At 39.0% G+C, this 72,089-nt stretch overlaps 1 long non-coding RNA gene across 1 annotated transcript; it reads right to left on the reverse strand.

The window, feature by feature from the left end:
• Positions 1 to 11,353: 11,353 nt before the first annotated feature.
• LOC310895743 lies at positions 11,354 to 16,073 on the reverse strand. Its single transcript, XR_014580923.1, has 2 exons — positions 12,916 to 16,073; positions 11,354 to 12,822 (listed from the first exon to the last, which is right to left on the reverse strand). It is a non-coding gene; the product is annotated as an uncharacterized lncRNA (long non-coding RNA).
• Positions 16,074 to 72,089: the final 56,016 nt, after the last annotated feature.

The following is a 72,089-nucleotide window of genomic DNA, read 5'->3' on the forward strand; positions in this document are numbered from 1 at the left end:
GGTCATGAGTGGTGTTCCCCAGGGGTCAGTGTTCGGGCCCATCCTCTTTAATATCTTTATTGATGATTAGGATGAGAGCATCAAATGTACCCTCATTAAGTTTGCCAACAACACCAAATTGGGGGAAAGTGTTGATCTGCCAGAGGGTAGGAAAGCCCTGCAGAGGGACCTGTACAGTTTGGATTGATGGGCAGAGGCCAATGGGATGAGATTCAACATGTCTAAGTGCCAGGTTCTGCACTTTGGTCACAACAATCCCATGCAACGCTACAGGCTAGGGGCAGAGTGGCTGGAAAGCTGTGCAGAGGAAAAGGATCTGGGGGTGCTGGTTGATGCTCGCCTGAACATGAGCTGGCAGTGTGCCCAGGTGGCCAAGAAGGCTAACAGCATCCTGGCTTGTATCAGGAGTAGTGTAGCCAGCAGGACCAGGGAAGTGAATGTTCCCCTGTACTCTGCTCTGGTGAGGCCACACCTCAAGTACTGTGTTCAGTTTTGGGTCTCTCACTACAAGAAAGACATTGAGGCCCTTGTGTGTGTCCAGAGAAGGGCTGTGAAGCTGCCGAAGGGCCTGGAACACAAGTTCTATGAGGAGCAGCTGATGGAACTGGGATTGTTTAGTCTGGAGAAGAAGAGGCTCAGGGGAGACCTTACAGCTCTCTACAACTACCTGAAGAGAAGATGTGTGAAGCTGACGGTCAGCCTCTTCTCACATAAAAGTAATAGTAGGACAAGAGGGAATGGCCTCAAGATGAGCCAAAGGAGATTCAGGTTGGAAATTAGGAGAAATTTCTTCTCAGAGAGACTGGTTAGGCATTGGAACGGGTTGCCCAGGGAGGTAGCATAGTTGCCATCCCTTGGGGGTGTTTAAGTAAAGGTTAGACATGGTACTTAGGGACACAGTTTAGTGGGTAATATTGGTGGTAGGGGGACGGTTGGACTAGATGATCTTGGAGGTCTTTTCCAACCTTAATGATTTTATGTCTGTACTATACTGTACTATAGATGAATGTATACGTTTCACATGCACACACAGCTAATGATATGCAATATCATAGAAGAAAGTGAAGTTGTCATTTCAGTGATATGTTTATTTATTTTAGCTCAAAGAGTTAAAATGCTGAAGAAAAACAAAAAAAAAAAAAAAAAGGAATAGCTGTATGTGCTGAGTAGCCCTCTCTTCTGGAAGCCCACAATAATTTTCATAATATTATTCAAACATAATATTAGTCAGAGAAGAAGTTTCTTTGAAGGATGGGATGGTTAATATGCCAGCATCTATAGGATGATGGATCATGGTTAGGATCATGATTCTTTGACAGGATATGGAAATTACTGACTGTTGAATAAATGTTATCATTAAGATATATTGCATTTAATCACTTATTTGAATCTTGTTAACATTTCTTGAGTTTACTGAGGAATATAAATTATCTAACAGTGATTTGAGATATTTTAACAGGTCTCAGTCTGCCTATGAATCTCCTAATTGTGCAGCAGTCTATTCATTGGTGAATGTATTTTTTAATACCTTATTTAGGAAAAAAATTGTGCAGATACTTGTTTTTAACATTTAATCTACTTTTATGTAAGTATACTTGATTTTTTTTTTGACAGAATGTTGTGACTAAAAAAAAGGTCTGACCATTTAGAGCTTAAAGAATCATATTTCCCCTTCCAGTCATGGGCTAGGTTTTTCTCAATTTTTCCCATTACTGTGACAAATGTAAAACATATTCAGTCATGTTGTGGTGGAAAATATTTCCATTTCCTTACTTAAAAACCTTTGTAGGACAGTCAAGACTTTCAACTGTTCAAATAAAAATTTGAAGTATCCTTCTTTCTGTCGTACACCCTGAAATCTGTCCCCCACCAAAATAAACTGATAACACTTGAAAAAATAATAGTATGACCCTAATAGATATACAGATGTATTGTTTCCATCAGATTTTTCTTTTTGAGAATAAGGCTTTTTTCAAAATATTTACATCAACTGAAGAGACTTTGGGACAGTAGAATAGAACAATTCTGAAGCAGATTGAGGTTACTCTTTATAAAGAATACAACAGGCTGTAAATATTTGGAAAAAACAAACAAACAAACAAAAACACATTTGAAACAGAGTTCCCTTTGCTAACTATACTTTTGGTGTTAACTTATAAGGTTGTACGTTTTCTTTCCTCTTCCTCTTGCTTACTTCTATTTTCTCTCATCTATTTAGTAAAAATACTCACTTTTAACTAGTATTTAGTCTCTGCAGGCAGATCTGGATCTTCCACTCTGTTCAGGTCAGAAGTAGAAGTTTCTGGTATTTGGAAAAGAACAGTCAACAGAGAGACTATTGACAGTCAGATGAGATTTGTTTCAGTTCCAGAACTGTCATTTGTTTTCATCTTCAGAATAGGCATCTCTTTATTTTCTGTTTCCTTTCTAAAGGACAGCAAAAACAATTATATAGTTTTTTTTGCAAGGATTGTATACTTATTTAAGGTCACAGTATAAATTATATATTTCTCCCCCGTTTTCCTTTAGGAAGGAATTTTTGTTCCTGTGGAGTGAGCTAACATCACAGGTTTGAATTCCAAATTTCTCAGTTTGGACTTGTGAAAGCTTTGAAAGACACTGCAATGTTCTCTTCCGTCCTCTGTCCTGTGTTAAAGAGTTCATGACAAGTATGGGGGTTACTCAATCTCTGTGTCCAATGACTCCTTGCCTTTGGGATGAGGTTACCAAAGAGACAGAGGATTGATAGCTACTGTAGCTGTGGTCACAGATCAAGACCAGACCTATTGCATGGCTGCCACAGGTGTTGGCCTTTGCACAGGAAGTAGAAGTTCCTGAACTGAATTCATATGCAAGCTGTGGTAACAGTTATGAAATGAGGTAGTTTCTGTAGAGGAAACTGTGAAAGCCTGTACTAATGCCATTTGAATATAAATTTACAAACAAACAAACAAACAAAAAGTATTATATCAATTGTGTAACAACAAAACAGACATGCTCCAGAAAGGGATCACCAGGTTGCCATTAGGACAGACCAAGTTGCAGTGAGAACAGAGCTGAAAGTACCAACATGCTATAAGATTTAAAATAAGTGCTGTTCTGGATTACACTGAGTCAACACTACTGATTTAAAATCATTTATAGAATAATCTATCTGCCACAAAAAAATACAACATTCCTATCATGATATAATTGAAATATAATTTTTAACTCTAGTTTAAAAATACAGTATTTGAATAACTGTTTCAAACAATACAACTGATACAGATATCAGAAACATTCTGTCACAGGAAATAGGTAACAGAAACAGCTGCTGACAAGGGATATGCTGTAATATGAATAAATAGTTCTCACCATTCTCTTAAGTCTCTGAATGACCTTCCTGAGCAGAGAGCCAAAATTCTGTAAAAAAAAATAAAAATCTTATCAGATCGTTGGTAGAATGAATGCATTTAAACGGACTCATAAGGCTGATTTACCTCTCTTATCTATGCTGATTTGCCGCCATGAAAATTCAAAATAAAAGAACATAAATGCAGACAAAAGTAGACATGCATGAAATAATCAAAAGAAGAGAAAGAACGAATAAATAAATGAAGATGTAAAATAAGAGAACCAGTCATTTCATCAAGCAAGTAATAAATCACAATGGAATACAGTTCATCATACCTTTTACAGGTATTTTGTCATGATGATGGTGGCTTAGGATTTACTGTGAAAGCATATTTGTAGGGCCAACTTCTGCTCCTTGCTGGGAGTTTTTTCTTTTTGTTCAACAGAACTACCAGGTGGCCCTTAATAAAAAGCCTCTAGGCTTATTTAATAGCTTGCAGTACTCAGTAAGACTTAAAGATAGTGAAAAGAAAAATATATATATATATATTTTTTTTTCAGATATGGTTATGAATTAAAGTCATGTTGAAATATATTTCCCATTCCTTTTATTTTAAGAGTGATTTATGTCACAATCCTTTGTTTCTTCTCGGGGGATTAGTTTATTTATTTATTCTTGTGACTAGCTTACCAAGAAATGATGATGGCAGAGTACTTGAAAATTGTACTAGAAGTGTTACTAATAATGGATTTCTTTAAAGCTGTGTTACCCCTCCCCAGTCCCCAACTCTTTAATGTTTGAGAGTGAAGAGCACACTTGGATTGCCAGGAATAGGAACCCAACAATTAAGGAATGAATTATCTGTATCTCTTTGGCAAGCAAAGCTGGACAGAAACAACTTGGTTGTCTCAGCTTTGATTGTATTACTGTCTAATTTTGGTGAGCGTAGTAGCACCCAAAGAAAACACATGCTTCTTCCCAACTCTCGCCGTTTGTGCCTGCAGCACTGCTTCTAAGAAATCTTAATGGTTGGGTAAGGTTATTTTCTGGAAGACCAACAAGCTGAAGCTGTACTTGAGCAAGATAATTTTGGAAAGGGAAAGCAGGCTAGGAAGCTGCAATATTACTCAGTGCAGTCCCTTCTGGCTGAAAGGACACCTTGCAATCATTACTTCAGTAGTTTGGGATTACTCCAGATTTCCTTCCTTCTTGCACATCCATTTATCCAAAGAATAACTTCTGTCATCTGTGGCATATAGAGAGATCCTGTCACTGCCAGGTGAATGATGCTCTTGGTTCCACACCAATATTTTACTGTAGAGCTTTTGAAAGGATCCTCTAGCAGAGAACATGGCAGTCTCCTTTATGTGATAAGTGACTGCAGTCTCTCCTCTGTAATTGCTTTGCAGATACACAAAATGGATCTGAAGGTCTTGGAAAGGACTTAAATAGTAACCAGCTTAGAGATTTATTTTCATTATTTTTTTTTTCCCCAGAAGTAGCAGGTTTGTAATTTCTGTGGCATTTTAAGAAGTCTTAGTCTCTCCCCTCATTGTCTGATATTTAGTTTCTGTTCCCTGCTGGAGGCTTTCCGCTTTCCTCGCTTACAACACAGACATGCAAACAGTGTACCCTGCGGGGACGGATGAGATAAAGGGGTGGAAAGTTTTGACACAAAGTGAGAGCAAGTGACTTACAGAAGAGGCAGAATCTGATCTGCTGCTGATAGAAAAAATAAAAATAAAATAAAATAAAATAAAATAAAATAAAATAAAATAAAATAAAATAAAATAAAATAAAATAAAATAAAATAAAATAAAATAAAATAAAATAAAATAAAATAATAAAATAAAATAAACTCTTCATACCATACCACATCTGTTTTAGGAAGACTGAACATCTCTGCTGGAGTATGTGCCAAACCACTGCCTGCATGATCACAGTGACCACAGTAATGGTCCCCTGGGGCTGAGTAAGGAGTGGAGGTCTGAAACGTAGGATCAACAATTTGGTTTACATCCTACTTTCCTTGAAATTATAAACATATCTGGCAACCAAATCAACACTATCAGCCATATCCAATATTATTACCTTTAGGGATAACACTTCTGCTCCCAGTCCCCAAGTGGTGTAGTTTTAAGCTGAAGAAAACAAAGAAATCTTGAAGAAAACAGGGAGACTGGTAGCCAAGAGCTAGCAGAAGCAAGGGAGATAAGGGAGGAAAGCTAAAAAACAAGGAGGAAAACAACTGATCGAAGATTCCAGACTGACTTATGGTAACCTTTTGCTCACTAAGTGTGGTTAACATATTAAAAAACACACAATCAAAATGCAAATGTACAGAAATGTGGGATTTGGTGTGTCACACCATGATGCACAATAAGTTGTGAGATCCTATGGCTGGTCAAGGGAAGAGAGCAGTGAACATAGACAGACAGTCAGTGTGGGAAGCTGCCACAGTTCACATGCCCCATGGGGATTTGGGAGTAGATGGGTCTTTGGGTGTCAGCAAGACACCACATTTTTCTTCCTGACAAATGTGACATTAGAGCAGGAAACTGTAGAGTCTATTGCAATTCAGGAAGGCAGGGCTGGTGGCAGCCTTGGCAGGCAAGACTCCCCTCCCAGGAACAGTATTTAGGGTGGTATTAGTTTTTAATATTTTATTCTATTCTGTTTCACCCAGAAGATCAGAATACCCTTCCTTTGAAAAGATTCTTATGTTCTAGTTTTGTCTTTCTAGACCAAGAAACTGGAATTCCCTTGGGCTCTTGGGAAGCTTCAGGAAAGATAGTTCCAAATCAAATCTTTGGCTGACCTGCAGCTCTTTAACACTTGGCTAAAATGTTCTTAAATTTGTAGTTATTTTTTATCCTTCTAGAAGAAATCAAGAGCAATGCATAGGGTAGTATAAATTACACTCTTTTCCTTATTGTATCATCTTCATGTAAGCTCTTATATTGTTTGAATTGTGATATGATTGGGAAGAATGTGAATGCATGAGGTAAGAAGGGCTCAAAAACAGATGAGTGCCAGCAAAGGCAAAAGCAGAAGGTCAGATGTCCCATGTGATCAGTGGAAAGTGGAGGAATTTTTTGGATCATTAACCAGGTGAGCAACAGGGAAATACAAAAAATGATGTTTGTGATATGTCTTGGGCCTATCTCTTCTGAAACAACCAGTGAAGCCTTAATTTGAAGGCTGAGTTAAAGATTCAAAATGATCTTTTTTGTAACTGCATGAGCCTGCAATACATCTGGCCTGTATAAGGGTGAACTGAAGTGAGCATGGTAACTCTTCCTGATAAATGTGGCATTGGAGCTCTGCAAAGAAAATATGATTTCTTTTCTTTTTTTTTTTTTTCTTTTTTTTTTTTCTTTTCTTTTTTTTTTCTTTTTTCTTTTGTGGTTCCTATTCTAGATTTGTGATAAAACACATAAAACACATCATGGTGGATTAACCTTGTCTGGTTTTCAGGTGCCAACCAAAGCACTCTCTCATTTCTCTTCATCAGGACAGGGAAAGAAAATCAGATGAAGAAAAATCTTGTGAGTAGAGATAAAAACATTTTAATGAAAGAAAAGCAAAGTCCATGTGAAGAAGCAAAATAAAATAGAAAAAAATAATAATAAAAATTGTTTTCTAGTTTGCATTAGCAGGTTATGTCCAGCAAGGACAGTGCAAGGCCTGAGTATGTGTAGCAGTTGCTTTGGAAGACAAATGTCTTCATAACGAATGACCCCTCCTCCTTGCTGTTAGCTTTTATTGCTGAGTGTGATATATGGAACAACTGACCCAACAACAGGACACAGCAACTGACCCCAGGACAACTGATTCAAATTTTTGCTCAGTTTGGGTCAGTTGTCCTGGCTGTTTCCCCTAACAAACGTTTGCCCACACCCAGCCTACTGGCCTTTGAAGGGATGAAGAGGCAGTCTTGATGCTGTGCAAGCACTGCTCACCATTAGCTGAAACACTGTAATTAACAACACTGTTCTAGCCACAAATGTACAGCACTACATGTGCTGCTATGAGGACAGTTAACTCCATCCCAGTGACACCCAGTATACTCATATTGGCTTGGAAAAATAATATTTTGCTTCAGTTGCTAAGATCTATTTATCACAGGCAAGCATTCTTTGATGCTTACAGAGATGTTTATATAGACTGCAAAAACAGAGTATAGATAGGTCTTTCTACGGCATGACATCAAGCTAAATTAAATAGTCTTTCTCTGTAGGTCTGCTGGTGGGGTTTGAGTAAAAGCTGTTCCTATGCAAAGGATTAAAAGAAAAAAAAAGGAAAAAAAGGAAAAAAGAAAAAAAATGAAAAAAAAAAGAAAAAAGAAAAAAAAAGGAAAAAGAAAATGGGAAAGAGAAAAAAAAAGAAAAAAAAAAGAAAAAGAAATTGATGTGAAGTTCATGAGTTTTAAGATCACTTTGACTAAGTAGGAGGCCAGGTGACCTCTACTGCCAAGATCTCACACAAGTTTCAAACTAGTTAAATTGCACCAAGAAGTGTTATTTCAAACCAGTTTATGTGGGGGCTGCATTTCAATATACATGTAGTGACAGACTGGGAGAGACTCACTTAGAGGGAATGACTGACAGATTGACTCATTTTAATGAGAATGTAGGACTGTATTTTCCAAATTCCTTTCTGGCAGCTGAACTTGAAAATCATTAACAGTCAAAATCTATCATAGTTTCATGTTGTAAAAGAGGATTTCCAGTCATTTCACTGATGACACAAGTATTAGTGGGAATAGCAAAAAAAAATGGATGTATTGTAGGAAGTGAAAACTGGAGGAAAAGTATTATACTATCTATAACATCTACAGAGAATTCAGAAAGGGTTTTAGAAGGACTAGCATTGGAAGCTGGTATTCAGCTTGTTTAATAATTAATTGTGTGATTTGGGGCTAAAATGGAATGAAGGTCTAGGATGCTTTTGGAGAATAAGTATTCTTACCCAAGATGGGACATGATAAAATGTAATGTCACCTATGAAACATACTGTTTTCTCATGTTTTCCACCATGTACACATGCTCTATTTTATAGCTTTTTTTTTTTTCTTTTTCCCTTGGTTTTGTTTTGCAGTTTCTGTGAAGTGTAGTTATTCTATTATTATTTCAGATTGATTTTCATAACATGTCCAAAAGTCCAAGGAAGGAGATTGTTTTTCGAAGTACTTTGTCAAATGCATGCAATACACTTTCCCTGAAGTGCAGACAGTAGTGAAGACATCTCAGTTTAAAATAAATGTGATAATTTATTCTTAGCACTTTTGTGCTCTTTCACATTTTGTCTCTGTTGTGCTGCAAACGACAACTAGAGCTATAACTAGTGAAGCAACAGTTGCAGAAATATTCTAGGAATATTTATTCCCATGTATAAATTAATTTACATTCTCCATTTGTATGACTTTTATGCCCTATAGTTATTTAAGAGCTTAGGTTTCTTCAATATGTCTGTTCCAAACACAAGCCTACAAATCTTAACCGTCTTAACCGTGCACCTTGAATGATTTTGTGACAGATATGCTTAATCTTTCTTTCATTATAACAACAGATAATTACCAAGTTTAAAATGAGACTTTAACATAAAATTGGGATTAAAGGCAAGTTCACCAATTCCAACAAATCAGCGAATGGACAGCATTGGCAGTTGTAGACTTTACCAACTAATTTATATGTAGTTATGCCTAGTGGGTGTGGAGGGCCATGGGCAAGATGCTGTGCAGTAAAACAGTTTATTTTTCTAGTATATTTTCACAGCATTTGATAATGGATAGTAATGCAGTGGAATACAAAATACCATAAAGATAAGGTCATCGAAAAACTTAATATTCTTCTTCAGTTCTGTTTTGTTCTTCATTTGGTAATTACTAAATGAATGGTAATTACTAAATAAATTGGTAACGAATGCAATACACATTTGAAATGGTAGTTCAGAGATTCCCTGAAAGAGGAAAGTAGAAAGATGGAAAAAGGAACTCAATGAAGTTTTATATTTATTCTTTGGGTATCTTTATCTTGGGAAGGGGAGAAGAATAAAAAATGCAGTTTACTGTTAAGGCTAAAATAAGAAAATCATATTTGCATGATTCACAGCCAGACTTCACAGCCAGACTTTTTAAAATACATTGCTTAACATCCATGGGTGGAGTGGCAGCCTTTCTGATTTTGAGACGCCCATAAGCAGAGTTTCTGGAGTGGTTAAAGAAAATACACCTGACTGATTTTTTCAAGAGGAAGTGGCTGAAGATAAGCAATGATAAATATTCCTGAAATATTTTAATACTCAAATTGTTTGACTTTTAGGAACCCTCCACATGGATGGAACCCTCCACAGCTGCTAGATACAAGGCAGAAGTGTCCCAGATGTATACTTTACTGAATACAACAAGTTTCAGATATGAGAGGACCAGACTGTGTTCATTCTTTCATGTTTTCTTTTCTTTTTTTTTTAAATTATTTTATTTATTTTCTTTTTTGAACATGTATGAGAGGATAGAGCTCAGAAATAATGCTGTCCTCTTTTCTTGCATCTGTACTACCTGAGAGATGGGGCCGGTGTGAGACTTTGTGATTATCACAAAGCAATGTTCCTACCAGTCCTTCTGAGAGCAAGGGATGTGGTATGGTCACAGCTAGGAATAACGATGACATTGCCTCTCAGCTTTGAAAGGATTGCATAAGCTACTGCATGCTATAACCTAAGAAAGGTGCATCAGTATATTTGTGTTAGGAATAAGGAGATGCAGAAGAACTCTGATGTAAAAATGGTGTTGTTCAGTAATATGTTTTGCCCATGCAGAATGTTTGGAGGAAAAATGAGCTGCAAAATTTAATTTATCTAGTTCAGATTTTGCTATATTAAAAGCAGGTTTTATAAAGGTTTATTAATAGACATGAAATGAATTTTTACCCTAAAATACTGTACTTAAAAAAAAAAAAAGGGGACAACATTGATATTGAGGGAAAAGACAGAGAAAAGTATTTACTGATGACTGAATGAGCATTAACAAGATTCTGCAATTTGCTTTGCACAGGAGATTTATTAAAAAATGAAAAGCACTTGGAAATACTTTTACCACTTAAAGTGATCATTGGAGCATCAGCTGGGGGAAGTATAATTTTGAGCCCTGTTACTGAAACGCTTTACAGTGCCATAAGGTGAAATTAATCTGTTTACAGGAAGAGCGACTGGCCCACCATGACATGAAAGATTTCCTTTTATGATAAGTTTGCAGAGCTTCATGAAAGGAAAAACTTTATTCTGTTAAATAAAATTATGAAAACAAGACTTCATTTCTGATTTGCTATGGAACACGTCCTACACCATGCAGCTCTGTTTAACTTGGAGAGTACATCCAGCTACAGTTTTTGTTTAATGGCTAGTTAACTATTTCTGAACTGTTTTCCAGGTTTGACAAATACTCTAGACAAATGTTTTTCAGACTTGTTTGTTATATTCCATTTTGTGTTGATTGGTCACACAACTCGCAGTGCTATTTATGTTCTTTGACAGTAAGCCAAAAATATTTAAATAATTTAAAAATAATTAAAACTAGGCATCTGATTTATTCAGATAATCATTGCTTTGCCAAATGCTTAGGATTTACTCATTAAAAAAAAAAAAGTCTTGATCATCCATTTCATTTGTAAAGATGTAAATTTGTCATAATCTTCTTTACCTCTAGAGCAAATCAATTTTGTCATGAACTGGGCTTTGCTTCTGTTGGAAGTGAAAGATTTGCTTTGGTTTCATTGGAAACAAAACAAAGCAAAAGATTGTTTAACTTTTTATTTTTTTAATAAAGCAACTATAAATGTGGTAAAACAATAAAAATAAGCTTAAAGTGGATAGTAGTCTAACTTTCATTGATGTGAATTAAGAGCAAAATAAATGACAACAAAATCTGTACTCTGCTATATAATTTAGTTGGTGCCAGTGCTAAAATATATATTTTTTTCATTCTCGGTGGAGTTGATATTTAATGTTGCACTTTAAAACATCTTCCTTTGGGTAAGTTACTGCATTGTTATCCAAGAAAATGACCCAAAGTCATTGTTAAAGAAATTTCTTAGTTTACTAGTTCAAAAAGAATTAGGCCCTATGATTACTTTCAGATCCGAAGTTGATTGTCATGCTAGTTAGGTTTTGAATTATTCCCAGTGTAACAGTGACTGGTGATGGTGTTACCTTAATTTATTTACGTCTTTATGGAATTCTTTGTATATGTGCTTTCAATGACAATTCATGTGTAAAGGAGCAGTGAGCGTGGAGATAGATGCTTTGGGTAGACAAAGCAGAAGTTAGTGGAAAGAAATCATGAAATAACTCCTAAGACAAAGGAAGTTATCATTTCAGCTGAGAAGATGAATAGCTATTTTCTCTGGAAACATTTAACTGCAAAGGAAAACTTTTCAATAACACAGATTTCCCTTGTGTCAACGTCGAGCTATAGTAATCCCGAGGTCAAGTAACAGGGTGTGCACAGATCTGTGGTGTCTAGCAAGGCTGGACAACTGATTATCTCTATAGTTAAGGTCAGTAATATTTGTCTTTTAACTATCATGGTAAAGTCACTGGGAGCAGATTGTTCCTTGTTTCTAGGCATGATGGAAGATTAAAATCACACAACTAGAGGTAAGCACAGCTGGATTTTAGATGGCATGGAAAGTAGACTGCAGGTGTAATGCCCAGTCATCCATCTGTTTCAGATGTGTAGATCAATTGTGAGAAGTGGAAACAGTTGGACTATTGGAAAGCTGTGGGCAAGCTGCAAACTTGATGAGGGATCTGAAAAAAGAGAGACATCCTATCAGTTGCCTTTTTACACACGGATGAAATTATCAACTTGTATAAAATCATAACATTTTTAAAATTGTCTAAGATCCTCCAGTGAAATTGCATATATAATATTATTGTTTAGAGATGTTGCAGAAAGTACCCATGCACAGGCATAGATAATCAGATAAGGAAAAGAGAAAAATCTCTCATCTGTCTCTTTCCCAAAGTTTGGAATATTTTTATTATATTACAGCAAAACAAGTATTTAGTCCCATGAGGTATCTGTGGTGAGAGCCTTTTCGTGGTATTTTGAATTTAAACAAAACAACTAGACTCTGGAATTTTTCCACGGTGAATTTGGAGATCCTGAGGTACCTTCTTCAGCTGCTTCAGTCACTACTTGATGCCACATTATTCATTTCATACTCAGAGAGGAACAGAAAAGGCTGTGCAGTACGAGACATTAGCTTACACAGCTTTTAAAGGAAGAGGTCCATTACATGGATAGATTACTCTCAAGCAAAAATACTTATTTTCACACTGTGAGGAAAGGTTTTCATTACTAATTGACAGCAGGACTGAGCAAGCCAGTTGCCACCAAATTTTTAAGACAGTTTTGATTTTCTGATCTCTGTCAGGATAAAATCATTCCGGATGTACATTGATGACAGTGGGATCACAGTCAGAGCCTGGCAAAATCAAGAACAGATCAACGTTAACTTCTTTGCTAACTCTTTTATCTTCCAAGTCTCATCTTCAAATGAATCATTTTTTCCACTTACCTTCCTGAAAACGGAGACAGTGTCTGCTTCTGTTCACCCCACCACCTTCAGGTTATGTTGCCAGATGATGATTGACTATCTGATCTGTCACAGAGCCACGATCTGCCTCTGGGAAGTCTCATGGCACTTTCTAATGGTCAAATAGCACAGCAGAGACATTAACAGAAATAGTACTACTATCCAGGAAACCTTATTCTTTTGTTTTGTTTGAACTCTGACTGTGGGAATCCATTTACTTTGTACGTGACTTTGATCTTAAGGGACTTGCTTTTTGACATGTGTTGGTATAGTTCCCACAGTGATATGACTTCCTAGCATGCCATGTGGACCAGACACACGATGCCTGAAATGTACATCCTTACCTTATAAACAGGACACTTTAAAAGTAATTTCTGCCAAAGCAGATAGCATATGTTTATATTGGATCAGTAATGCCCTCAGTCTTCTTGGAGGGCAAACACTGAGGACAATTTCTTGGGCTGTGCTCTGATATCTTTGATTTAGTGTGGCGTAATGACCACACGGAGACCAGGGTTCTTTTAGGATCAGTAACTGCTACTACTTTATTGATGACATAACTTCACTGTATATCCCTTATCGAGAACAGGCTCCCTTCTTATACCATTCGCCCCACAGCAGTACTTTCCCACTAACTATTCATTGGTCAACAACTTTGCACGGCAACTACAAACACCCAGCAACCCCCATGCCCCAACGGCCGGAGAACAAGCAACCCGAGACGGCAAGCCGTCTTCTGAATCACCCTTCTTTGTTCCCTCTAAACTCTTTACATTCCTGATGGCCTCATTGTTAAGTCTGCTGTTATCACCAACCATGGGGCTTGTCGACCCCCATGGCCACACTTCCACAATTTAGTATAAACTTTAGTAGCTTCCTTTGTATTTGGGATGTCAAGAATTGTTCAGGAAGAACCAAGGACTCAGAGTTTGGCCCAGCAATTTGGACTGTGTATTCTTTAAACATTCAAAAGAGTTGCATTTAAGATGCTAAATAAAAGTGTTGTAAGCAACACAGATATGAAACAAGTAGCTTGACAAATAACTTCCTTTCATGAGAGTGCTTTAATAAGTGCTGTTTGCTTGATTTTTGAACACTTTTGGAAATAAATAATTAGATCTAATAATTTTATATTAGGAAATACAAGAGCTAATTTTGCAGCTGTATTCTGATCTCAGTAACTTTGACCTTGACATGCAGTGCAACAATTTCAGTTTGTTGTTGTTGCCATTAAAATGAAGAAATGTTCCAAAAATCACTGAGGAGGAAAGAGGGGCAGAGAGATGGACTTTCTGTCAAGATGAATTTTTTATCTCTTGTAAGCACCCTGCCAGAGGTATTTGCTTATTCTACTGTCACAATGGTGCAAAGATCAAGAATTGTGTTAGAAAAGGGCATGCATCAGTTAAGTGTGAAAAAGGATCAAAACTGAAGTAACCAGAAAAGCAGATCATCCAGGCTGAAGGTATAGTTTGAGTGAGAACTTGAAGATAAATGAGGTGAGAATAAAGGTAAGACAAAAAGGGTCATGAGAGAAGACATGAAAGTGGGGAAAGAACACTAGAAGCGAACAATAAATACAAGAGGAAAAGATGGGGGAAATGCTCAGGAAGCTATTGATCACACTAAAATACATAGATCAGGTCAATCTGCCCACAGTCTCCCGGAAGCTGCTACCTTAAGCTCAGCCCTAAAGGAAGCATGGATATTGGTTTTAATGCAGCAGGGGCCTGCCTAAGGGAAAAACATAGAAAAGACACTAAAATTCAGAGGCAGTAAGGAAATATCTAGGAGAGGGAGTGCAAGAGGGGTGTTAAATATTTTGCCATTAGAGAGTACCTCAAACACATAAACAGATTAAGTGTTTAAAATGTTGCATACTGTAACTTTATGCAAATCATGTGTGTGTGTGTTTGTTAGGGGATAGTAATCTGTGCAGCAAGGAAGAAGGGAGGACAAGGAGTTGGACTACTAAGAGTCTGGTCCCCAGCCAGTATCTTTCCTGTCATTGAAAATATGTAATGAGAAAAATCTGACCTCTGTGAATTGTACGCAACAAGGAACATCTGTTCTAAGGAGGTGCTATTGAACAGGCAGCTTGCTTATACCACTATGTTGTTGTTGCTTTCTGCAATTTTCCATCCTCTTGTGAATCTTGAGCTCAGTGTATCAGCTTCTTTCTATCAAATGATTCTTGTCTTACCTTTGGCACAGCAGTCATTGGTGAAAACTCACTGAAGTTCTTGGAAACACATATTTAGTAACTACATTAAATACTTTATGAAGTGTTCTAATCAGTACCACCTCTGTACCATTCTTAAAACATATGAATAGTGAGAAAAAGGCAGATAAATAGTGCCAAGCATATTAATCTCTTCAATGGGATTCATAAGTTAAAAACAAAACCAAAACAAAAACAACCAACAACATCAAAAAAAAAACAAACATAAAAACAAAAAACCCATCTCATTAACACAGCTTGCAATTGGAATAAAATCAATTTTAAATACTTTCCATAAACCTTGATTAGAGCGCCTTGGCCACTGCTTGTTCCTCTGAGAGTAGAGTGAGCTGCTCCTTTCACCCAAGGGCAGATGTGCTGCCCTACTAAATCTGCCTCAGATACAAGAGAACAAGTGGAGGATGAGATCACAGCCCTCTCTATAGCAAATCTCTGGCCAACTCAAACGTTGTTATTTCCTCTTTGCACTGACCTTGTGTCCTGCCTGTGCAGTATTCTTCTGCAGTAACAAGATCAATTGAAGCGGCGGTTTATATTCCCAGCTGATGCCTGCTGGGAACATTTCTCCCTTGCACTATATTCCCTACTTTCCACCAACCACACAGCATGGGCCCCCTTCCTGTTAAGCTAACTTGAAGGTATAGGAGAGCTTAACCATGAGTCCATCTTCCCATTCCAAGTCTCACACTGTAGCTGCAAGGTCTGTGAGAGAAATACAAGGTTCACTGTCTGGCCAGCTGGGCTGGGGAGAGTCTTACTCTCCCATGTATCCAGGGAACCTAACAGAACTAGCCACATAGTCTTTTGAACAAGGTATTCAACCCATGACAAGGTTCAACACATAAACTTAATAAAGAGTCTAGTGGTCTTCTATGATCATGTGACTGTATCAGTGGACAAGGGAAAAGCAACCGATATCATCTACCCAGATTTCTGTAAGCCCTTAATATGGTACCCCAGAACATTTTTGCCTCTACATTGGAGAGATATGGATTTGATGGATGGACTACTGATGGATGGATGGCCACATCCAAAGAGTAACAGTCAATGGCTCAATGTTTAATTGGAAACTAGTAACGAGTGGTGTTCCTCAAGGGTAGTAATGGGACTAATACTATTTAATATGTTCATTAATAACACAGCTGGATTGAGTACACCCTTAGGAAGTTTGTGTTTGACACCAAGCTGTGTGGTGCAGTTAATACACTAGAGGACAGAGTTGCCATCTGAAGGGGCCTTAACAGACTTGAAGTTCAACAGAGCGAAATGCAATGTCCTGAACCTGAGTCAGGGCAATCCCCCAAATCAGTACAGACTGGGTGATACATTGATAGTAGCCCTGCAGAGAAGGACTTGGGGTACTAGTGGACAAGGAAAAAAAAAAAAGGATATGAGCTGGCAATGTGTGCTTGCAGACCAGAAAACCAATAATGTCCTGGGCATAAAAACAAGTATGGCCAGCAGGTTAAGGGAAGTGATTTTACTTGTCTACTCTGCTTTTGTGGTACCCCACCTTGGGTACTGCATCCATCTCTGGGGACACCACCACAAGACTGATAAAGACCTATTAGAGTGGGTCCAGAGAAGGGCCACAAAAATGATCAGAGGGCTAGAACACCTATGAAGAAAAGCTAAAAGAGTTGGGGTCATTTTGCCTAAAAGAGTTGGGGTCATTTAGCCTGGAGAAGACAAGGCTCTGGGGAGATGTTATTGTGGCCTTTCAATATAAAAAGGTGGCTTATAAGAAACATGGAGAAAGACTTTATACCAGGGCCTGCAGGGACAGGACAAGGGGTAACAGTTCTAAGCTGAAAGAAGGGAAAGAAGGTTAATTTAGATTGGGTATAACAAAGAAATTTTTCACGATAAGGATGATAAGACATTGATGCCCAGGGAAGGTGTGGATGCCCCTTATTGGAATTGTTCAAAGCTGGGTCAGATGGGACTTTCAGCAACCTGATCTGGTGAGAGAGAACCCTGACCATGGCAAGGGGGTTGGACTAGATGATGGTATTGGGTTTAAGTGGTAAGGTTTCGGTACTGGGGTGGCTGTAGTGGTGGCCTCGGTAAGAAAAGTCCAGTAGCTGCCCTGTGTTAGATAAGAGCCAGTTCTGACTGCCTTGAAAAGGGAACTTTCCAGCTGATTTGAAAGGGACCCACTGCTGGTCAAAGCTGAGCCAATGAGTGACATTGGTTGTTCCTCTGTAACAGCATATTTAAGAAAAGGCAAAAAACACTGTGCAACAGCAGATGTGAGAGAGCAGTGGAAAACGTTGAAAGAAACGACGTTGCAGACATCAAAGTCAATGAAGAAGGAGGGCAGGAGGTGCTCCAGATGCCAGAGCAGAAGTTCCCCTGCAGCCCATGGAGAGGACCATGGCAGAGCAGGCTGTCCCTGTGTAGCCCATGGTGTAGCAGATCTCCATGCCACCACCCGTGGAGGAGCCCACCGTGGAGAAGGTGGCTGTGGCCTAGAGGAGGCTGTGGCCCATGGGGAACCCCCACAGGAGCAGACTCCAGGCTGGAGCTACAGCCCCTGGAGAGGAGCCTATGGTGGAGCTGGAGGTCTGGTGGGAACTGCCATCCATGGGGGACCCATGTTGGAGCAGTCTGTTCCTGGAGGATGGACCACGTGATATGGACCCATATTGGAGCAGTTCTTGAAAAAATATGGTCTGTGTGAAGCCCATCAGTCTGGGAAGGATTGCACCGTGTGGTATGGACCCCACACTGGAGCAGAGAAAGAGGTGTTTTTGGCTTGCTTTTAGTCCTCACTGCTCTAGTCTGTCATTAGTAGGCAAAAAATTTCAGGAATCTCCCTTATGCTAAGTCTGTTTTGTGCATGACATTAAATGGCGAGTGATCTCCCTGTCCTCATCTCAACACATCAGTTTTTTCCATATTTTCTCCCCCTGTCTTTCTGAGGAGGGGGAGTGAGAGAGAGGCATGGTGGTGCTTAGCTGCCCATTGGTGTGAAACTACTACAATTACACAATTACCTTTATGTGTCTGTCCCTTCCAACCCAAACCTTTCTGTGATTCTATGATTCTATGAAAAAACATTTGAAAAAAAGATTCTCCTGTTGGAGGAGGTAGGCTGTCCTCATTATATGCTCTGTTTGGCAACACATGATGTTCTGCATGCATGCTCATTTTTTTCAGTGAACGGAAGGACATGTAATTACACGTCAAAGAGTCAAATCAAACCACATGGCTTTAATTCTGGAGTGTGATGTTTTATTTTACTAACAAAGCCTATGAGTATTTAATTACATTTCATTGCTTTGTAACAAATTAGAACATTGTATTAGTTGGCAGTTTTGTTATAAAAAACTAAGTAGTAAAAAGGCAATTTGGGGAGGGATGATTCAAGTTTTCATTTATTTTTAAATTTGAAAACAATTTAATTTTTCTTTAAAGTAGTTCTTCAAGTCACCCACTCATAAATTCAGAAATGTGATCTAAATGCGGATGTGAACCAGGGAGGTATTTTCTGCTGATTTATTCAAGAATGTCATTGTGCTGTTCAGCACAGAAAATTAATTATGAAGGTAAATGATAATTGTGATAAAGCACAAAAGGAGCAACCTAATTTAGAGATTTCAAGTTTATACAAGTGTAGATCAAAGAGGGCACAAATGAAGCAGGAGAAAATCTGACCTCTGGATGTAGAGAGAATTCTTACCAAATGGTGATATCAAGGGCCCTTGTGTACCTTCCCTGTGTACCCTTTCTTCAGCCCTAGGAGACCTCTGCAGCTGAAATGTCAATGGGGATTAAATGGTGGGTGCTAGGGAGCCTAAATTCCTCCCTCACAAGATTTACTGCCAGCTGGGGCAGCACCAGGCCTTTGATTCAAATCAGCTCCATAAAATGGTGTCCACTCCTTTGGGGTGACAGCCCTCCTCTGTGGTGGCGTTCACTGCTCTCCCCCTCCTCCTTCCCCTCATCTCCTACCTCTGCTTGCTCCTGAACAGGCAATTTCTGTAATGTCTTCCCCAGCCATTTTAGCAAAGAGATATGGTGGCTTTCTGTGATGGAAGACAAAGGAAGACCAAGTTCTTTGCCTTAGTCTTCAATGGAAGTCAGGCTTTCCATGTCCCTCGAGTCCCTGACCTTCTAGGCAGGGGCTGGTAGAGCAAAGTCTCTCCCACTGTAAGCAAAGAGCAGGTTTGAGACTACCTTGTGAAACTGAAGAGGTACAAGTTTATGGGGCCCAACGCATTCCAGAGCCTTGAGGGAACTAGCTGATGGAGTTGCCAAACCACTCTCTCCATCATAGTTGAAAAGTCATGGCAGTCAGGTGAAGGCCCCTGTGGCTGGAAAAAGGGAAATATCAATCCCATTTTTAAAAAGGGTTGAAAAGGAGGACCCAGGGAACTACAGACTGGTACGTCTCACCTCTGTGCCTGGAAAGATCATGGAACAGATCCTCCTGGAAGCAATGTCAAGGCACATGCAGGACAAGGAGGTGATCAGAGATAGCCAGCATGGCTTCACCAAGGGCAAATTGCACCTGACCAATCTGGTGCCCTTCTGTGATAGTGACTGCATTGGTTGGCAGGGGGAGATGATGGCATCTGATGGCATCTACCTGGACTTCTGTAAGGCCTTTGACATGGTCCCATGCAACAACTCCAAACTGGAGAGAGACGGTTTTAAAGGGTGGACTATTTGGTGGACAATTGGCTGGATGGCCACACTCAGAGAGTGGTGGTCAATGGCTCTATGTCCAGGTGGAGGGTGGTGATGAGTGGTGTCCCTCAGGGGTCCATCTTGGGACCAGTACTGTTTAACACCTTTATCAATGACAGACAGTGGGATCAAGTATACCCTCAGCAAGTTTGCAGCTGAGTGGTTCAGCTGATACAAGGAAGGGACCAGGGACAAACTTGAGTAGCCAGGGACAAACTTGAGTAGTGGGCCCCACTGACCAAAGGGACCTGGACAAACTTGAGTCATGGGCCCCAGTGAACCTACTAAGGTTCAATAAGTCAAAGTGCAAGGTGCTGCACCTGGGTTGGGACAATCCTAGACATGAGTACAGACTGGGTGAAGAACTCACTGAGAGCAGCCCTGCAGAGAAGGCCTTGGGGGTTCTGGTGCCATTCAACCCAAACCATTCTGTGTTTCTGTGATTTCTATGAGAGGATCCCAGGAAGATGAGTAAAGGGGATGTAGCTTCACTCCTTGGTCCTGGGGATTAGCAAGTCATTTGGGCAGTGGTCTCTCAAGCTCTTCTGTTGTCTCAGGCTGAATATGTTCATGGTCCATTCTGTTGCCATATGGATAATTTAGGCAATGAAAAGAGTTTCTGTTCTCCTCTGGATGTTCCCCTTCTGGCTGCTTGAGCTAATGAAATAAATTGCCATTTCTTTTTCTGCATACAATTTTGAAAGAATACATAAATACCTTCCAACATTTGCTTGGGTTCCTCAGTAAGGGATTATTAGGACTAACCACTAGTTCGCCGAAAGAGAAGTAGGGCTTAGTTTCAAGTCTTTTATTCACAGTACATTCTCAAATCTATTCAATTTGTCATGGGGTAAAAGAGACCATCAAAACAGTTTAGTAGTTTCATCACAGATACTCCCAGCTGGAGAATTTAGGTAAACAAGCCATTTCCCAACCACTCTTGGCTTCAGACTTTGCTTTTGGCAAAACATGTTAGGTGGTGTTTAATGGTAATTGTCAGCATTAGGAAGACTGTCTTCCAGCACAGAGCACTGTTTGAGTTCCTGTATAGCACTTAAATTTGTGCTAAAGAAGTTATAAATGCCAGTATCATCACCTCTGTGGTATTAGTTGTCAGGTTCAGATCTTTGAAGACATGTAAGTCATGAGCTTGTGGCTCATGCATCTGGGAAGTAATTTCCTAGCTATATTTTAAGGTATGGTTCTGGATTCATTGGTATCTATAACACATGTCTTTATATGGCTTTGTACCATTAGGATGGTAGGAAAATATACCAAAGTTTTATGAATTGCTTATATGTTAAAAAGATACCTTCATATAAGTATCTAAAATATGAAAGCTCCATCCTAGATAATTCAGTTTGAGAGCATGCATCTGAGTTGGATTCAACATGTCAGGTGAATTTTCTCAATACCATGCCATTGGCTAGTCTAGGACTGATAAAATATTTATTTTTTATAGTCGATAAACATTTTTCTGAAAACTAGAATCATTTTGAATGTAGAATAAGAAGAAAATCAGGAAGTCTTCAGGTATCCCTAGATGCAAAGTGACAGATTCAAAACAATTGCATTGTATTTAAACCAGGGATGTCTATTTGCATTTCTTATATGGCAACTGTAATATTTTCAGATTCATTTATTTGATGCCCATTTGTCCACAAAATAGAAGAGTACAGTAAACTTAATTTGCCGTGACATAGTCACGGCACCAAGCCTGTTGGAGTTTAAGAAGTGTTTGGACTGTGCTCTTAGTCATATGGCCTGAATTTTTGGGAAGGCCTATGTGGAGCCAGGAGTTGGACTCGATGATCCCTATGGGTCCCTTCCAACTTGGAATATTCTACAATTCTATGATAATTTTGGTATTTATATGTTTATTTATGTACTAGAAGTCCAATTGCAGAGGAAAATAATACACGCATGAGCTAAAAGATTAGTATTTTGTCATTACAAAGATTATAAAAGTTGATATCCACTATCTCATACTAGACTGTGTGCTAAAAAATGTGTAGCCACAGGTTCAAGATTCACTTTTCACATGAATCTATTGATCCATATTCTGTAAACTAATATGGAGGAAAACATTATAAATTGAATTCTAACAAACCGTAGAATGTTCCATGCAAGTGTCCTCCAATCTCCCTTCCCCTCCCTTCCCCTTCCCTTCCCTCCCTTCCCTTCCTCCTTCCCCCTTCCCTTCCCTTCCCTTCCCTCCTTCCCTTCCCCTTCCCTTCCCCTTCCCTTCCCTTCCCTTCCCTTCCCCCTTCCCTTCCCTTCCCTTCCCTTCCCTTCCCTTCCCTTCCCTTCCCTTCCCTTCCCTTCCCTTCCCTTCCCTTCCCTTCCCTTCCCTTCCCTTCCCTTCCCTTCCCTCCCCTCTCCCCTCTCCCCTCTCCCCTCTCCCCTCTCCCCTCTCCCCTCTCCCCTCTCCCCCTCCCCTCTCCCCTCTCCCCTCTCCCCTCTCCCCTCTCACTTTCCCCTTCCCCTTCCCCTCTCCCCTTCCCCTTCCCCTTCCCCTTCCCCTTCCCCTTCCCCTTCCCCTTCCCCTTCCCCTTCCCCTTCCCCTTCCCCTCTCCCCTTCCCCTCTCCCCTTCCCCTCTCCCCTTCCCCTCTCCCCTTCCCCTTCCCCTTCCCCTTTTCCTTCCCCTTCCCCTTCCCCTTCCCCTTCCCCTTCCCCTTCCCCTTCCCCTTCCCCTTCCCCTTCCCCTTCCCCTTCCCCTTCCCTTTCCCTTTCCCTTTCCCTTTCCCTTTCCCTTTCCCTTTCCCTTTCCCTTTCCCTTTCCCTTTCCCTTTCCTTTCCTGTCAGAACCATGTATACTGGTACGTTTTAATTTCCAACATCTAAATTGAGTGACCTGTGCAGATATCCTCCTAGATCTTGTGCTAGATAGAGATGTCATAGAAGTTAACCATTCTAAATACAGAAGTTCTGTAAAACATATAGTGGGAACAATTCCCTTTCAATTCATTTATGGACTTTTTCCTTGAATTGTTGGATGAGTTTTCAGCAACAGCAAAAATAAAATCCAATTTATTAACACAGTGGTGCAGAAGTGATTTGTGAAGCTGCTTGTACAATAACATTGCTCTATCTGATAGTACTGTTGTATAGTAAACAAGAATGCTGTGTTGGAGATAAAGCCTTTAAGTGACAGTGTCTCTTTGTTTGCACTACTTTCAAAGCTGAATATGCAAAATTTTGCTTCAGGGTAGGCTCTGTTGTAAAGAAAAAAGGTCCTGCTCTGTTCCACATGTTAGTTCTGGCTGGAAAGAAAGGACACTTTCTGGTCATGTTGGCAAGCCTGTACGGAATGTCATTTATCATCTCTATCCTGTTGCCTGGGCAACAGGTTAAATAACTCTCCTACTAGTGGGTAAGATAGTTCCAAAACAGATATTTCTCTTATGCTATGAAGCCATGTGCCAGATGTTACTTAGGATAAACTAAACTCCCAATGAGGATCATGGCTTTTCTTTATTAAATTATCCATAATTTCAGTATGAGGTCTTAATCTACTCTGAGCTGCTGTGTCAGATGAACCTCAGTGTGAATAGGGGGAATATAGTTGTTGTAAATGAGGGCCAGATTGCAAAAATGAAATTAGTCTTTTCAGTCCTAAACTCACATGACATATTACTAGTAAATAAATTAAAAAATAAAATAAATAAAATGAATACATAAAATAAAATAAAATAAACACACTTTATAGACATGTGCATTTAAAGCTAAGAAAGAATATCACCAAATGGAACACTGAGTTGTGAGAAATGAGTATAAACCATGAACTAATGTTTTGTAATTAAAAAAATTAATAATAGCAGTGCACATTGTGATTAGCAATTTTTGAGTAGTGTTTGATTAGTTTTAGCTTATTTTTAATTCATTTGTTGTCTATTTGCATGGGTTCTTCAGCTATAGGAGAACAGCCAGGATTTAAAAATGCAATGCTAATCTTGTGATCTTGTCAGAGTGGAACTGGAAATAAGTTTTTCTATTTAATGCAATACTAGCATGGTACCCAGTAAGCTGTTCTGCAGCTACAGCACAAATGCAAGGTCCCAAAAGTGGTGCAGATGGGAAACACTGCATATAGACAATGCAGATTGACTAGCCTGACATAGGGAGAGGAAAAAAAGCAAGATTCATAGTCAAACATAACTGAAGTGAGATTGTGGTATGACTCCCCTTCAAGGCACCTTCAGAACAGATCTGCTCTCATGTAATATGACATCTTCTGCAATAGAAAGCATTGTTACATCCCAGAGTGATTTTATGTAGGGGGACAACGTTTTACAGCTTTCCTGTCTACTATTGCATTCATTACTAGTTGTATTAAATAAGAATAACATTTTTTGTGCCAAAAACTGCTATTGTCCCAGTAGTTTTACTGGATATTAACCATGAGACTACATTACACAATCAAAATATTTCATAAATTGCTGTTGTCATGGTTCCTTTTGTGAAGCTGTAGACATTCTTAGTAACAGAAAGGAAACAGAAAGGAAAATTTTCGGCAAGGATGAGATATAGAGCTGATGTCTGTCCATAAGTGCTTATATCTCCAGCTTTTCAAGAAGTCTTGCAGCCTCATTTGAATTTTATGTTTGGAACCATCCTCTAGCTTAATCATTTTGCTTTTCTATAATTATGGCACGTAAAAGATCAGGAGACAAACAACCAGTGGTAATACCAATTATTTCATTTTAGTTACTCCTATTACTTCTATTTAAGAAGTAAAAAAAAAAAAATAAATGTGTAGACACTATAAACTGGGCTTCTAATGTCTTGTAAAAGTCATTTAAACAACCCTAGCAAAATATTTGTTGGTTAATCACTTCTTGCTGTAGCTGTAGAATGCTGCAGTAAGGACTTCAATCACTTCTGATGCAGTATAGTCACTGAAAACAAACAAACAAACAAACAAACAGTAAAATAAATTAATCCACCATTTTACTAAAAAAGCATGCCTCATTGCTCATTGTGGACTCTACAGAAATTCTGGAGTCTGCTGTCATTCATAACACAAGCCTTCTTTGTAACTGTGGAAGATGAAGGTCAGAAGCTGTGAATCAGAAATACTATTGAAGTAAATAGAATAATCCTGATTTTTTCTAGCTGACAATTAACCCCAGGTCTTTGTATTGCATTACTTGATTTGTATTGTAAGAAGAATAATATTTCCGTAATCTTCTTTATCTACATAAAGTGCAAACTGACGATAGGTCATATGTCCTACTAACTGTTTATACAAAACCAAATATAATAAAATATTGACCTTAGTAATTTTATGATAATACAGCTAGTAGAAATTGCAGCTAGGAGGATTTCCCATTGTGTTGGTCTTACGTGGTAAGGTTTTGGTAGTGGGGGGGACTGCAGGGGTGGCTTATTTGAAAAAAAGTTGAGAAATTTTAGAAAAGAGCCAGTTCCAGCCGAGTTGAAAAGGGACCCTCCACTAGTCAAAGATGAGCCAATGAGCCATGTTGGCTGTGCCTCTGTGAAGGCATATATAAGAAAGTGGAAAAATCCTGTGCAACGCCAGATGAGAAAATGGGAGAAAAACAAACCTGCAGACACAAAGGCCAGTGCAGAAGGAGGGCAGGAGCTGCTCCAGGCATGCAGCACAAGTTCCCCTGCGGCCCGTGGAGAGGCCCCTGGTGGAGCAGGCTGTCCCCCTGCAGCCCATGGGTCCCACATGGAGCAGATCTCCACGCTGCAGCCTGTGGAGGAGCCCTCAGTGGAGCAGGTGGATGTGGCCTGGAGGAGGCTGCGGCCCATAATGAGCCCCCACAGGAGCAGGCTCCAGGATGGAACTTCAGCCCGTGGACAGGAGCCATGGTGGAGCAAGTAGTCTTGTGTGAGCCATGCTGCAGCAGTCTGCTCCTGAAGGATTGGCCCTGAAGTAGGGACCCATATTGGAGCAGGTCTTGAAGAAGAGCAGTCTTTGGGAAGCCCATGTAGGATCAGTTTGGGAAGGATGGAATTCTGTGGAAGGAAGCCCATGCTGGAGCAGGGGAAGAGAGTGAGGAGTAAGGAGTGGCAGATGACGAAGTGTTATGGACTGCCCATAACTCCCATTCCCTCTTCCCCTGCGCTGCTCAGGGGGAGGAGGTAGAAGAGAGTGGATGGTGTTTCTAGTTTGCTTTTATCTTCTCACTGCTCTACTCTGTTATTAGTAGGCAATTCATTTATTTAATCTCCCTATGCTGAGTCTATTTTGCCTGTGATGGTAATCGGTGAGTGATTTCCCTGTACTTACCTTAATCCTCAAGCCCTCTTTCATTGTTTTTTTTTTTTTTTTTTTTCTCCCTCTGTCCTTCTGAGAAGTGAGAGTAAGAGAGCAATGTTGTGGAGTTTAGCTAGCCATTGGTGTGAGACCAACACACCCATTCACAGCAATCATATGAAATTTCAAGTATGTTTTGTTCTATAAATCAGCCAAATATAGCTTTGTTTTCCCTAGGAATAAGAAAGGTAATTTCAAAGTGAGATTTTTGTCTTGACTTAAAAATATATAAACACACATTTAAGTGAGATGTTTAGAGCTCTGACAGTTTTGTGGATAGGAAAATGCACATCTCAGAAACACAGAGACAGACACTTAAAAATCATGTTGCATCCCCTTGCCTTAATAAAACTCAGTAAGTTTTCAATAAAAGCTACAAATATTACCAAGCAGGATGTGGCTTCAAGTTGTCAGTGGTATTCAGATCACTGTGCATCAGAATATCCTTGTGGTACATGAAAGTGAAATAAAAGTGTTAGCTCAAGTATGTGTGACACTCCAGGCTGTCTGCTAATATGTTGCTCACAAGATTTCTACTCTAAGAAATACTTTTGCAGATACATAGAAGTGAACTAGTATGCCAATTATCATGACATTTTAGAGGAGTAAAGATATCGAGGAATTATCTTACTTAAATGTAATTCAGTAAGCTCACAAACCAGCAATGAACACTTGGAGGAAAAGTGCCTAATGGTATCCTAGGCTGCATTAGGAGAAGTGTTGCCAGCAGGTTGAGGGAAGTGATCCTTCCACTCTACACAACACCGATGAGGCCACATCTGGTGTACTGGGTCCAGTTCTGGGCTCCACAGTATGAGAGAGACATGGACATACTGGAGAGAGTCCAATGAAGGGCCACAAAAATGATGAAGGGACTGGAGCATCTCTCCTATGAGGAAAGGCTGAGAAAGATGGGACTGTTCAGCATAGAAAAGAGAAGGCTCAGGGGGATCTTTACAATGGGTATAAATGCTTTAAGGGAGTGTGCAAAAAGGTTGGAGCCAGGATCTTTTTTAGTGGTGCCCAGTTGGCAGGAAAAGAGACAACGGACTCAAACTGGAACATAGGAGGTTCCTTCTGAACACCAAGAAGCACTTTACTGTGCATGTGACTGAGCACTGGTACAGAGTGCCCAGAGAGGTTATGAAGTCTTCCTCCTTGGGAATCTTCAAAAGCTGTCTGGACATGGTCCTGAGCAACCTGCTCTAGATGTCTCTGCTTGAGCAGTGGGGTTGGACCAGATGACCTCCAGAGGTCCCTTCCAACCTAAACCTTACTGTGATTCTGCAAATATCTTGCATCTTTTTCAAAACTTCAAAATCCTTTATTAATAACATTTCAGAGTTAAAAAAAAAAATAACTGCTGCATCAAATCTGAGGAAGGGAAAGTATACTACTTTCTGAAAAAATAAAATTCTGAAGCACCTGTGAAGCACTTGCCATGAAAATACTGCTCTTCTAATTAAAGCAAACACAATGTGATTTTTTGGCTCAGTAATTGACACCAAAAGGACTTCCTTATTTTATTTTGAAATTTATTCAGGAATAGGTAAAGTCAAAGGTAAAGAGAAGATTTATTCTGGATGAAATTCTTCATCTTGATGACATCTCTTGTTTGGCATTGGGAGACAGAGAGGTTTCTTCTGCCTGTCACATGCCAAGATACCAGAAGATGAACCATCTCACAAGTTTTTCTATTAAAAACTGGTGTCAGAAGATTTCAATCCAAAGAGTAAGTTAGTTCACTATACTTGAATGTAGTGATGTATGCATAAGCTCATGAACAAATACAAGGGAGCACAGCAGAAGATATTTAAACAGTTTCTCTTTCCTGAGCAAACAGGTAGGAATAATTACAATATTGTCTTTGAAATTAATGCAATTTTATGATTACTGAAAGAGTGAGTGGAAGAGCCTTTACCGAGTGCTACATAAACCTGGAGAAACCATGGTTCTTCTATGAATATGAATAGGTGTGGGGCAGCATTATGAAAATAAGATTCAGTGTAACAGTGAAATAAAAACTGCCTCAGCAAAAGACACAATAAAATTACCCATAAAGAGCACTTTGTGTAATGTTCACAGATGTGATTACAGCTAAGAGACCATGATGGGAAAGAAATGGCATCAAAAATGGGTGCTTAAGTGGAACAATAAAATGATTTAACTTCCAGGGAGATTTTCTTCCTGCTTTTTCTTTGTCTCTTTGTGAAGTAGTATGAAGTGATGTTATCTGAGTACTGGCTTAATGAATCTGCTGAAAGGCTGACACTCTCAGTTGGGAGAGTATATTTTTGAATAATTATTTGCACTATTTCTGTATCTATATGTGTGGGGAGAGAAGGAAGGAGAGGCACAGCAGAAGAACAGTGTGGGAAAAGAGACAATGGTTTTTCTGCTTTCTGCATGACTGTCGCAAGTATTTTCATAAAGTCATAGAACCACTTAGTTTGGAAAAGACTTTCAAGATCAAGTTTAATCATCAACCTAAACTACTGAATTCCATTACTAAACCATGTCCCTTGTCTGTTTTGTCTTGTCCTCGTAAAAGTACATGTGGAGTGACTTCTGACTTTATTTTTTGTGTTACCATCCTCCCACGTTACAGGATGTTATCTTCTCAGTGTACAGCCCATCATTTGGATGGGCATTTTCTGCCTCTAACTTCATTTATTCTGTGTAAATTAACTTGTACATGCTTTATAACTTCTTCATTAGCTTTGATTTTTATGACAGACATAAAATTATGAGCTCATTCAATGTCTTTGCTGAAAGACACAAACTTCTTGTCAGCAATTTATGCAAAGAAATGTTTACTATTTTTATAGTAAGACAAAATTGGCCAAGTACACCATAGGCATCATTCACCCTCTTCAGACAATGTAGTGTTTAGATATGCAGAATGCTATGGGAAGATACTTTACTAAAAATGTAACAAACTGATTTTTCATGGATCTCCTTCCAATAATACTATTCTTCCATTAAATACTATTCTCTCTCTCTCTCTTTTTTTTTTTTTTTTTTTTTTGGGTGGGGGTGGGGGTCGGAGGGGTGCTTTCTGAACAACCTCTGTCAATCAATAGGTTTTAATTACTCTTACATCTTAAGATTTGAAATGTGAATAAAACATATTAAACTCATAACAATTAATTCAGCTCCAGCAGGATGCTAAAGCAATAACATTAAATAATTGTTTCTCAATAGTTATGTGTAAGTTTTTTTCCTTACAGAAAACTATTGTGTATTTTAGAAGAGTCTGTTTTTATCCCTTTATTACACTAATAATCATCCCAAACTGAATCAACCATCTACAACATTAATAAATACGTGCCTCAGAACCACCATGTACATATTTGTCTACAGCAAATTGTAGTAATCAAACACTGGAAATACAGAGATTCTAGAAAAAAAAATAAAATCCTAATCAATAGGTTTCAATGGTTTGTTTTAAAGAGAGTAAGTCAGCATAAGCACTGAATTTACATCAGGTGGCAGCTAGAATTACAATATTTCGTTTTCAGTAGAAAATGTTAACCTGTAAATACAGCTGAGTTTAAATGTGCCACCCCAACATTGCTTATAAGGGACCATATGAAAGGGAGTTTTTGCTTTTACATTTTTCCTTGAAAGCATAAATTCTTTTCTATGTGTTTTTAAAACTGAAAAGAATTGTTACTCTAATAGTAGTAGTGGAAGAAAAGGCAGCTGAACTGATGGTTGGTGAACATGGTAAATATGATTCTGATGTGAATTACTAATTAATAAATTGCTTTAACTTTTGATGGCTGCCTAATGGCATTTATACACAAAGTTTGAAGTTATGGTCCTCCCTATCCATAAAGCTGATGTAAAAATGCATGCTGTCACCTTTGCTGGCAGTGTTCATGAATAAAAGACTGCTCCAGGTTTAAAAGAGACCAAGTGGTTACACTGGGTGCTAAGATACTTGTAAGGAAGTGACATTCCCAAACCTGGCACACACAAGTACTGTGAACAGGAAGAGGTAGGATGCTGAGTATGGAATTTATCAGAGTTGACATACATATGGAGGGCAGGGAAAAAAGACACAGAAGACACAGTCTGACCAAATGGAATCCTGGAAGTAAGAAAGGATGTAAGCAAACAGTGTGTCTGAAATCAAGGCTACTTCCCTGACTGTAGTGGAAAAGTAATAGCATTGGAATTGGAGTCCATATGAACTACAGTCTCTAGACTGAGCTGTTTCCCTGGTCTTGGTTGCTTGGGTTGTCTTTTGGGGTGTGTTTTCTTTCCTCTTTTCTCTTAAAATATGCTTAGAAGAGATGATCTCCCACACTTCTTATGTTGGCCTCAGGACAGCAAACTTCCAGAACAGAAGAATATCTCCATGAAGGCAACCTTCATCTCTCTGGTTGACATTTCGCATGATGTGAAAAATTATGCAGAATTCATGATACCAGTAAGACTTGCTCCACTGAGATTAGCTAGTGTCCTAAAACTAAAAAAATGCATTTTCCCCATTGACCATGAATCTTATGACTAAGGAAAGATACACGCAGCCACAATACTGAAGCAAATTTTTTGAAACTGAAGGGAAAAAGCACTTTCTAAACAAATCACATAGTAGAAAAAGTTCTGAGAATTAAGATTGAGACTCCACAAATTTTTAGTGAATTTTAGTGTCTAATAACATGCCCAGCTTATCAAGTTTTTTTTTTTTTTTTTTTTTTTTTTTCTAATTTATTACTGCAGCACAGTAATTTCTTCCTTGTTGTAAAGTGGTTGTGATGAAAGGGTATAGCTAGACTTTCTCTTCATGGGAAATGTATAGCTCCTAGAGAGTGGGAAACAACTCTGGAGACAAAATTTTGTCATTCAGGGAACACAAACCATATGGTTAGTGGTAGTGTAAATAATCCTGCATTGCTAAACCAATGTGCACTAGAGTATTATGGGTATGCAGCCAAGCAAATAGCTGACAAAGCACCATCTTCAAGCAACTACAGAGTGAGAGATAGTACAGACTTGGCCAGCTTTGACATAATGATTAAAAAAGCACATTATTAAGTGCCTAACTATAAACTACCAATTTGTTAATGTAATTAAAAAGGTAAAGACAACCCTAAATGTCTTTAAATGAATTATTTCCTCAGTAAAGTGCTTCAATGAGACCTTAGCTTGAATACTGAATATGTTTAATCTGCCACAGTCTGGAACTTCAGCTGTGAGAGTGAGAAAGACTTGTCTTATGAGAAGAAACTAAAACAGTGCAGCTGGTTTCATCTAGAAGAGTAAACAGGGTGGAGGAAAGCTAAAAGACAAATGTGAGTAAATTCAAATGTTGCCCAGTTGCCAGCTAGCGACTTGCAGTGGTGTGACTTTAAAAAAAAAATAAAATTATAAGAGCACATAATATAATATGAAGTTGTTACCTATGATTGTGGAAAACCAGATCAAGACTCAAACTATTGCTTCCAGACCTATCCCGAGATAGGGACTGAAGACAATGATTTGTCAATATGTTTCTTCCAAGCTTTGAATTTAATATTATTGTACTACAGCTCTGTTTTTGGCTTAGTCTATAATATGTAGTAATTCTGCCCAGCAAAACTGTTATATTCAAGCTATTGAATGTGACAAGACAGTGTAAATAGCTCTGTATTCTGATTCTTGCCAAGGCGATTGGCTCAGGGCAGACATGTTCTGTAGCGGAGTGAGGGATCTCAGCATGCAGGGATTTCCCACATCGAGGCCTCTCAAGGAAGTTGATGGAGCCACCAGGACCTGGCAGCCCTCACAAGGGTGGCTGATGAGGCTTGGCAGAGCCAGGAGTGTGTCCCCCTCTGTTGTACAAAGGCAGCCCCTAGGGAGCAGGGCAAAGAGAGTATGGTGCGTCAGATTGTGCAGGCAGGGTGAGCAGGCAGGGCAGACAATCCCTCCCCACTCAGGAGACTAACTCACCTATCAGCTGCCTCCCAGACACCAAACCCAGCTGTGATCTCCACCACGCAGAAAGCTCTCGCCAAAAAGACTGTGGTAACCCAGACTGACACGAGAAAGCTTTAAACTAGGTATGAAGGGGGAAAGGGATGAAATGAGGCTTGACAGAGATGAGACTGGAGGAACAATCCCAGGGTTGGGGGGTGAGGGCAATGGTGCAAATGAAGTGCATCTACACCAATGCACGCAGCATGGGCAATAAATAGGAGGAGCAGGAAGCCATTGTGTGGCAGGCAAACTATGACCTAGTTGCCATCACTGAAATGTGGTGGTACCACTGCCATGACTGGAGTGCTGCAATGGATGGCTACAAGCTCTTCAGAAGGGACAGGTGACAAAGGAGGGGTGGTGGCGTGGCTCTCTGTATTGGAGAGTGTTTCAATGTTGATGTTGTTTTCAAGGTGTCTAAGGGAGAATATGAAGTAAGATTAGAATTACAGAGTTGTAGCAAAGCATCTGTGGTGAACAGAAGTTTGGATACATGACACACGGTATAAATAAGTGTGCAAAGCAAAGGATGCGTAGAGAGGAAGAGAAGAAATAGTAAACTTAATAAATAAATAAATAATAGCTACATCATATGTAGCTGTCTACAAGCCAGGACAAAACAGTCATTCACAAAACTGAAAGAACAGAAAATGCTGGAGTCTGGATATGAGAGAAGATACCACTAGACTAGTTTCTTTCATAATTGCTGAATGAATAATGTATGCTGGATTTTTATACAAAAATCAGAGTGAAAACAAGGTGCAAAAAACAAAATATGAGTTTTCAGGGCTAACATACAGCTGATGTATTCTCATAATAAGTCTTCCAATACTGATGGTGAATCATTTGGACCAACTCAGCTAAAAATTCTGGCATATGGTGTATATGTGGAGTATGGGTTTAATGATATATGGATTGTATATGTGGATTTTTTAAAATAAAAACCTGAAAAATTCTAACCTCTGTTCTGCGTAAATTAACATGGAACCTTATTCCTTGGTGTAGCAGATATAATGCACTTCAGATTTCCACATGCACAGTAGATAACCATTGCTGTTTTCCCAGGGAATACCTTTGTTTTGATTTTATTGTGAGGTCATTATGAGGATTTGTCTCTAGGGACTTTGTGACAAAGGTCAAAGGAAAACTAATTTCTTGTCTTGGGGCTTCATTTGCACTGTCTTTCAGGGAACAAGTTTTTTCTTAAACTATCTTGTAATAAAGTGTTGAATTCCCCCCCTTCTCTCCTATATCTGTTAGCGTAACACAGGGATATGGAACACATAAGAATTAACCCTCCTCTCTGTAGGGCTTGCATGTGATTCCTCTACAGCCTTTTGCTCTGTGTAGTTAGGACTATTGCTTTATCTCACTATAGTGTCCAACACTATAGTGCAAACAAACTAAAATAGTTGGTGAGCCACTGATGCTGGAAAAAAAAAAAAAAAAAGAGGAATTTTCATCCCTCTGCACAATTTTGGTCTGAACTCTTTGATTCTGAAGCAGAGGCACCAGTCTCTGGAGGTCCTTAAAGCCATATTTATTCAGTGCTACTTTTCTCTGTAATTCCAAACATTTACCTGTCTTTTATTTAGTTTCAATCAGACTGCAATGTTGCCAGCAGGCTGAGTGAAGCCAGCTGTCATGGCCTGCCTTGACTTTGTTATAGAATGCCACAAATGCATAAAATTAGTTGGAAGTCTTTCACAGATTTTATCATGATTTCTTACAAAAGGCAGAAATATATGGACTTGGGGGTTTGTCTGTATTTTCTTGTATAACATACATATTCAAATCCTGAGTTTATGAATATGAGAACTGTAAAGCCAACTAGGGAATTTAAGATGATGAAGCAATTTCGTTGAAGAATACTAACAAACTTCAGAAACTTTGAGCTTCAGGATTGAAATAAACTCCTAAAAAATAGTTTTCAGTTATCTTTTGTAGAAGAATTGTATATTATGTGCTGCTTTAGGAAGTAATTCCAGTGTTAAAAACAAATGAACAAACAAACAAACAAAAAAGCACATGGATTTATAAATATTATGTATAGCTGGAAAACAACAACAACAACAACAACAAAACAAACAAACAAACAAAAAACAGCCACACAACTCTTTTTAGGGAAGGTGTCCCAGAGCAAGTTGGGTAGAAACTTTTGGGGAGAAAATCTGGGGAGAAAGCCACAAATTGAAGTCTTTCAAAAAAAGCTAAAATTCATGTCTAATTTGCTACCTCTTGTACAGTGAAGCAGTAGTTGGATCTGATATTCCACAGAATAATATAATCCTTCCACAAGTTAATACACTGCAACACAGGGAAAAATAGTAAAAGGTTTCTGAATAATGAGATGTTATTTTTTTTTTCATTTCTGCGTTTTTTCCATTAGTGATGATTGTCTGGTGTATGGAGATTTCAACTGGAAGACTATAAAGCTACCTGCACATCACAGCACACTTCATCTAAAATATGTCTCGTGAATAAGAATTCCATGAATAAAGGAGCAAGTGTTTCATACACTATACAAATCTAAAACAGGTTATTAATATGGATTAAAAATGTAAACATGAACTTTAATAAATCATTACTTAAGGATTTAGTTGCAGGGTACTTGATTGGGATTAAAGAGTTTGAGCTGGGGTTCTGTATTTTATCTGCATAAATACTTTGTCAGTGGAAGTATATTTACTCAGCACTGCTTATCTCTGTAATTCGGCACTTTTGCATATGTACCTGCCTATAATTCTCAAATTTGCCAGCTGGCAGTGTTCCCTAAAACCCAGAAGAGGTATTATGGTCACACGCACCAGGTAGGCTGCTTTCATGTAGTTGAGGACCCCTTGTCCTGGAGGAAGTCCTCAGCTGCCCCACTTGACACTGTCTAGCGTCAGAACATAGAATCATAGAGAGGTTTGGGTTGGAAGGGCGCTTAAAGGTCGTCTAGTTCCAATCCCCCTACCAAGGGCAGGAACACTTCCCACTAGACCAGGTTGCCCAAAGCCACATCCAACCTGGCCTTGAACATTGTGTTCAGCTTGGGGGCCTGCAGCATGAAAACGACATAGACCTGTTACAGTGGGTCCAGAGGAGGGCCACGAAGATGATCAGAGAGCTGGAACACTTCTCCTATCTAGACAGGGTAAGAAAGTTGGGTTTATTTAGAGAACAGAAGGCTCTGTGGAGACCTTATAGCAGCCTTCAAGGACTTAAAGGAGGCCTACAAGAAAGACAGGGAATGACTATCAGAGAGCATAGTGATAGGATAAGGGGTAATGATTTTAAACTAAATGAGTTTTAGATTAGATATAAGGAAGAAATTCTTCACAACAAGGGTGGTGAGGCACTGGAACAGGTTGCCCAAAGAAGTTGTGGATGCCACCTCCATGAAAGCATTTGTGGCCAGGCTGGATGGGATCTGGGGCAACCTGATCTACTGGTAGCTCTTCAGTGATCTCTGTACTAGTATGACGGTTACTTGTTTATCTTTGGTAGCACCAGTGGGTTTGGAGGGAGAAGTTGCTCCTCCTTCCCATGTTTGCAAGGGGGTGAACCTGATGCAGAGATGGCTTCAGGCAGATCTGTGGAGCAGGTGCTTTGTACATGTGTGTCCTTGGAAGAGAAGAGCAGCATACAGCTATTTGAAAGATATGGAAGGAAATACTTTTTGTAGGGACATTTAGGAGACAGTGCAGTATATGCTGCAAGACTTAGTGTTGCAGTGGTATTCAAATGCAAGCGGCTTAGAAGAGGGGACCTCGTTCCACAGAGATATAGTGGGTAAAACATTTATTTTTACAAATCTTAACACTCTCGTCTGCTATTGTATTCTGAGCTCGCATTAATTTTTGAGAAAGCCATGTATGCTATTTCATAGTTCAGTGCAACTTGGTAGACAGGGTTAGGATGCTATGTAAAGTGGTAGACATCTACTTTAAGACTTTGAGGAAGGTAGGAAGAGGGAAAGAGGGCAGTAATTTAACAGAAGGTTGAAATTATGTGCTATTTCCCAACTGTCAGAGGAACTCAGAAAGGAACTCAGGAGATGCGTAGATATTGTGAGAGGTGAGAGGTAACAGTAGTAAGAAAGAAGAGAGAAACTTGAACTTATCACACCATATGAAATGAAAAAAAGGGGAGGAAAAAAAAAAAAGGAAGAGCAGAAGGGAGGCAAAGGCCTTTGTGGCTGTTTCCAATGGTGCCTTTGATATTGCACTTAAAAAAAATAAGAAGGATACACATTTCACACTTTCCTGCTGTATTCACTGCCACTCTTTGAGGAATAAGTACTGCTTTTGTGAATAGTAGTGGTAGAAATTGAGCCTCAGATGAGAAGAAATTTTGATGCCTACAGGTGTGTAGGAGCAAATTACAGTATTTCCTTAGATGTGGAAGCCACAGGACATGCTTCATATTGTCAGGCTTAATACTTACTTCATCTGAACCCACTGCAGCCTGACCCAGGGCCGGTCAGTAAGAGTTAGAATGTTTTTTTCATTACTTTCAGTGGCATTACTTTCAGTGGCTTTTCTTCTCATTTGTGCTACCCAGTGTAATGTGTATAGTTTAGAAATTTTTACTTCTTGTGCCTGAGGCTTCTATGGAGCAAATTGTTAAAAACATGTTTCTTAAATTATTCTCTGCAATTCTCGGAACATCAATCAATGCCTATAGTCATGCAGAGAGGACTTGTCCCAGAGTATGCTGTCTTTTGTATATAGTCCCGGGTGACTTACAATTCTTGTGGCTTTTTTTTTTCTTTTCTTCTTTTTTTTTTGCTTCCACACACTGTTGCCTTCAAATATGGGAATGAAAGAATGATCTGTTGTGTTGGGAGTAGAGACATAATGGACTAGCTCCTGTCTGCTTCTCAAAATGCAGCATGCCAGATTCGCTGCAGGCTAAAGGCACATCTTTCTGGTCTAATCATCTCCTTCGGAGCAGGGTGGAGGAACTTTTGGGTTTTGCTGAAGGGCTGTTTGGGGTGGTCCTCTCCCAGAGAGTAGAGTTGCTGCTGGCACACCCTCTCCCCCCCATGGAAGGAACTACTGCATGTACTACAACTATTTTTGCCTTCAGGGAATGGTCTTTTGAGGGTAACTTACAACTAAGCAAAAACTGTTTGTGTGGCATGTCAAAGCCCACATTTGACCCAAACTCATATTTTCTCACAGTAAAACCACAGAAGTGGGACTGTGGAACCCTCAGTTTAGGTCACAACCTCGGGAGCTCTATATTTCATAGTGAATCCTAATTCATAATGGTAACTGTTTGACAGGAGCGAGTTGTGGCTGAGAAAACCTAGCTAAGGGAGAAGCTGCATTTCTCACAGTTGCAGGATCCTGCTTATTGCTTTTTAGCTGAGTTGAGCTGACTGCTCCCCCTTTTTGCGCCTTCCACTCCTGGGAAACTGTAGGCTTCAGCTGATGCAGGGTAGGGATGTTGTTCATTAATACCTCCCAGAAACAGGCTAGAAAGGGAACATGTGTGCATCTGGGCTCAGAGTACACTTTTTTTCTGGAGTGCTCTTTTTCCAGCCCAGGAGGTGAGGCTCTGATTTCAGCTTTGAACAGCTAATAGCCCCACTACTGGGATAAGGCCACTTCCTCAGGGGGTAGAAGCAGCTTCTCCAGTCTCTGCTGGGCAACGGGACTGTTAGCTTGGGTGTGTTGTTAGCCGTAACAAGTGTCATAGGGGCCAAACCTTATACCAAATTAAGATTTTCTGTAAGGTTAATTCTGTGTTTACATTGTCACACAAGACCAGACTGAAAAACAGGAAGCTATTGGGCACTAAGTAAGAGTAATAGTGGCCACCTTGTCCTTCTCGTAGTAAAGAGACAGTGGAGTTCTAAGTTCTTCATACTCTCCTCTGTCTTCCTTGCTCTGCATTGGGTTGCTCAGTTCACTCATTTTCTTCATAGTACCTTAAAGCATGTAAACCCTACCTCTGTTACCATTAGCCAAATACATACTTTTTCTGCCCTCAAGTTTACAGTTTCTTTGAGCTAGAGGGATTTTCTAAACTGACTTATTTACTCTTTATATGTCTGTCCTCAGCTGTTTTGTATTAAATTTTTAGTCCATATCATACAGCAGATAATGATACTTGGATTTATGTTGTTTCTTAGGACTGTTTCCATGAGATGACTAATACAGGTGTTGGTAACAAATTTGATGATACTTTGGATGAATTCTTCATTTGCACTTCAGAGTATGATTTATCAGGCTGTTAAAATACTGGTGAGCCTTCTAGAGGTTTTACAGTCCATCTAACAAATTACAGACTATTTCTAGCTGAAGTTGATTTTTTCAGTAATGTATATTACAAGAAAAGTAAGAAAATCTTTATTCCTTTATAAGCAATTTCTATCTTTTGAAAAACATTTTTTTTTGTTCTACTTGTATTACATTTTGATCAAGAAATGTATTCTGGCAGCATTTCTTCTTAAAGGCGTTTTAGCTATTATTTTCAGTGTCAGATTTGTTGCAGCTGTATTATATCTGTTTATTTATTTTTTTTCTTAATAATTCTACTACTGTTCTAGCATTTGATTCTGCACTTGAAGGATGTTAATTGCCTGCATAGTTGTGTTTCTTATTTGTGGTTTTAGTCATAAAAAAGAATGGTACTAGATTCTTTTTCCAGTTCTTTAAACAATGTCTGATTTTATTTTATTTTGATTGTTAATGAATTACTTTTAATTCCACTATTCTGGCCCACTGAACAATGGCATACAGGGAATTTTGGACTGTATTGTACCCTTGGGTTAAAGTTTATAGGGCCACATTAGGTTTTTATCAGGCAGAGTTTAGCTTTTAATTGCCATAGTATTTACAAGTTCTTTTCTAAATACTTTTCTTGCAGAACCATTGAAATCTGAATATCTCCACTGCATGTTTCTCTGGTCTCTCCAGTTTAATTCTGAACACCACATATTTGTGTTATTCTTCAATATAGTCTAAGGAAGATATTGAAGATTTATTTTCAGATGGAGCAAGGACACTGATATTAGTGGTTCTCCACACAGTTTCAATTGATAGATCTCCCCTTAAAAAAAAAAAAAAAAAAGACATCCACCAGGGTAAACTGTAACCTGTCCATCCAAGCTCCTTGGAACACAGTGGGAATAGTAATTAAATGATCATTTTGTTGTATAAAAGTATGATTGGTCAACATCATGGTAGCTCAGTTGGCTTCTTTGAGCTTTTTTTTAAGCAAACAAACAAGCAAACCATATCCTCCCCTCCTCCCCCCCCCCCCAAAAAAAAAAACAAAACAAAAAAACGCAACAAAAAAAGACAACAGCAAAAAAGACCAAAGAGATGGGCAGTTTCCAGCAAGGGACTAAGAAGATGATGACAGTTTGAGCAGCAATGATGGGTGGAACAGCTTGTGCTCTTGTGCATTAAATGCTCATAAATTCAGGAGGAGAAATCAGTGAGACAGAATGACCTTTTTTGAAGACTAATTACAGCAGAACTTTCCATTTCATGCTTTTTGCTTTGGCTGCTGATTTAAAGCTAAGATTTACACATTTCATTTTATAATTAATGGTATAAGAAAGTGTCTGTTACTTTTTGATGTCTGTTTCCAGCTAGGAACTTAGTTGGGATTTTCTATCAGCAATTTAGTGAATCTTTAATACATTAGTAAATTTCAGCTACTTTTCATATTTTATTTATGTAGCTTTTTCATCTGTAATATATTTATTCTCAGATCCTTTCAGTAACATAAGGAAACATAGTTATGTTCTTACTTCTCCTTCTCTGTAAACAAATGAAAATGGATTCCATAAGACATTTAATTGATGAAAGATGCAGAGGTGTCTGATAAAGTTTACAGTCTTTTTTTTTTTTTTTTTTTTTTTTTGAGACTCTTAACCCAATCAGCTGTTTTCAGTTCCTAGTATGGGTTGCATAGAAAGCATCTAAGCATCTAAGTTATATGTGAATCCCAAAATGCAATCATGAAAATCCCACTTTGCCACCAGAAACATCCTGTTCATATTTCAGGTTTTGGTGGTCTTATTGTCTGTAAACAAGAAGTTGATTTTCAGGGTTTGTGCAGAGGCTTGATTGATACCGAAGGGAGCTGGTCCTTGCCTAGTTCATGCTGAAGTTTTATCTGGACTTAGAAACGGTGTTCCTCTGCAAAATGTCATTTGAGGGACACCGTCAAAAAGCATTCTCCTGGACAAGATGTAGGTGCTTCCCTCTTCTCCCTCCACTGTTTTTAAAAAACAATAGGGGAGGAAGTAGAGTTCATATCTTTTTATATTAAAAGAATATATTGTAAGTTAAAGGATGTGAAAGATCCCGGTTCAATTCTCTCTGTATCCTTCACGCTTGCCTAGAGAATGTGCTTTGTACCAAGACCACAGACTTGTTGGGTAGAAGTGCTTCTGCTCAGCGTTCCAGCCTTGCTGGAGTAAGACTGGAAGGTTCATCAGGCTTCAGAGGGTAAGTGATTTGGGGCAGGTAGGGAGAATAAGTATTGTCAAGCCCTGGCCTAAACCCTGGATTTGGATAGTGGCTGTGTCCCTTAGTGGTTAGGTACCAAAGCAAAGCATGACTGTTAACCCCTCACCAGAGGGTGACAGCCCCTCCGATTTAATTAATTAATTAATTAATTTATTTATTTATTTTTCTTGAACCTGCATGGCTTTTGAGACAGAAACTATAGGCACTGATCTTCAGTGAAGCTTTATAGATTCCATACACTTGAGATACATTTTCTGAGCCAGGTGCCAGGAAAGAAACGTATTTAACACATGCTTATGTAGTGTGTTGGCTCTGCCACATGGTTAGCTCAAGCCAGTTTCGTGCTCACAGATGACGTTACTGTTGTTCCCTGAAACACCTTTCCCTTTGTTTTTCAGGTAGAATCTCAGCAGAACCAGGCTGCAAAAATTCAGTCCTACTGCCTGAGATAACTCTGGGTGTGTGGGATGATCTAAGGAGTGTTAAAAAGCACTGAGTGCCTGCTGAATAGGCAAACAATCTCTCCCATGACTCTGCAAAGCAGTGTGTTCTATGTCTTTGAACACAGTTGTATAGAAGAAGTCTGCTGCTAACGTTACTTTGCTGTTCCATGCCCCCCCCCCGCCCCCCCCTGCAAATTCTTTTACCTCGCCGTTGCATTATGTTTTTTCTCTTGAGAGAGAGTGGCAAAGGTGGATGATTCTCTTGGGAGTTCTCAAGTCCTGCAAGAAGCTCCAGTTGCATAAGCAAGTCAGTGGGAAGTACGAAAGTATGAAATAGGATGCCCCAACTCAGCTGAACAAATGTCTGTGTTTATTTCTTGAGCATGTTCTCAAATGCCTGGTAGCTTGAATGAAATTCAGACATGCACTTTGCTGGACAGCAGATCTGTGCAATTTTTCCAAAAAAGGAAATATTTATATCAGTTTTTCTGCTTTGTAAAAAGCCGTTACCTAAACTTAAATATTTGATTAAATTAGCCAGGTACTCTCAGTTTAAAATGCGGTTTTGAAGATGTCTTAGAGTTAGAGAAGGGAAAAGCCAAAAGAACAAGCTGAAAAATTGGACCAGTGATGTTTCGCATGGCAGGAAACCCTCCTGCAGCCAGTCAAAAAAAGAACGTGAAGTCAGTATAACCTTTCACTTGTAAATGTGGCACATCCAAAAGACTTCTAGCTTTCCTTAAGAAATAAAAATAAAATAAAAAAAAAAAAGAGAGAGAGAGTGATGTTACAAGCTGGAATTCCTCAACTTGCAGCAGTGTTCTTCAACAGCACTTGGTTTTCTGTGGTATTCTGATGAGATGTCTTTGCATCTCACTTCTGCCTGTCAAAAGCTGGGTATAGCACATAGGCAGTGATTGTATTTTGTTTTTAAAGTGGCTGCACACCAACAGTAGGCAAAACATTGGTCTTATTTTGTGCTCTTTCCTGCTAGAACAGGTATCATGTAGAACAAATGCTATAGTGTCAAAACAGATCTTTCCATGTTTTCTGCCTAAAGACAAAGCTGTTTCTTACACCACTCCAGTGACTTATTGATGTACCTGCATGAGAGAATGAAAACATTCCTTTGAGGGGAGGAAACTGAAAGGGGAGAAACCATGAAGGCTAAAATTGTTAGTATGATGTTTCTCATATAGCCTGTGGACTTACATGAAGAAGGAGAAAATAAAAATTTGTGGATTTCAATTACTTAGTTTTATTTGTGTAAATCTTCCTTAGTCAGCTGGAAACATAATGTAAATATATAATATACATTTAAACATGGTACAAAAAAAAAATGCAGTCTTCTTAGTGGAGAAAACATTTTCATCTAGATGTATTAGATATCTGTATGCTTCAAAAATCAACACACACACCAACCCTTTTTTGGGGTCCACTATAGACATGGGCTAAGATGCAATTGTAAACTGCTGTCAAGACTGTGAGTTTTGATCAAATGAAGCCAAGGCTTTTTTAACCACTTACGAGTTTCACAATTGCTGAAGTATAGCATGCCATCCTTGCTTTAATGTAAACTCAGATATCAGTGTGTGATAGTTTAGTATACAGATAACAGTTTGTTATACTATAGTTTATCACAATATTATCATGAAACAGCACAGTGCTGCTTAAAACTGTATGAATGTTTCCGTGACTGTAACCTCTTGAGGTCTTGATTTTTCAGAAAAGTTGTTAAACACAAGGGGGTTTTGCAGGATTTTTTTGGTATAGTGTTTTATTTGTGTTTGTAAAAACATCAGATTATAACTTTTTGGTCATAGGAAAAACTAACAATCATACTGAATTTCTGCTGTGTTTTGTATACGTGGTTATGTACTCATTTGATTTGATTACAAGGGAACAAATGCAAACAGAGCTCTTTCAGCATCACCTGTCAATATCTGTTCAATATCTGTTTTTTTTTCTTTTTCTCCTTCCTTCCTTCCTTCCTTCCTTCCTTCCTTCCTTCCTTCCTTCCTTCCTTCCTTCCTTCCTTTCTTTCTTTCTTTCTTTCTCTTTCTTTCTTTCTTTCTTTCTCTTTCTTTCTTTCTTTCTTTCTTTCTTTCTTTCTTTCTTTCTTTCTTTCTTTTTCTTTCTTTCTTTCTTTCTTTCTTTCTTTCTTTCTTTCTTTCTTTCTTTCTTTTTCTTTCTTTCTTTCCTTTCTTTCTTTCTTTCTTTCTTTCTTTCTTTCTTTCTTTCTTTCTTTCTTTCTTTCTTTCTTTCTTTCTTTTCTTTCTTTCTTTCTTTCTTTCTTTCTTTCTTTCTTTCTTTCTTTCTTTCTTTCTTTCTTTCTTTCTTTCTTTCTTTCTTTCTTTCCCTAGAACAGATAAAATCTGCTGACTGACTTCCATTCAAGGGATAATATGCTTTTAGATTAACTTTGAGATTCAGTTCAACTGTACATGTGCTGTGGTACCTAGCTGTGCACTTCTGCTGATGCTTCAGATAGGCTTCATTTGAAAGTTTTCTGCACATAAAACATTTCATTATTTAGTTTGTTTTAGGTTGCATCTAAATATCTTGTATCATCATTTTGTTGGTATCCTGTCTGCAACGTTAAAAGCACAAAGTTGCACGTATGCCTTGATATACTCGATTCAAAATACATTTTTGCTAATAATTGTTTGAGGAAACCTAAGACGTTAACTTTAGTCCCTAAGAAGTTGCTTGGTGTTCCTGTTTTTAAGGATAACTGCTGAGCTTTCTAGATACCTCTAGATCAGCTGCCTTTGTCCTTATGGGGGGCTTCAACTTGCCAGATGTTGCAGATGGGGGGCTTCAACTTGCCAGATGGGAATGTCACCCAGGTGATGCAAACAGGTCCAGGAGATTCCTAAAACACCTCGATGATAACTTCTTGGTACAGGCACTAAGGGAGCCAACTAGGAAAGGTCCCCTTCTAGTTCTGTTCCTTGTCAACAGAGAGGGTCTTGTGGGTGAAGTGGCGATTGGCGGCTATCTTGGCCATAGTGACCATGAGGTAGCTGAATTTGAAATCTTTGGTGACAGGAGGAAAGCAGACAACAAAACTTCAACTGTGGATATGGGGAAAGCAGACTTCAGGCTGCTTTGGGAACTAGTTAGTAAGGCTTCCTATGAAACTGCTTTTGAAGATATAGGGGCCCATCAGTGATGGTCAGTTTTTAAGTACCATCTTCAAAGAGCACGGGAACAAGTAAATGTCAGAAGTCAAGCAGGAAGGGCAGAAAGTCAGCTTGGCTGAGCATGGATCTTCTTCTAGAGCTTAGGTGGGAAAAAAAAAGTTTATAGACACTGGATATGAGGTCGTGCGACAACAGGGATGCTGTTTGTAGAGAGAAAATTGGGATTGCCAAAGCTCAATAGAGCTGAAGCTGTCCAGCACTGTGGGGGACAATAAAAAGTTTTTTTTTTTTTTTTTTTTTAATATATTAATAACAAAAGGAGGACCAGAGAAAACGTTGGTCTATTACTTGATGAGGTTGGTCACCTCACAAACAGACACATACACAAAGCAGAGACATTTAATGCCTTCTTTGCCTCTGTCTTCAACACTGATGATGGACTCTGGGACCCAAGGTGCCCAGAGTTGGAGGACCATGACTGAAGTGGCAATATACTCCCAGCTAACCCTGAAGTTATGTGGGATTTGCTATTCCACCTGGATGCTTTAAGTCTATGGGGCCGTATGGGATTCATCCCAAGGTACTCAGAGAGCTGGCTGATATCATTGCAGGATCTCTCTCAATTATTTTTCAATGATCTTGGGAATCTGGAGAGGTCACAGACATATGGAAGCTGGCAAATGCCATTCCAGTTTTCAAGATGGGCAAGAAAGAAGACCCTGGTAATTAACAACCAAGATAATACCCAAACATTGGTGATACATAAATTACACTATCTGGATCTATTAGATGAAAAACGTATTGATCATTTGCAATTTCCACAAAGAGAAAAAGATAAAAAATCTCAAATAGAAATAGAATAAACCTAAATATAGATTTAGATTTTCTGTTGCTGTACAACTTCATTCATTACCCCATACACTTTAGCATGTTTTTGGCACTAAACTTGGACAGGAATTTTTCAGCAAAACTGAAATGTTTTGTGGGAGAGTAACAATTTCTACAAAATCTCAGTTAAGGGGTGACTTCATCGCTTCAGGATAGTTTTCCTAACTGAAAGAGGAGAGGAAGACTTATCCCAGTATGGTCAGTTGTCTGGTAGTAAAAACATTTACTGCAGATGTGGGAGAACTAACTCTAAGCTTATGGTTTGGCATAACAATCTCAGCCTTAGGTGAATGTCGTAGTTACTTTGTCAGTGGCTGTTTAAAAGCACAGTGCTTACGTTGAATCATTGGTAGTTTAGTACTGTATCCTGTCTCTGATATTGGCAGACACTTAAGGAAAAATGAAACTGCAAATATTATCAGATACCAACTATTTTCATCTCAGGTGGTTTCTTGAGATGAATCTTGTTTCTCTGTTTTTAGTAGCATTCAACAGATTTATCTTTGGAGAATTTGTCTGGTGTCTTTTCAGTCCAGGTGAACTGGATGGGTCTGGGATGGTATTCAATAGGTATGCTAGCCTTGACATGGAGAAATACTGTATGTGTGTGTGTAAGCTTCTCAGTTTCATTCATTCTTTTATTTGTTCTTTTCTGTTTAAACATTTGAAAAGCTCTTAGTTTCACAGATGGAATGGTGGGAGATTTCAAAATGTTGTTTTACTGCCCCACAGAAGTGGTTCCCTGTCAGACATTAACTAACATTATATTGCAAAATGAGGAAAATAAAAGAATCGGAAGTTTACTTCATACAATTAGACAAAGATTAATCCTCACAACTGTTAGCTCTGCTTCTTAGTTTAGAAAGACCACCAAAAATATACAGTTTAGGATTTTGCTTAGAACAAATGCTTGAACAATATATCTTATTGATTAAGATGAATGTATGCATAGTGGTTAAAACATTGTAACATTTTTTACACAAAACAGCAAGATGTCTGTTATTCAAAATGTACACTGGGTGTTTTCAAAACATAGGGTTGGAGACGTGCATATTGACAAGTTCATGCTTTTGTATGCTTGAAAAATTGTGATTGCAATAACTAAAGCTACTGCCGAATCCTGCTCCAAAATGAACTGAAGGAAATCTGTGCATTATCCAAGGAGCTGTAATGCTGCAATAAAAATGATAACAGTAGTTAGAGGCTTACAGACAGCAATGCTAAGAATGGTTGTAATACTCGGAAATTTCTCTGTATTAGCATGACATGGAATTGGAATTCTTCAGTCACCCAAATTAGGTTGGACTCAAATGGACTGAGCTGTAAATAAAGCTGGCTTATATTTTGAATGCAGTTTGAAATATACCTCTGTAAGACTGCATTACCACTTGCAAAATGTATTATTAGTTCAGCTGTCATTGTCAGCTCCCTTCTAAATGCTGGCCAGGCTCAAACTACCATCTGATCTTGCTGTAGATGATGTTTGGGTTGCTCTAAGCAAAAACCTCAACACCTATATGCTGCCATGGGTTATTAAGAATAGATAGCCTTAAATATTTTGAACATATAGATAAAGGCAGCAAGTCTCTGTTGCTGAACAGAAGCACACATGTAACTGATACTTGGTGTGTGAAGTCCCCAAATTTTAGTATGTATCATGTCAAAGATGTAGTATTGTTCTTGGGGTTGTTTCACGTTGGCCACTAGGGCAGAATTGCATATCAAGTATGTGTAGTGGTACTTAAAAAAAAACAGGGAGCAGAAAACATGTTAGGAAAATAGAATTCGTTAAAATTTAGCTGTGTAAACAGCTTGTTTTTCCATGGGCTTTATGTGGGGAACATAGCCTATTCCTGTATGGACTTGATGCACGTTCAGCTATATTTTATGTTACTGAACCTTCAGTAACACAACATGATTTCTTCCAAGGGTTTTGTTGTCTGGAAATACGTGCTAAATACTTTTGAGTATTAACTTCAGACTAGTCTGTTTACATGCTGTTATTGACCTCCCAAGGCACATATTGTAAGATATGTTATATGAAAATTTTGCAGTCAGGATGTTAAAGAAAGCCATTTCCCATGTACTAAAGAAATCAGGCAACTTATTTAATTGAATATGTGTGATTACTCAATTTCACTCATGAATAACTTTGATTTGCTCGTGCCTTGCAGTATATTTTTGAACATTGGCTTCACTTAAAACAGAACCTGACACTTGGTACCAGAATATGTTTATGAATCTCAGGCAACGGTCATCCAGAATAAGTTAGACATGCATTTCAGTGGGTAGTGTGAGCCAGAAGCACATTGGCTCTACTTTAGCCAGTGGTGGGTCCCTTTTGGAGCTGGCTGAAACTGGGTCTTATCTGACATGAGGCAGCTTCTGGACAGCTCTTCACAGAGGCCACCCCTTCAGCCCCTTGCTACCAAGCCCTTGCTATGTACCCAATACAGAGAGTAACGTATAACTACTGATGTGTTCTTAGCTACGTTGAAGAAGAAGATTTTAATTTGAATGAAAAAAATGTATTTTTGCTTAAACTTCTATGCTTTTAAAGGAAGTTTATAGCAAACCTCTAGCAGAAGTGTCCTGAGTTATGTGAACTTATGATCTGGCCCCCCCTTTTTTTTTTTTTCTGATTTTTCTTCACTGTGGAAATTATTCTGATTTCCTTGTCTTGTCAGAGGGAGCCACTGAAATGATCTCTGTCAAAATAAGTCACCGTGTTCACCTAAGATTGTGCTGACATTTCTTTTATACAACCAGTAAAATATTCATTTTAGAACTGATAATTTTAAGCACAGTATTGTGAACTCTTACAGCATCATTTTTTTTTTCTATTTTTCCTTTAGATGAAAAAAATTTTTTTTCTATTTTTTCCTTTCCAGGCTCTTTAGATGAATGAAGTTCTTCAGGGAAGTAAAAGGATCAGGCATTTGCCTAACCATCTGTGAATAGCTTTAGTCCAAAGAGAAGTAATTCCTCTTCTCTAAGTACCTTGAAATGATACCCTAGTTTAATGGGCATGTAAAGGATTATACAGTATCTGACAACTCATTAAATAGTACTGGTGCACTTACACTAACTGTGAGTTGAGTAGACCTAGGTTTTCTGAAACGACAGTGTGGACTGCCATAGCAAAAATATTTGAAAAACTGGTTACATAGAGTCCACATGGAAAGGATTTTTTTATCATGCTTATGATGATATTGGGAAATGTTTGTTCACTCATATAGACTTTGTTTAGAAAAGGAGGGATTTCAATGAGTTTCCTATCTTGATATTAAAATTATTTTCAAGCAAAAGTATAGATTGCTTTTAACAAAACACAAGTTATTAAAAATATTCAAATGTTTTGAGGATAATTTTCCATTGTATTCCATTATTGGCAGATAACATTTGTTTGCTTGAAAGTTCAATAGAGTCAGACAGTGAATGAACAGGTTAGTGGCTGAAATATGGTGTAATTAAGGTGTAAGAAAGTATGATCCTTTAATTAGTCTTTACACATTTTAAAAGCAATTAATAATGGATGGGAAGTAGGAATAAAGATTCACTTGCAATAGAACTCAATTAAAATTCATTTTTATTCACTGTGGTCTACCAACAAGAGTGCTATATAATACTACACATGCACCATTTATGCTACATAAGTACCAATGATTAAGAAAAGGTGAGTATTATTAGGCACAGGGTAACAAAGTAGAAATAACTCACTGATAGTCCTCGTATTTCTTGAGGGGAAGGGGGAAAAAAAGGCATGATTTATCTTTTAATAGATAATATGAAAAACTTGATTTCTGTTTTCAAGACTCATATATGTGAAAGAAAAAACAAAAACAAAAACAAAAACAAAACAACCTCCGTCTTAAGCTCCTATGCTTAAATCCAAGCTTCTGTTCATGGAATCCTTCTGCCACGTAGTGGAAAGAAGTTCAGATTTTACTGGCCACTAATAAATAAACTTCCAATCCACAGAAGTTGGAAAAGACAACTAAACTCTCCAGTCCTTAGACCTGCAAAATTATGGTGATTTGCAAATGTTAAAGTGGCTGAAGAAAGTGTTTTACTGAAGAAAGAAAGCAAAAGAATAATGAGAAGATAAAAAGGCTAAAATGCAATAACTGATTGCTTCATTTCAAAGTTAGTTAGAATTGCTCCACTCATGATATAAATTGTTTCTCATTGCTGTGGGGTTTTTGTCTGTTTGTTTGATTGATGTTTTTTGCCTTTTATCTTTGCCATGGGTTTAAGAGCTAAACTAGCCAGCAGCTTCAGCCTTTTCAGGTTGAATCCCTCAAACTTTGTAATCATGAAGCATGAGGACTTAATTTCCTGCAGGGCAGTGGGATGAGGCCTGATGACAGGCCACATACCTTAATACATGTGGGCATCATCTGCCCAAAGGCATGGGAAAAGTGCAACCAGTCTGCATTGGTAGTGAGTGAGGTAGTGTCACTCTGGCACTTAGGCTTTAGGCTCTGTTAAATCAGGAGTGAGAAACTCTGGTACCTGTACAATCATAGGCGTCTGCCCCTTTTCTTCTTAGATCTACTACCAGACAGCTTCCCACTGTTTATTGTGCAGAGCTAGCCTGTGAGCAGGATCAGACCTTATCTTCCTCCCACCACCTAGCCCTAAAGTGATGCTGGCTGTAGTCTTGTCACAAACAGTGTGTGGACAAACTTTATTGAATAGGGTGTTTTCTTGAAAAGATGTAAAGAGGTCAGCAGGTGATTCTGAATCAAGGGAACATCCTGAGCACTGCAGTTGCTTTTGGAAAAGGATGATAATCACAGTGTGAGCAGAGAGCTGCCAAGTCATATCTCAACAGAGGACAGGTAGTGATGGTAAAGCAGGATGGAGACCAGGGATAGAATGAAATCTACTTCTGCTAGCACAAATATTCAGACCATGCCATTTCTGGAACTTTATTATTTTTCTAAATGGGAAACAAGCTACGTAGCATGATTCTTTTATCTTGCACAATAAGTTCTTTTGCCAAGTATACTGAACAACTAGAAAATACTTGATATGCGTGTTTCTACTTGGAAAATCTTAGTGGTCTGTGGAATTTCCATGTTTCTCTGCATCTCTTGGCTATGCACTTGGTCTTCCCTGATAGAAAGACCCAGCACTAGAGTTTGCAGTGAGCATGGTGTTTGTTGGTATCTTCTTCAGTACCTGCCATGTTTATGACAGGTCCTGATGACTATGTAGTGGGACCGCAGAAAATCGTCAGATCTACTATGCATGAATGTGATGACCACAGCAACTGTTTTTATCATGGACTGGGGCATTGCCTAACTACTGGTAGGACAGAGAGCACACCTGTAGTGTGATTGTCCTGACAATCAGTTCTTTGAGCTATGCAACCTGGGGAGCATTGACAAGTGTCCTGAAATCTTTAAATCTGTCTTCTAAACTTGCCCTATAGTTGAACTCTCCTACATACTGTATCGTACAGTGGTAGAGACATAAAGGTTGCTCTCTTCTGACACTATATCACAGCTTGCTAGTGTAGTTTTCTTCATTACATAATTCCTGGAGGTGACATTTCTTTTTCTCACACTTAAGAGTAGGTGATTATTGCTGACCCTGGAGTCCCATATCGTTAAGCGGTAACAGCATTTCTGAGATTATCTTGGCTAATTAAGAAATGGGAGAGAGATGAAGGTTATTTTTCTAGGTCAATGGTAAATACAGTTTCTGGGACAAATGGGTGTTCAATCGCAAAACACTGGAGCTTTGCAGCTGTTTCTGGCAGTTGATGGAGCATATACTTTTCAGTATAACTCAATGCTCTTTTTGGATACATCCTTGTTCATAACTAAGTGCCCTTTTTTTATGGCATCATGCTACACTTGGTGTCACTTGCTCTGTGTGATAGTTACCTCTGTTGTGCTGTAACAGACTTGCTGAATAAAAGCTACTTATCAGGAGTAAGGCAGGCTTCCATAGTTTAAATTATGTTATTTACCACACAGCCAATTTTGATATCTGCACTTCAAATTATGAAAACATCTATATTAGCATATTTTAAAACACTTTATTAAATAATTTTCACATGTCTTAATGAGAAAATTTGTCTGTTCTTCATTATTGAATACATTATTGAATTCTGTTAGTAAAGTGGATGAATAAGCTGTAAATGACACAGAACAAAATGTAACTTGAGGGATGTAAGCAACTGCTGCCCTTCAGTGGGAGTTCTTAGGAAGAACTGCTGCTGGCTTTCATTTAGCAAAGAGAATCATTTGGCGTTAATCATAACTAGTGAAAATTAAGCATGTGAATGAAGAATATTCAGTATAGCTTACTAAGAGTTTTTTGTTTTTGTTTTTCTCAAGGATATTGTAATGAAAAATAGTGAAATAAAATTAGAGAGGAAGTACATTGTTCATATTTTGTCTAGTTGTAGTAATATTCTTAGTAGTACTAAAACATTTTTTGTTTTCAACCACAGTTTTTTTTTATTTATATATATTTGCTTATAGTTACAATGATATACTCTTGTCTTTCAGCTAGTGAAGAGACTTAGCTGAGAATCTGAATTTTCTAAAGGATTCTCTTTTTAGATGTGGGAGCAGGTGTGCAGGCACACTTTTGTTTTTTCCTTTCAAAATCTTGAACGAGGGAGGAAACTTTTCAACTTTAATAAACACCAGATTTTGATAAAATAGTTTAGCTTGGAATAATGCATGTTGTTTAGTTTATCAGAAAACTGATAAACATTATCCTGCTTAGAAGCAATTAAATTTACTTAATAGAAGAGCTGACCTGTCATGGAATTCTCAACTCTTTGGCTATAAGCCTGAGATAGTCTGGACAGATGGAAGAGTTTAAATAAGAGACTGTACCTGCTCTTTGGTAAGCCTTTCAACCCACATATTGGGGTTGAACATTCAAACAATGTTTTCTTAGATTACTTCCAAGGATCCACAAATGATCTATTTGTCTATATTAGTTTTATAGGACTCTAATCTTCTGACTGCAGATAACTATAACAGCGTTTTAAATGTATGCTATATAAATATTATACTTGCAAATGTTGGAAATAATATGCTTATTGAAAACACCAAGAGTGTTAAACAATCACTGGGAAATGTATGAGCCATGAATGTCTTTAATTAGGCTACAGGATTACAGATGGATGATACTGAATGGAGATTATTAAATGTAGGATAAAACTTCAAAGTCATCTGGACATAATCTGAGTTTGAAAAGAGTCATTGAAGGCTTTATTTTGCTTTTGATGAAAAATTGATGAAGCTGTGGAAGTGGAAAATGTGAGGAAAGATGGCACAAATTTCTCAAAGGTTGATTGAGAAAGATCTCAAGGTTGGTCTCAAAGAAGACTGATTTCTATCATGCTTTGATAAAATCACTGTGTTGTTTTTCTTTCAGACTAGAAAATGTGATGGACGTAATATCTCCAGAATTCACTACAGCATGAGCAGTATAATGCCACATGGCAGATCACTTGCTGAGCTGGTGACAGTGGAGTTTCCTGCTAGAACTTTGACCCTTCTAATTTGAGTGTATTTCTGGATGCTTCAGACGTTTTAGGACTGTCACTACTGTGCCTTTCATGTGGATTTGATATTTAGCCTGTCAGCTCAGCACCTTTGAGAACCAATGTATATTCAGCTGTCCAAAAAAGACATGAATGAAAGGTCACTTTATTAATGATGCTGTCTTGTTAAAGACAAACCCTACTATTTGGGAATGTCTGTCTGCAGAATGCCTTGTGAAACCAAAACCTTGCAAATTAAGCTGTAAGTAAGAGGCCTTTCAGCTCCCTGGACTCTTGCTGAGTGAATCTGGCTTAAAAAGGTGTGTGAGGCAATTTTCAGAGTGCTGCTTCTGATCTAATGCATTTTTCTTTTGAAGTGTGAAAAATAGAAATATTTTCTTCCAGGCTCCTAAAAAACAAAGCACTATTTTTAAGCGGATTTTTCTTTTGAATGTAGCTGAACTATGTTTTTGTGCATTCTGCAGGAAAATGTTCAGGTTCAATCAACAACTTGAAAAACTTAATGCAACTTTTTTTTTTTTTTTAAATCTTACTTTATTTTGATGATATTTCATACTTCTCATGTATTGTGCAGGTGGCTCTGGGATGTCCTAAAATGCTGCTGTATGCATCGCATTGATTTCTATTTCTATTGACTGATAGCAACAGTGAATCTTTAACTTTCTGTGATCTGTTAAAAGTTGCAGATATAGGCTGCTTCTGAAAATAATTTTCTGCTGTTCTTTTGGCTCTTTAATATTTTTGCAGTGAATGCATCACATTTTATGTGGTACTGCTTTTAAAAATGTTAAATGTATAAGAAATATAAGAAACATCAATGTATAAGGCACCTATTTGATTTGAAAAGCGTCTTTTGAACTAGGTAACTGTACCCAGAACATCCTCGTCCTTTTCACATATGGATGATCAGAAATAAAGTAGTTAATTAGCTGTGGCAGTAGTGTTTTTTGTTTGTTTGCTTGATTTCTTGCTTGCTTGTTTGCTTTTTTTTTTTTTTCCTTAAGTAAAAGTTATAGTCAATCTGTTCTGTTGTGGAATGTTGTTAAAAGTCACTAAAAGCCTGTTTAATATTTATAACTTTGTATGCTAGTACATAAATGATTGTATAGCATGAGCACATCTCAGTAGCCAAGTTGTTCAGGGAGGTAAAGTGAGTTACCATTTGGGGAGAAGCATAAGAAGAAAGTGATGGTCTAGGCAGTAAACAAGCAATGGCCACAGACTCTGGGTGTATGGAGTGCAAACAAGTAGGGTAGAGGCCAGTGAGGTACAAGTGTTGTCATTGAGGAAAGGGCATCATCAGCAGTGTTGAGATTTACTGCACGAAGTTGTACTGTGGCCCCTGTAAATTAAATTATGTCAAGATCCTGAGCTGTCATTGGGCACCAGATGAATTTAGGATTGCGATGAAGCATGTAAATATTGGAGAGAGAGATGGTATTTCAGACGTTTTTCCTTGGCTATATCACATTATGTAGTTCAAAGGACTGCAGGCCCAATGCAACATTTAATAATGTTAAGTGGGACAATATAATTTTAACTGAGATGTTTACAGGTTAGGATCTGTGATTTTTATAGAAAAATGGGAGTCATTGTTTATAAAATCTGTAAGACATTTTTAGCTAAGCCTCTGACATGGTTTGAAGGTAATCAATAGGCTTTGAAGCTAGTTCAAACTTGGCTTTCTAAATATGAGTCAGGCTGAAATGACATGGCTGAAAAGTATTTGCTCAGAGCAAATCCTGTACTGCGTCTTTCAATTGTGTCATGTGTCATGGCCCCATAGACTTCTGTATGTGTATGTGGTTTACCAGGTTGCTGGCTATTTCCTTGTGGATTATGAGGGCTTCATTCTGTTCCCTGTCCCTATCTACCAGCTCAGGGAGCTGAGTTCCTGGAGAACAACTAGTCTTGCTGCTAAAGAGTGAGGCAAAGCAGGCATTAAGTACCTCAGCCTTTTCCTCATCTCTTTTTATTATGTTTTCCCCCACATCCAATAAAAGATGGAGATTCTCCTTAGTTCTCCTTTTCTTGTTTATGTATTTATAGAAACATTTTTATAGTGTTTAACAGCAGTAGCCAGACTGAGCTCAGATTGGGCTTTGGCCCTTCTAATTTTGTCTCTTCACAGCCTCATGACATCTTTGTAGTCCTCCTTGGTGACCCACGCCTTCTTCCAAAGGTCATAACCCCCCCCCTGCTTTTTTTTTTTTTTTTTTCCTGAACTCTAGCCCAGCTCTCTGTTCAGCTAGGCTGGTCTTTTTCTGCACCGGCTCATCTTTTGGCATTGCTAAACAGGCCAAAGTCTGCCCTCTGGAAGTTCAGGGTATCAGTTCTGGTTAATTCTATTATTTCTTTTAAACACATTGCAATTGTTTGTTAATCCTGATCATCATGGGGGTCCTTCTTCCAAAAATATTCAGCAGTAGTGACAATCTAAATGCAGCTGCATTTTACAAGCTATTTGAATTTCAGACACTTTTTCCAAATATTTGTCTCATTGTTTGGGATATTCTGGAACTCGTATTATAAAAGCAGCAACAGCACTATCCAGAAAGCTTTGGATTCCACCAGCGGCATTGCTCACAAGAGCTGTGTTAAGATTTACAAATGCAGTTATTTTTGATGAAATGTTCCGAAAAACCCTTGAGCTTTCTGTGTATACAGACAAAACCTTAAGTTTTTTGATCTGTGTAGGGTTTAAAATTCAAACATTAGAAGTTATGGTATGAGAGTTGTGTCACAAAAATTCTCCCCAAGCTTTTAAAGTAGGAGAATATACTTTCTAGGCAAGTGAAGCATGGTCCATAACTCACCTACAGTGAAGCACCTGCTGCTGCACAGCATGGGGTCTTAGTAAAACTGAAAACCAGGAGGATGACAAGAGATTCTACAAATAAATAATAAATGCATTATAAGTAAATAATGCATGAGAGAGTTATGTAAGGAAGAGGTATTGAAAGGAAAACTGTTCAACTGGAGGAAATTAATAGGTTAAAGGGCTGGAAGGCATGGCCTATGAGGAGCAACTGAGGATACTGGGTTTATCAGGACTTGAAATATGCAAGAGACAGCGATAAGCAAAAATAGTCCTTGGCCAATCACCTAATTCCTCACAGGATGGCCTATACAAATGTGTCATACAACTGGATAATGCTGCTTATTCCCCCTGCCTTCCTATTCAGTAAATAGGAAGAACAGAGAGAGAAGGCCATATTCTCACTGCCTGCTATGTTGGCTGTTGTCCCCTTATGCAGACTGCAATGTTGGACCATCCCTTCTTGTCATGAGACCCAGTTCACTGCTGTCTTTTTATGCACTAGAGAGAAAATCCACCACAAAGGTTCATCTTACAAAAATTAGTCTTGGGCAGCAGATTTGTCCTGCTAAAGGAGAATAAGAGAATTATGCAGTCTAGTATTATTTCAGAACTGAAATGATTTTGCCTTAGACTTTTGCATGGTCAATTTAATCCTGCCTTTAACAAGCCGAAAAGGAAAAAAGCCTTCGTATAATTTATGGTCACACTGTATTCTGACTGCGTAATCTCTTCTTCACTCTATGAGATGTATCATAGGTGAGATTAAAACTCAATTTGAATTATTGGTATCTATGGAAATAGTTTTAATGGGTGTAAATTTACTGTTAACTCTTTGTCTACCGTTTACAGTATTGACTTCAACATTGAAGAAAAGCTGGAAGGTAGCTTTGCAGAAAGGGATCTGTGAGTCATGTTGGAAAACAAGTTAAGCATTGGTCTGCAATGTGTTCTTTCTGCAAAGAAGGCTGCAAAGAAGATATCCTGGGCTGCATTAAAAGGTTCGTTGCCAGCAGATCAATGGAGTTACTCCTTCTCAGCAGCCTGAAAGCCAATGTGAATAGAGTCATCTTCTTAGAATGCCTTCTTTGCATTATTTTGAATTTAATATCATAGCAAGTGGTCTTTTTGATAAGAATGTTGTGAGTATGGAATGAAAAGTGCCTGTGATACACGATAAACCTCAGTGTCAACATAAATGTGAATTACTGTGTATGTGTGCTTATGCATTTTGAGTGTGGAAACTTCATTAAGTTGCTTTATAGAGTCCTTACAAAATGAGACTTTCATAACAGATAGATGAGCCTTACTCAATATAATTCTTTTCTGCTGCTTTTTAGATTCCTAAAATGGAAGAAGTCCCTAATGGATACCTTAAAATTAACTGCTACAACTTTATTTTGAATAAGTTGCTTATATGCAATTCCATTATCCACTTTGGTGGTAATTTTAACAAAATTTGTATTTGAATAGTAATATGTTTAATATATTTCTTAATCAAAACATGAGATAAATGGATGAGGTTTTCAGTTGAAAGTAAGCAAAATTTTGGCCAAATATCTTGGTTAGAGAAATCAAAGCTTACCATACCTATCCAATACCTATGAAGAAAAGAAACTCCAGATCTCCTTGAATCCGAAAAGCTGTGCTTTCTCTTACTCTGAGATTACTGGAAGAAAATAGGATGGCATGAAGGTATTTTAATGCACTATGATAAAACTCCAGATATATTCACTCTGACTTCACTGCATGAAAAATTTTACTAAAAGAGCTTAGAGGAATGCAGATGCCTCTCTGGATTACAGTGTGTGAGTAATGTGTTAGCAAGGAAGGCTTGTCTTTATGCTGCCAAACAGAGCTTTATTTAAGAAAGTATGTTGATTATCTCATTAATTAGGAATAAAATAATGAGCTGTATCAAATGAGGGGTGAGAGGAATATTAAATGATCAAATTGAACACATCATTAAGAAATTCTAGAAATAAACAAACCAATTAAAATTTCCCTGATAAAAGAGGAGTTGTTTCTGCAGAAATTTGGATGTACTGTCTGAATATTACATTGCAAAAAAGTAGAATCTTTGTTGTTGTTGTTGTTATTGTTGTTGTTGTTGTTGTATTTCTCTGGTATCCGGGGAATCCTTGACAATCTCAGGAAATCTTAGATTTATAGGGTAACAATTCATGTGAAATTGGCAAATCACAGAATCACAGAATCACAGAATGGTTGAGGTTGGAAGGAACCTTCAGAGATCATCTAGTCCGACACCCCTGCTCAAGCAGGATCACCTGCATGTTCCACAGGATCATATCCAGGCTGGTTTTGAATATCTCCAAAGAAGGAGAATCTACAGCCTCTCTGGGCAGCCTATTCCAGTGCTCTGTCACCCAAACTGTTCTTCCCCATACGGTGATGAAACCTCCTGTGGTTCAATTTATATCCATTACCCCTTGTCCTATCACTGGCCACCACTGAGATGAGTTTGGTCCCATCCTCTTTACACTGTCCCCTCAGGTATTTGTAGAAGTTGATAAGATCCCCTCTCAGTCTCCTCTTCTCTAGGCTAAACAGGCCCAGCTCACTTAGTCTTCCCTCATAAGACAGATGCTCCAATCCTTTAATCATCTTTGTATCTTTCCGCTGGAGCCTGTCTAGAAGTTCTATGACCCTTTTATACTGGGGAGCCCAGAACTGGACACAGTATTCCAGGTGTGGCCTCACCAGAGCTGAGTAGAGGGGGAGGATCACCTCTCTCAACCTGCTGTCCACACTCCTCCTGATGCAGGTTAGGATCCCATAGGCCGTCTTGGCAACGAGGGCACGCTGCTGGCTCATGGTTAGCTTGTTGTCCACCACAACCCCCAAGTCCCTCTGCACAGAGCTGCTCTCCAGCAGGTCAGCCCCCAGCCTGTACTGGTCCTTGGGATTGTTCCTCCCCAGGTGAAGGACCCTGCACTTGCCCATGTTGAACCTCATGAAGCTCTGTTCAGCTTCACCCAAAAAGGAAGGTTCTTCTTTGCTCAAAAATGAAGGTTTTGTTTTGTTTTGTTTTAATGTAGGCTTTTAAAATGATTTTTTTAAAAGTATTGTTGGTGTTTGAACTTCTACAAAAGCATACATTATTTTACCAATAATTATAATTACATGTTGTTGCATACTGATTGGAATCAGTATATACTTTCAACATTTCCAGGATACACAAGGCATTATGATTTCCTTGTAGAACTTCATACATTTTTAAATTTCTTTGATTCTGACATGAAAGGCAAGGATATAATTGAAATTGCTTTCTAGAAAAAAATAAATAATTTTTTTTTGGTATTCCTTTGTTTCTTTTGCATATACAAACTTTTTTTTTTTTTTTTTTTTTTTTTAATGATTGGTATTTCAGCACAGTACTATTTCTGTGTGTAAAGGAGAATTCACAGTTTTGTATTCCTGTCAGTCATCATCATTCAGCTGACTCAGAAATGACACATATCAAAAGCAGGTGTATGTACAGAAGGCTTTCAAATTTCATATAGAACACAAAAATGTATTGTTTATATGCAACCTTTTGAAGCAAGTAATGATGACTGTATGACAAAGGATACACTTCATAAGAGCTAATTTTTCTCTGGTCTGCTTTGAACTCTGAACTTACGGCAATCTAAAACTAACAGAAGATTCTTTTCCTATTGTTGTGCTATGTTTATTTTTCATGCAGAGCTTTCTTGTACTAAACTTATTTCTCTTCATTGTTATTCAGCATTTAGAAATGTACTGCTATCATTAGACTTTCTTGTCTGGAATCCAAAGAGGAGTGCAAACTCAAGTGCATCTTTAACTCTTCTATTTGAACTACTGTACAGACTCATGGGAAAAAGACAGTATGGAATGACAACTCTATTTTTAATTTTTTAAGAATGCCTCTTTATTTTTTTAAGAAAGCTGTATTCCTAAACTTTTTTTTTTTCTTCCATAAATTTGATGCACTGAGTCACCCAACTAATGAAAACCTGTTAAGTGAATGTGCTGGTAGCACTGCTGTGTGGAAGTCAGGAATGAACTGATAATTTTTGTAGTACCTGTGATACGAGAAATGCATCTAAATTATTGATTTAGTGTGCTGAAGAGCTTCTTTCTCTTGTCAGTTTGCCTTGCATCTTTACCTGTTGTCTTTTTTTATACACTTGAGCTTGTTATTCATGTACTTTCAGTGTTTTCGCTCCTGCTGAGACTAAGTCATGCTTCATGGCACCATCTGAATCTTCAGTGTGTCTACATTCAGTGTGGACAGACCGTCCTCTGGTAGCGTGCTTCTGAGGCCAGTGTGGTACATGATTGGGACCAGCAATTTATGCACCAGTATGGTGCTAGGACCAGCAGTTCATGCTCCATGCACCAATACATGTTGGGGGCCACCCACCTGAAAAGCACCTTTGCAGAAAAGGCACTGAGTCCTGGTAGACTCAGAGTTGAATATGAGCCAACAATGTGCCCTTGTAGTAAAGAAGGCTAATGGTATCCAGAACTGTGTTAAGCAAAATATTACCAGCAGGTTCAGGGAGGTGATCCTTTCCCCAGGCATTGGTGAGGCCACACCTGGAGTACTGTGTCCCAGTACAAGATGGACATGGACATACTGGAGAGAGTCTAGTGAAGGGCCACAAGGATGATTAAGGGACTAGAGCACCTCTCTGGGACTGTTTAGCCTGGTGAAAAAAAAAAAAGAATTGGGGGAATATTATCACTATATATAAAAACCTGAAGAGAGTGTGCAGAGGATGGAGCAGATACTTTCCTCCTTGTCCCATGCCAGTTAATAATGTAGTTATACCCTTAGAAAATTTGATCCTCACTGGTTTCCTAGAGACTGCGCACTTCTGGTCCAACAGTTTCTTGAGGTTGTGCAATAACTATAATGAATAGTAATTAGCGACAATATGTGGAAAATGGGTAAATGAAATAAACACCTACAGACTGTAGCAGAGGATAATGCTGTCACAATGCATAGCACAACACATTTAATGCCGATGGAGAATAAGAAACTATTTCTCTGATTCACTGAAATAATGTGTCGGTCTGATTTTTACAGTCAGGATTGTATGCCTGTAAGCAAATCCAGTTATAGGGGACTGATATATAAGATGTATGCAAAGTTTTAGCTGTTCTGCAGAAATGAGTAGAACTCTTGGCCTCATACTAAAGAATATTTCATGAGTAAAAGTATATTATTATTATTTTTTTCTGGGTAGTTCAGGTTTTCAATTCATAATGTAAGTTAGAATAAATGTAGTGTAAAGACAAACACTGAGATAATTTCTGGAACACTCAGACTCCCTGGTTGCCCTTTGCAAGCTTAGCTTTGCAAGCCCATAATGCAAGACACAAGTACGGACTGGGGGACAAGTGGCAGAAGAACAGTTCAGCAGAAAAGAGACTGAGGGTGCTGGTAGTCAGTAAGCTCAATGTGAGCCAGCAGTGTGCCCTGGCAGCCAAGAGGACAAACTGCATTTTGGGGTACATTACATATGACATAGCCAGACAGTCAAAAGACACAATTCTTCCACAATATTTAGTGCTGGTGTGCCTCAGCTTGAATATTGTGTGCAGTTCAGGGCTCCACAATATAAAAAGGGTGTTAAGATCCTCATATGCATCCAGATGACGCCAACAAAGCTGGTGAAAAGGCTACAAAGCATGTCCTGTGAGGAGAGGCTGAGGACACTTGGGTTGTGTACTCTGGAGAAAAAAAGGCTGAGAGGCAACCTCATAGCTCTCTACACCTTCCTGAGGAGGGTAAACAGAGAGGGAGGTGCCGTTCTCTTCTCCCTGGTAACCAATGATCAAACTTGGGAATGGCACTAAGCTGTACCAGGGGAGGTTCAGACTAGATATAAGGAAAAAAATTCTTTATTGTGAGGGCGGTCAAACAGTGGAAGAGGCTTCCTAGACAGGTTATTGATGCTCCATTCCTGTCAGTGTTCAAGAGGCATTTGGACAATGTCCATATGAATATGCTTTAATTTTTTGTTTTCCCTGAAGTGGCCAGGCAGTTGGACTAGATGATCTTTGAAGGTACCTTCTGTTGTGAGGAATGGGTTAAAAGTGGAAGATTGTCAAGGAGAATGGGATCAAAATGGCAGACTGGCAAGAAGGGTTGTAAATACACTCAAGTGACCTTGCAGCTGGGAATGCATAAAGTCTGGGGAGTAGTAAGGTAGAAAAGCACATAAATTTTACCTATTGCTGTTTCTGCTTTGTGTGTTTGGCAAATAGCTCATCATGACATGTTTGGTAGACTCACAGGTTCCCTATCAGATGTGCTTGAGCTCCTGCCTTTGGTACAGAGAAGATTAAAGAAGCACAATGAGGATCGCAGCATGGTGGTAAAAACTGTGCCTGCATGAACTCTTGATAAATAGGTGTAAGCAGCAGGCTTCCTGTCCTTATCTCAACCCATGAGCATTTTTCTATCATTTTTTCTCCTCCTGTTCTGTGAGGAGAGCTAGTGAGAGAGCATTGTGGTAGAGCTCAGCTAGCCATCAGTATGAAACCACCACAAAGACCAAATAGAAACTGAGAGAATTGCATCAGACAGGGTGCTAGAAGTGATCCCAACCTTGCTAGACTGCCTTGGAGTTTTCTGGATGTACATTAACAGGTATGAGCAAAAGGCATGCCAGATTTATTCCCATAATTTAATAGTACAGAGTGGGCTCGGACCAGGCTCTGCTTAGTCTAATGTATTTATTAAGTCTGCTTACTTCATTAAATCTGATTGTGCTAAGCTTCTCTGCACAGCTTTCTCTGTACCTTGTAGGACAGAGCTTACACTGAGTATAAACGGTGGTGTGTATAAACATTTTGTGTGTCTTCCATTGAGTTTCATTGGCCAAGTCTTTTTTCTGGCCTAGCAGGAGTTATTCCTGTTATGGTCTCCAGCACAACCGCTAACAATGCCTTATGTTCTTTCTCCTTCTCAGCATGTTGCTTCCTGTGACATTTTCCATAATATCTTCAGCTAGTCCTTAGCCTTGTGGGAAACAGAAGCAAATCATCTTTTTGAACTCAGACCACACAAACAGAAGGCTGAAAGCATTACAGCAAAATGTATTTCTGAGCAAAGGCTGTGCAACATAAACATATTACCATTCAGTTCCAGACATGAAAAACCGTCTCCCCCTCTAGCTCTTTTTCTTCTGTCCTCCCATCCTCCTGAGGAAAACAAAGCAAGCAAACAAACAAACAAAAACAACAACAACAATAACAAAACCCCACAATGTTATTTCTGGAGGATAATAACAATAATAAAAGAATTGTGGCCAAGACATAAGAGTAGAATTTCATCCAAATATCTGCACATGTGGGAAACACAAATTATATTAGTGCACATAATGAAAACACACACATTGTAAGTGTTACTAGTTAGAGATATACAAACTGTAACACTTAAGTCCATGGAGCTGAGTATCAGCTGGCATTAATCATCAAAGTTCTGTCAGTTGCAGTGGACTCCAGTCCTCTGCCACCAAACTTTTGAGATGCTTCCCAGCTATAATATTAGATACAGTACTGTAGGTACTGGTTCACACTCCCAACTGTGATTTTGAATTGGTGCACATTAGGCTCTTAGCTGGGCAAGTCACCCATGTATTCTGGGAAAACAACAAGCTAGTCAGAAGGGACATCAGCACCCAGTGACCTACATAAAAACAGCAAAATAAAATTGTAAAATGTAATTTCCCTAGGATAATACTGACCTTCGGAGATCAACTCGCCTAACTGCTCTTAGTATTTAGAAGAAACAAGACACTCTCACAAGAGTGCTTTAACCCATGCAACTCTCCCTCTCCCTAAGTCAGGCTAGACTTTCATCTGAGAATTTTTGGAATTGTTCAGAAACCCTGCTGCTGTTATGTTTTGCTAAAAAATAGAATCACAGTGCTTGATGAGTCAAGAAAAAAAGAACTCTGCCACTGGTGGTGAATTCTTCACATGCATTAGCTAGTTTGTATGGGTTATGTAATTAAGTGATACTAAGCAGAAAGATGAGCCTACAGAAGTCAAGACTCAGGGTCATTGCATTTCAGGGTAATCACTATCAGCACTGTGCAATGAAGAAGACATACTGTCAGGCTTAACTGCACAGCAAGTCCAAATATTTGGCTTCAATGACAGCAAGTGTGCAGTTGTTCTGTAGTATCACGTCAACTTCATCTAACTGATGAGAAAGACCTATCAGGATTTGAAGAATTAGTAAAAAAATCCAACAGTTCCACAATTACCTTCAATAAGAGAGAAAAGAATTAATTTCACTTATATTCTTATAAAAAATCTGAGGTGGAAGAAAAATATAATTGGAAATAGAACTCAGAGTAGCCATCCCAAACAAAAGGTTCTAAAATCTCATTTCTAAACTTATAATAACTATGTATAACCCTATCATAAAACATCAGTGTGAAAAGGCAATGTTGAACCTTTTCCCATTGGCCTCTGCCCATTGATCCAACCTGTTCAGGTCCCTCTGCAGGGCCTTCCTACCCTCTGGCAGATCAACATTTACCCCCAGCTAGGTGTCGTCAGCAAACTTACTGAGGGTGCACTCAATTCCCTCATCCAAGTCATCAATAAAGATATGAAAGAGGATGGGCCCCAACACTGACCCCTGAGGTGCAACACTGGTGACCAGTAACCAGTAGGATTTCACTCTGTTCACCACCACTCTCTGGGCCTGGTTGTCCAGCCAGTTTTTAGCCCAGCAAAGCGTGTACCTGTCCAAGCCATGGGCAGCCAGCTTTTCCAGGAGGATACTGTGGGAGACTGTGTCAAAGGCCTTGCTGAAGTCTAGGTAGACTACATCAACTGCCTTTCCCTCATCCACCAGACAGGTTACCTGGTCATAGAAGGAGATGAGGTTGGTCAGGCAGGACTTGCCTTTCATGAACCCATGCTGGCTGGGCCTGATATCCTGGTTGTCCTGTGTATGCTGCATGATTGCATTCAAGATAACCTATTCCATCATCTTTCCTGGCACCGAGGTCAGGCTGACAGGCCTGTAGTTCCCCGGGTACTCCTTACAACCCTTCTTACAGATGGGTGTCACATTGGCAAGTCTCCAGTCATCTGGGACCTCTCCAGGTGACCATGACTGCTGACAGATGATGGAAAGTGGCCCAGCAGTCACATCCGCCAACTCCCTCAGCACTCTTGGGTGGATCCCATCTGACCCCATGGACTTGTGATAGTCCAGGTCTCTGACTGTTTCCACCTGAACTGTGGGGGTTTTCTTCTGCTCCCCATCCCAGAATTCCAAGTTGGGAGGCTGAGTACTCCGAGGGTAAGTAGTCATCTGCAGCTGTAGGATGGCCACAATAATTACTATTACAATTAATATAGAAACTACTCAGACTCTATTATAAAGACAACTGGCACTCAAATTTGTCTTACATACCCAGAAACATACAAGTTATTCAGGCAGAATGTGACAGATAAAATTAATAAGAAAACCTGCATTCAAACAATAATATTTTATGAGACAAAATTATATTGGTATGTTTATATGATACATAAGAATATTTCTTTTTATATATAATTTACAGAATTAGGTTATGCTTAATCCTGTCACAAGATTTATTATAATTGCTACAAACTCAGTGTTACACCCAGGGTACTTGAAATCACTAGTCAGGCCTAGCATAGAATCATAGAATCATAGAATCATAGAATCATAGAATCATAGAATCATAGAATCATAGAATCATAGAATCATAGAATCATAGAATCATAGAATCATAGAATGGTTTGGGTTGGAAGGGACTTTAAAGATCATCTAGTTCCAACCCCCCTGCCATAGGCACGGTTGCCACCCACTAGATCAGATTGCCCAGGGCCTCATCCCACCTGGTCTTGAACACCTCCAGGGATGGGGCATCCACAACCTCTCTGGGCAACCTGTTCCAGTGCCTCACCACGCTCTGAGTGAAGAATTTCCTCCTAACCTCTAAATCTCCCCTCTTTCAATTTAAAATCATTCCCCCTTGTCCTACCATTATCTGACTGAGCAAAAATTTGCTTTCCATCTGTTTTATAAGCCCCTTTTAAGTGCTGAAAAGCTGTAATGGGGTCACCCTGGAGCCTCCTCTTCTTTAGGCTCTCAGCCTTTCTTCATAGGAGAGGTGCTCCAGCCTTCTGATCATCATTGTGGTCTTCCTCCGAACCCACTCTAACAGCTCCACATCCTTCTTGTGCTGGGGGCCCCAGACCTGGATGTAACACTGCAAGTGGGGCCTCTCAAGGGCAGAGCAGAGGGGAACAATCACCTCCCTCGACCTGCTGACCACTCCTCTGTTGATACAGCCCAGGATGCAGCTGGCCTTCTGGGCTGCAAGCATGCACTCTGGCTCATGTTATGCTTTTCATCCACCAGAATCCCCAAGTCCTTCTCTGCAGGGCTGCTCTCAGTGAGTCCTCCCAGTCTGTACTCATGTCTGGGATTGCCCCGACCCAGGTGTAGCACCTTGCACTTGGACTTGTTGAACCTTATTAGGTTCACGTGGGCCCACTTCTCAAGGTTGACCAGGTCCCTTTGGATGGCATCCCTTCCTTCTATTTTATCAACTGCACCACTCAGCCTGGTGTCATCTGCAAACTTGCTGTGGGGGCACTCGATCCCACTGTCTATCGCATTGATAAAGATATTAAATGGTACTGGTCCTAGGACAGATGCCTGAGGGACACCACACTTCACCAGTGTCCACCTGGACATAGAGCCATTGACCACCACTCTGTGTGCAGCCTTCAAAACAATTCCTTATCCACTGAATGGTCCACACATCAAATCTCTCTCTCCAATTTTTAGACTAAGATGTTATGTGGGACCATGTTAAAGGCCTTGCAGAAGTCCAGGTAAATGACATTGGTGTGGAATAATTGCCCGAGGTGACTTAGAAATTAAACATATATTCACATTTTAAAGACAAGTTACAGCATTGAAGAAGCTTCCAGGGTGGAATGTAGCTGCACTGCATAGAAGTTCCCTAGGCCTCCAACCTTATATGTTGATCACACTGGGGGAACTTGGTATGCTGACTTTAAGAGGAACTGTACGGAGTGTGGAGCGGAGTGGAGACACCGTGGCCAGGCTGTGTGATAAGATGGGAACTTGATTGTTCTTGTGCACACTGAAACTGATAAGCTGCACATTTGCTACCCTGAGCAAATGACCTGTCATGTTTTTGACAAAATGTTGTCCTTTGGTGAACTTTTCCCATTATAATATCATTACAATACCAAAACGTACCTCCATCCCAAAGGCTACCCACCTCCAAGGTGTGACCACGTCTCACTGAGCTTGCACTTTAAATTTTTTCTAGTCTATACCTTTAAAGCAAAGTGAGAAAAATTTTTACCAATCGTAACCAAGATATGCATGACTAGAGTTACTCAAGCTCCACTTAAAAGATATAAAATAATATAAACTGACATAAGAGAGAGAGGATGTTAGGGAAGATACCATCACATAAGGAAAGATACCTTCTGACTTCTGGGATCAGTCAATGGGCTGAGCCTCTCTTCCCCACCCCACCCTCCACCCCATGCCCCCATTGGGACGCCTTTGTGTAAGATTTGATCACTTGGTTATGCTAAGTGCCTCACCAGGAAACTTAGAAATCTCTATAGAGTTGCTTTATACTTTTTAACATGTTTATAGCCAGGCTGAGTTACTCATACTTCTGGTATTTGTATGTACTTTGCAGACATTGAATTTATCACTGGCAATCCAAAGAACTTCATACCTATTGCTTTAATAAATTGCACTACTCATTATATCTAGGTAGTTCATTAAATCAGGTAGTTCTCATTGAATGCAACCAGACTCTAAGAGTGGCCATGGTAGTTCATGGAACATGACTAGACCGAGGGTGTATTATATTCTTTGTGCATCCATAATCATGATAGTTCAGTACCCTGAACGTGACCAGACTTATAACAACTAACTAGCTGGGGCATCACTCCCAGTTACTTTAATCTTTAATGCAACACATTGGTCAGTCTTCCCTTATCAACTGATGCAGTCACTCCATCATAGAAGGCCACCAGATTGATCAGGAATGATTTGCCCTTGGTGAAACCATGCTGGTTGTATCAGATCACCTCTTTGCCTTGGATGTACTTTGACATTGCTTCCAGGAGTATCTCTTTCATGATATTCCCAGGCACAGAGGTTATTTTTACTGGTCTGCAGTTCCCCAGGTACTCCCCTCTACCCTTTTTTTCATAGAATCGTAGAATATCCCGAGTTGGAAGGGACCCATAAGGATCATCTAGTCCAACTCTTGGCACCGCACAGATCTGCCCAAAGTTTAGACCATGTGACTAAGTGCACAGTCCAATCGCTTTTTAAATTCAGACAGGCTTGGTGCAGTGACTACATCCCTGGGGAGCCTGTTCCAGTGTGCAACCACCCTCTCGGTGAAGAACCTCTTCCTGATGTCCAGCCTAAACTTCCCCTGCCTCAGCTTAACACCATTCCCGCGGGTCCTATCACTGGTGTTTACAGTGAATAGGCCACCTGCCTCTCCACTCCCCTTCGCGAGGAAGTTGTAGACCACGATGAGGTCCCCCCTCAGCCTCCTCTGGGCTGAACAGGCCCAGTGACCTCAGCCGCTCCTCATACGTCTTCCCCTCTAGGCCCTTCACCATCTTCGTCGCCCTCCTCTGGACACTCTCCAACAGTTTAATGTCCTTCTTGTACTGTGGTGCCCAGAACTGCACACAGTACTTGAGGTGAGGCCAGACCAGCGCAGAGTAGAGCGGGACAATCACCTCCCTCGACTGACTAGCGGTGCCGTGCTTGATGCATCCCAGGATACGGTTGGCCTTCCTGGCTGCCAGGGCACACTGCTGGCTCATATTCAACTTGCTGTCAACCACAACCCCCAGATCCCTCTCTGCGGGGCTGCTCCCCAGCATCTCATTGCCCAGTCTGTATGTATAGCCAGGGTTGCCCCATCCCAGGTGCAGGACCCGGCACTTGCCTTTGTTAAATTTCATGTGGTTGGTGATTGCCCAGCTCTCCAATCTGTCCAGATCTCTCTGCAAGGCCTTTTCACCCTCATCAGAGTCCACAACTCCTCCAAGTTTGGTGTCGTTTGCAAATTTGCTCAAAACACCTTCTAGTCCTACATCCAAATCATTTATAAAGACATTGAAGAGGACTGGCCCTAAAATGGAGCCTTGAGGGACCCCACTAGTGACCATCCGCCAGCCAGATGTGGCCCCATTAACCACAACCATTTGAGCCCTGCCCGTCAGCCAATTGCTCACCCATTGTATGATGGTTTTGTTAAGTTGTATGCTGGACATTTTGTGCAGTAGGATCCTATGGGAAACCATGTCAAAAGCCTTGCTGAAGTCCAAAAAGATCACAACAGCTGGTTTCCCTTGGTCAGCTAGACGGGTGATCTTATCATAAAAGGAAATCAAATTTATTAGGCAGGACCTACCCCTCATGAACCCATGTTGGCTGGGACCAATGACTGCATTGTCGCCCAGGTGCGCCTCAATAACTTCAAGAATCATCTTCTCCATAATTTTACCAGGCACTAACGTGAGACTGACAGGCCTGTAATTTCTAGGGTCTTCTTTCTTACCCTTCTTGAAAACTGGGACAACATTTGGGACAACATTTGCCCATTTTAAATGTGAGTCATAGCTGCTTCTGCATCTCACGACTTAATGTACAAACAGAAGCAAGCTCCAATCCTGAAGAGAAAATCTGCCTATTCTTTTAGCAATCAAATGTCAACACCTCATATTAGGCAACTAATTCTGAAATAAAAGCATAAAATTATGGACTCCCAGGTACCAATGTGGTTATACAGTTGATTGAGTTGGTACTTCTGAATGTCTGGGGATGTTATATATTTTTCTTCTCTTTTGAATCTTGCTCTGTATTCCTTTACTACATTATTTGCTTTGAGTAAAGATCCTTCAGTTTGGTTTCCAATCACAATTGTAGCTTTAGCCATTTAAATATAATCTGGAAATTTTCATCAACAAAATTATCAGTTATTAATATGTTCTAAGATAATTCTTTAACAGCTCTACTGACATTCCCAAGATTTGTCTCATGTTTATGCATCTGTTGTGGTTTAACCCGGCTGGCAGCTAAACACCACACAGCCATTCACTCACCCTCTCCCCTCCCTGTCTGGGATGGGGAAGAGAAATGGGAAAGTGAAGCCTGCGAGTTGAGATAGAGACAGTTTATTAAGACAGGAAAATAATAATAATAATAATAATAATAATAATAATAGTATTAATAATAATAATGTGTAAGAAACAAGTGATGCACAATGCAATTGCTCGCCACCTGCTGACTGATGCCCAGCCTATCCCCGAGCAGCCAGCCCCCCACCCCGGCCAGCCACCCCTATCTATTGTTTAGCATGACGCCAGATGGTATGGAATACCCCTTTGGCCAGTTTGGGTCAGCTGTCCTGGGTCTGTCCCCTCCCAGCTCCTGCTGCACCCCCAGCCTGCTCGCTGGCAGGACAGAGCGAGAAGCCGAAAAGTCCTGGGCCTGGTGTAAACACTGCTCTGCAACAATTAAAACATCAGCATGTTATCAGCGCTCTTCTCATCCTAATCCAAAACATAGCACCCTACCAGCTACTAGGAGGAAAATTAACTCTGTCCTAACTGGAACCAGGACAGCATCTATTCCTATACAGACATTTATTTATTTATTTATCTTGTTGCTAGGGCTAGCAAAGAGAGTATACCTATAGCAAAAATTATACTCACTTTTAAAGAAATTATTTGACAGTACTCATTTACATTTACTTGATTTCACTTAAATTATTGCAAATTACATCTGAATTACATCTAGCTATCTGTCTATTCCCCCTAGAATTCCTGTCATGCTTATGCATTTGTAGTTAGTGGGGTGAGTGATCTCCAGTCTTGCATCTTGGAGGGAAAAAAAAAAAAGAAAAAAAAAAAAGCATAAGAAGGAAATATTTGGGGATCCCAAATAAACTTGAAGAGTCTGAAATAATTTCTGAAAAGTAAAGACAGAATTTTAGTATGGAGTGATTTTTGATTCACTTCTATTCCTAAATATTTTTTTCTCTCTCTTTTTTTTATTTTTTATTTTCATTAGCAGTAATTACATTTTGGTTTAGATTTTGTTGTTATGGTTTGTTTGACAAGACATATCACTCAGACCTTAACCCTGTAAACAAACTACTCAAAGTAATGTTTACTGTGAGGAATAGATTTATACCTTGTTTATTCTCAACAACAGACAGTTTCTGGGAGGATCTCAGATAACATTAAGCAATATAAGCCTTCATAACATTTCTTCTTTCATTTCAACGTTATTTCATAATATATTTCTGTTAATATAAAAATAATAATAATAGTACCATGTCTTTAGTGTTTAAGGATCTCATTCTATAAACCTTATCTTTTTATTTTATATATATATATGTATGTGTGTGTGTATGTGTACAAGATGTTATTTTTATATAGCCATTTGTCTGCAGAGGCAATTTGGATGCTTCCCTGAATAGGAACTCAACAGCTCAGTAAATATGTGTTGAAACAATATGTTCATTCTTAATATTGTTCTTCTGAAACACTGTAAAGCTCCTTTACTTTATAACTGTGGATTTGTAATCTCTGTGTGGTAGCAGACTATCCCCATCCCCAACGTTCAATGGGAGGGCTTTCTTTCCTTCTAATCATCATGGTTAGGAACTCCACAAACCTGAGTTTGTGGATATAGATTGTGAGACAGAAAGCTAAGGTGGAAAAATCAAATAGCCCAGGGAAACTTGTCTGGAGTCAAAGAACTCAAGCAAGCATACATCAAGGGTATTTGAAAGAACTCAGAAATGGCATTGATGGTTCAGTCTGCCTCACAAGTATTCCATTTTCCCAGTCAGAAGAGCCTTGATTTGGAGTACCACTAAAGATGCTCATAAGCAACATGAACCTCAAAAGCCACAGACTGGTCATCTCTAGTCCTTAATACACACAGAACATGTGAGTACTCTAGACCTATTTTTTAGTTGAAGAAAGTTTATCCAACTTAATCATAAAATATTCATGAAAATAAAACAGAGGGATAGATATGTTTTACTTTAATAACAATTTATTTTCAAGAAATACTTTCTGGTACTAATTTACTAAAACATTGTGACCTTCCCTCAGTTTTTCCCTTTTGGAAACAGTATAAGAATTTTCAAATAAGATAATTATGGTCTGCTGAACTAGGGGACAATGAGAATTAAAAATAGCAATATTCTCCAGAATATTTTATGATGGATGTCAAATATTTTCCAAAACCTAAAACCAAAGTTAATTAAATCCAGTCCTTAGCTCTGTGCACTAATCTACTACTTCAAATAAAGAATTGCAGACAAATGAAGGTGCTGGGTTAACATTAAAAAAAAAAAACAAACAAACCTTTAGCATGAGCTTTTTGTCTACTCACGTTTCATAGTTTTGGCCAAAAACAGGAAAAGTAACCATCTATGTATCATCTCCTTTGTATCATAAACCATAATATTTATTATTTTCTGTTTCATTTTTTTAGATCAAATTATAGTATATCTTTTTTTTTTTTTTAATCCAGTCTCAACTGAAAAAAAAATA

The sequence above is a fragment of the Anser anser genome (assembly GCF_964211835.1).
Source record: "Anser anser genome assembly, chromosome: 2".
In the NCBI taxonomy this organism is placed as follows: domain Eukaryota; kingdom Metazoa; phylum Chordata; class Aves; order Anseriformes; family Anatidae; genus Anser; species Anser anser.